Source organism: Lycium barbarum, chromosome 8 (genome assembly GCF_019175385.1).
Source record: "Lycium barbarum isolate Lr01 chromosome 8, ASM1917538v2, whole genome shotgun sequence".
In the NCBI taxonomy this organism is placed as follows: domain Eukaryota; kingdom Viridiplantae; phylum Streptophyta; class Magnoliopsida; order Solanales; family Solanaceae; genus Lycium; species Lycium barbarum.
In genome coordinates, this window is record NC_083344.1 from 112,422,174 (window position 1) to 112,494,262 (window position 72,089).

Genomic DNA, 72,089 nt, shown 5'->3' on the forward strand with positions numbered 1-72,089 from the left:
GGTTGCTTTACATACCAGTACATTCAATGTGCTGACGCCCCCTTTTATTGCCCGGGGGCCTGCATTTCACGATGCAGGTACGGATTTACAAGACGACGCTTCTGCTCATTAGGATTTGCACGTACCAGCTTATTGGTGAGCCCCATCTCATTCGGGGTTTAGACATTGTATTTCCTTATTTAGTTTTGCATCTAAAGGTATGCTGGGGGCCTTGTCTCAGTAAGTATGTTTTCCAGTCAGACTCATGATAGAGGTTTCATAGACTAGACAAGTCAGTTATGTCATGTCAGACATTTGGAGTCGTATAGCCATTTTGGCTCACTCATGTTTAAACAAGTATTTTATTAAGTATTATGACTTACCATGTTTTATAAAGGCTCATCATGCATTCACGTTATATTTCGCTTATGTTATGTATCATGATGATTCAGCAAGCCATGTGGTTCGCTCGGTCACATGCAGTCAGGCACCGAGTGTCGTGTTACGTCCAGGCCATGATTCGGGGCGTGACATTATACCTCTTAATTGATCCATCAGTAATACTAATTTAGCCACATAACAATTTGCAATAACACCCAAATTAATGTTTGTCTAAGCAGCCCACGTAGCAGCACAACATAAATATATAGCCTCCATTAACTATTCCTCCATCTTTTCCTATTCTATTGTAAACAATCTATATATATATATATATATATATATATATATATATATATATATATAATAAATTTAGGCATAAACGAAGTGATATGGCATCTCCCTATGGCCAGCATTCATATTTATCTTTTTTCTTATTTTTTTACTTTTAATTCATTTTTGTGCATAATCTACTAACTAAATAGATTAAAACAATCCTCACAAAATAAATATATCACTTAATTAGCCCACGTAAGCAATAACCAATGATGATCTTTATGACCTTCTCATTTAATTATAAAAAATAAACGTGCTATGTTTTTACGAAACTGAAAAGTCTTTTCTTTAACTTTGTTAACCAATGGATAAAATAAGAACTTTATCTTCTTCCCTTAGTAAGCCCAAAAGTCATTAATCAACCTACTATTATTATTTTTTGACCTGCTAAATGAATTAAATGGATAAAGAACGTGGTTGAATGTGATACTTATTTGATTGAATTCAATATATAATAAATGTGATATTCATTAGAATGTAAATGATCCATAATTTAATTGGCAAAAAATGAAATGTCATGGGCTACTATATAAGTCATTCAGCAAGGATTAAGTCAATCAAACAAATTTCTCTACAAAAAAAATGCCACCACGCTCAAATATTTAGAACTATTGATCTCTTCTATATAATGCTTAATTGCGTAGGGTGGTGTGAGGAAGAAGATAGGGAGGAAAGAAAAAAGAACGAAGGAGCGATAGCACTAATAATATTCGGAATATATTAGCATCGGTTGATATGGTTCAAGTTGTGACGGCCGGATGTTAAATAGTATTGAAAAACTTACTGCAGATTCAAGGAAACGGAAATATGAAGGCAAGAAGGAAGAAGGATGAAAAATTCATGCATCATTTACCTACGAATTAATGGATTGAGTTTGATTTTTTTTTATTTTTATTTTTATTTTTTTTTACGTTTTCATCTTTTTTCCACCTTCCCTACAGGAATAGTAAAGAAGTATAGAGCGCTTTATTTGGTTGTTGACCAACGGAAATCATAGGAAGAAAAAATGCAGAATTTACACAATTTTTTTTCTAAGTTGTACTTTAAACTTCATTTCTTCTTTCCATATGAAAAACTAGAAATTAAGCTCTTTGATAAGAATGGCAAAGAATTGAATGGGTGAATAACAAAAATAGCTATTTAGAGTTGGTATAATGTTTGTGGGGGGGGGGGGGGGGGAGTTCAGTGAATTACGTCATTAAAATATACTAGTAATGAAAAAAAAATCATCGAAAATGTTAGTAATTTGTGACTACTCACCGTGTACGTAGATTTCAGGCCTTTTATTTTAGGTGTAAGTATGAATATATTCGCGCTGACATCTTTTCGATTTCGAAGTTCACAACTTATGTGACGTGGTCATAAGGAAAGTGATGTGACATGTCTGATAGAGTAGAAAATTTTTTATTTTTTTTTTAAATTTTCATCCTAATCTTTCCGTTTATTTTATCTTATAGAGTTCCTAACTCACACCTTTATCTCCGTAATTTTTATTCTTAATGATATTCATAACTCTCAATTCCTTAATTTCATGTCCATAACCTCTAAGAAATTGATGTATAAATTTATGATTAATCTTGAGAGAAAAGATCATACTCAGAAAATGACTCAATTTGATTCGGTCTAAAATCACTTATTCTTGAGTAAGACACTTTTCTCACATGAACTTCGACCTAACAAATATCAGATCTTGCGCGAAGTTGCTGATTTTAATGATTTTTTTTTTTTTAAATCTGATTATACTGTGAATTTTTTGGGGTAAATGTTGAAGAAGCATATCTGATGGAAGACAAAAAATTATCCAAGATATAAGTCAAACGGAAACATGATATATGCTATTTAAACTATATTCCATTTCATTAATCAAGATTGTTCGATTTGAAGCTATAAGTTCATGCACCTATTTAGTTTCTTAGATATCGAATGCAATGGAGATTTTATAGTAAAAATAATTATTAGATAAATACCAATTCACCATTTAGAGATATGAATATGTTTTGAAGTAGCTAAACTATATATTGGTTAAGACTTAAAAGTTGCTTCCCAGTTGAATATTAAGACTTAGAGGTGCTTTCTCTACATGTTGCATTTATTAAAAAAAGAAAATTAAAAAAAAAAAAACAGAATTGTTCTCCTTCGCTGCAAAGAAGTAAGAAACATTTTTGTTTGCGCGAAGAAAGTTTAAAATACGTAATAAATAAGCAATTATGGGAGAATGAAAAATGTTTGATGCCATAAAAGATCAAAAATGATTTTTTAGCATCTAATAAATAATATTATACCAGAAAAGGAGAATCTAGATAGCTATGTTTAAAGAATTTTGAGTTCTTTAAAATAAGGCACATACAAAAAATAATGTTCATAAAAAATAGGATGATTAATTACTTATAGTAAATGATATTTATAATTAATAACGGTAAATAATACTCCGATATAATAATAAATACCGTAACTTTTATGGTGGAATAGGTAAAGTAAGTAGGTGTATTAGAATAACTATAGTGCAAGAGGAACGTTAAGTAGGTATATTTAAAGATTTTGTGTTATTTAAAATAAGGTAATGCAAAACATATTGTGCAAATATTAATCATTGCACTGTTTATTTGTTGTTGTGTATTTAGAGACTTTTCGAATTTCTAATATAAGCTACAGATAAATTGATGTCGCAATCAAATTTCAACGACCAAAAGTGGGAGGCTTTTATTTAGATATATTTTTCTGGTTTTTATATATTTATTTGTGAAACTTTTTCATATATGTGTGTTGTGTAAGTTTTTGAGATTATTAAAAAAAATTCTTTTATATCTAGACTAATTTAAAAGAAAATTGTTTCGTGATTTTTTTAATCTCTAACTGCGCGAAGAGCGGATAAGTTGACTAGTCATCAAATACAACCACATACATGGATTATTTTAGAGAGTTGCTTATATACAATCAAATTACAGTTGGGCCAATCCTTAATCGGTATAGTTTGGGCCACTTTTGTGAGGATGATGAACAGAAACAAAATTTTGAAAAAAGATTTTTTTTTTGCACGGATTGTCCTTCATTTGTGGTGGTCTTTAATTTTTGTCCTTTAAATTGGTGGCCTTTAATTTTTGTCCTTCGCCTAATATTCTGAGGTTCTGGGTTTGAACCTCAACTCAGAAAAACAGAAAAAAAAAAAAAAAAAAAAAAAAAAAAGAATTTTCGCAAGGCAGATGTTTGGATATGCAAGGTAGAATTTTTCAAAATTCTGCCCATGCAAAACTCTACCTTGTGAATCCAAACTCCACTTTGCGATTTTTTTTTTTTAATTTTTGACTGAGCGGGAGTTCGAACCCGAAATCAAGAGATTTTTAGTGAAGAGAAAAAATTAAATACCACCAATTTGAGGGGAAAAAATTAAAGACCACCCCCAGCGAAGGACAATCCTGCAAATTGCCCAAAAAAGAAAAGGATAACAATCATTTTTTGAGCGAATTGTCCTTCCAAGGCACTGGTCTTTAATTTTAATCCCTCAAATTGTTGGTCTTTAATTTTTGCCCTTCGACTAAAAATCATGGATTCCGGATTCTAACCCCCGCTCAGTAAAAAATTTAAAAGAAAAAATCACAAGGCAGAGTTTTGGATTCAAAACTCTACCTTACGGGAGAGTTGAAGGCAAACTCTATCTTAAGGTAGAATACTCTGCCTTATAAGGTAGAGTTTTCATGCAAATTCTTCCTTAAGGTACAGGTTGCTATCTTAAGGCAAACTCTATGTTATAAGGTGGCAAACTCTGCCTTAAGGTATATTTTTGCCTGCCTTAAAATAGAGTTTTACAGGCAAATTCTGCATTGCGAAATTCAAACTTTGTCTTGCAAAAAAAATTTTAATTTTTGAATGAATGGGGTTCGAACCCGAACCCATGAATTTTTAGGCAACGAGCAAACATTAAAAACCAGCCAATTAAGGGGCAATATTAAAGACCACCCCCGAATAAGGGAAATCGTGCAAATTGCCCAATAAAAATCAAAATTTTGTGGCAACCACGACTTGCTTTATTTGAGAGAGTTATTGCCTTAATACAAAGTGTGAAAACAATTTTAAACCAAGATATAATCATGCAACAAAATTAAACTTATGTGACCAGCAATACCGAAGAACTCTCTAATAATTACTTTGATTTTACTGAAAAGGGCCAAAAATACCCTCATCCTATGGGAAATGGTTCTTAAATACCCTTCATTCACCTTTTGGTCTAAAAATATCCCTAACCTATTTTTTTGACTCAAAAATACCCTCAAACTAACTGACGGTTATTTACAATATAAACCAGCCACATCTCATAACATGATTCGCCATTAAATAAAAAATTAAACCCATCCAATTATTAAATCCAAACCCGCCCGCCCCTAACAATTTGACCCCTTTCTTTAAACCCAACCCCACCCCTAGTTACTTCCATTCTAAAAAGGCCAAACCCATCGGTAGACATCTGTGGTCGTCCACTTCTTTCACTTGAGCACCTAAAGTGGACCTTGTTTCATTTAGACACCTCAGGTGGGCAATACTTGTTCCAGTTAGACAATTTTTGCACCGTTGGCATGTCGCGTGTTATCAGTCAAAAAAACGCGCGTGTAACGTTTTTTTAACCCTATGTAGCAGCCAACGGTATTATTACTTCCCTTTTTATATATATCATCTTCTCCACTTCAAAATAAAATCCAATTTAGCCCTAATTTTAGCCCCTTTTCACGATCAATTTTTTCCTTCAAATTCAAGCTAATATTTTATGCTTCTTGCTATTATTTTCTGCTTCTTCTCGTTCGTTCTTCAATTGTTGTTACTATTATGTCGAGCTTATCCGACTCTTTCATGGAGTTTTTTGATGAACATGCCCGATATTGTAGATGTGGTAATGAAGCATTATTGAAGACTTCTTGGACCCAATTAAACACAGGTCGCAGATTTTTATGTTGTAAAATACCAAAGGTAAACTTATATCTTCATTCATTCCTTATTTAATTATTTATTAGATGATTAATTGTTGGGTTGAAAATTGATTTTGTAGAAAATGGGTGGTTGTGATTATTTCTTTTGGATTGAAGATAGGCACCTTGCGCAAGCAAATAAGGTGATGTGGGGTTTGTTGAAGAAAGTGAAGGCTTTTGAGGAGAAAAGAATTCGAGCAAGAAATATGCTCATTGTTGCTGGTTTTGTGATGCTCGGGATATGGAAAATCAAGCCAAATTGTTAGATGGAGCAATACAATATGTGCTCCTTAAGTACTTGCCTTTTGCTAAGTTGTGTAGTTTTGTTAGGATTGTTGGAATGTAATTTGGTTACTGCATTGTTGTGACAATTTTGTATTTTGGCATGACTGAACTTTGGCCTACAATCACTCATGTAAACCAGCATTTTGAATGAAATGAAATGAAATGTTGTTTTGTCTATACTATATTTGCCAACAATGCTCTGTTTTGAGCTCACACAGTTGCATAAAAACCTGACCTGCTTCCAATAAGTTTATGCTACATATTATTGCCAACAACAGGTAGGTCAACATTATTCAACACCAACAGCAGCTATAATTACATTAGCAGAACTGTTTAAACACCAACAACAGGTATATAATGGGCACAAAGTAACCCCAAATAGTAGCTAATATATTAACATGCTCAAGAATGAGCTCAAAGTTAGCATACAAGTAGCCAAAAGCAAACATTAAAATACTGCAAATTGTTTACTGCTACATACAGGTAGCAGATTGCCAAAATAACCATCCAAAAAGAGAAATTGTTTGGTTCCATATTACATTGCCAATTAAGTACTACATTCTATCCTAATACTGCCAATTCTTCTTCTTCTTCTTGTTTGCCATATGCTTCAATTGGGGGCCAGTGACAGCTTCCTTGTTTTTCCATCTCAATCCTCTAGCTTTATAGCCAAGGTCTATGCCTGTTGGACTTGTATCCTTGTAAGCTGAACCAGTTTCTAGAATCCTTTGGCTTGATGTTCCTAGCTGCATTTTAGCAGAAAAATGAAGCATAGTCAGTTTTGTTACATGTAGTTGTGTTTTAGAGACCAACGTTAGAATTCACTTACATTTAGTATTTGAGTTCCACTTGTACTTGTGTATATGCCAAATCCAACATCAGCTGCTTCTTGTGTCCCCTACTTGCAGGTTCCTCTCCAGTTGCAACCTTAGCTCTCTTCTGTCCAGCAACTTGTTTTCTTCTAGGAGGTAGTTGACTTGTTATTCCTCTTGTAATAGAAATACTTGTATCTATAGGTGGGGCTAGCTGGCTTGAGCTTCTAACTCTTTTTGATTGATTCACCCTCCTAACTCTAGTTGTATCATCACAAACTGCTGCTGAAGGTGTAGGTTGGCTTAAGCTTGTAGGTGCAGTTTGGCTAGGTGCTTATGCAGGGTCTTGTAAACTTTGGTTAGGTGCTTCTGCACCTGGCACAACCTGCATATTTAAAGGCAGTAGCCAACTTAAAAACCCAAAATACATGATAAACAAGTTAACCAACTCAAAGAAAATTATTTTACCTTGCAATAATTCTTGTTATGTCCTTGTTGATGACATTTTGAACAAGTTATCCCCCCCCCCCCCTTTTCTAGACACCTTTCCATACCTCATCTTTATTGGTTGGATGAAATGACTATATGCCTTTAAGAATGTATTCTTCCTATAACAATGCCCCACAAAGTGTTCAGGCTCTAGTTCTATGTGGTAGTATGCACCAACAGCATGCTGGTATGGAATTCCCCTCAGTTGCCAAGTTCTACAACTACAACTCTTAGTACTCATGTTAACTGTATGCCTATACTCACCCTCTCCAATCTCAAATCCAACATCAGCATTCCAAAGGACCTTGCAACCCCTAGCCATTTCCTTATTATCCTCTAAGGTAAGTCTAGCCATAGGTGAAATCTCAGATATCCAAGTGTTGGCAAACTTAATCATATCACATTGTCTAGTCATTATCTTTCTCCTAATTTCCTCCAACATGGTTATAATTAATTTGTGTCTCAAGACAAGATCCATGAATTGAAGGTCTCACACATATTATTTTCAACAACATCACACTTAGAATGCTCTTTAAAGTATGCCCTCACCCATGATTTTTCTGGATAATGCAATAAATCAGCACAAATATCATTACCAAGTTTGCTCATTTTATCAAGCTCTGACCTGAACTTCACTTCAAAACTGGCCTTAGAACATCTCCAAAATCGTTTTCTTCTCTCTTCACCCTTTCATTCTTGATGCCAATTGGACCAGATGTGTCTTGCATATCTCCTATGCTCAGCATCGGGTAACAATTCTTCTACAGCAGCATGAAAACCCTTCAAAGAAAAGAAATTATTAAATAAACACTCAATAGTAAGAAACGGTAAGAAATTAAACAAGTTACTATGTACATTGTCACACCCCATTTTTACCCGCGGAGGTTAAAATTAGAAGTACGACGTATTGGAGATTCCCAGTTTTTGTTTGTGTTTTAAGGAGTCGCCACCTAATTATTTATGGTGAATTAGGACACCTAAAGTTTATTAAAGTTATTTTCTAAAGTTAGCTCTGTTTAAGTCTGCGAAACTTGAGATTCTAGGTAAGGGTTCAATTAGTCTAAAGGGAAGGTATTAGGCACCCTTGAAAACCCATTAACAATGGTTAACCGACCGGACTAAAATTTAGTTAGGCTAAGTGTAAATATAGTATTATAGAAAAAGAAAGTAGTTTTGTAAATATAGCTAAAATTACAGATAAGAATGTTGTTTAAAATAGGATTTGTAGAAGATAATAATTTGTATAAAAGAATACTTCTAATGTTATTTTAAACGTTGTCAAGATTTTAAACGAAAGTATATAATAATGTTGTTTAAAATAATACTTGTAGACGAGATTCAATAAACGTGAACTTTGGATAAAAAGTTACATTGTATGAGTACTGCAATGTAGGAAAATCTATACTTATTTTTTGTAAATAGGACGCAAAAAGAAATAAGTTTTCTTTCTCTTTTGTTAGCTCTCTTTAATTAAAATATGCATGATTCTTGAAAATGTATTCACAAAATATATTTGAATTCACATTTACATCTATCGGAAAATATGTTGCATTACAACGTGAGTCTAGAAAATTGTTTGTAATTTGAACTATAGAACAAGAACGAATATAGAACATACATTTTAATTTTTTCTTTTGAAATATTATAAAGACGTAATTTTGAAAATCGATAGCAAGAAAACAAGCGAATCTTATGGGATTGATTGATCGTCCTTAAATTAATTACCCATTATTAAACTAAGCCCCACTAATTTGCTAAATTCATGTAAGTTAGAAAAATAAAATAAGGTAAGATGTTAGTCATACAAAACAAATAAAAATACACAAAATAAAATAAGGAAGAGGGTAAAAAGGGTAAATGGGTTTGGCCCATTTATTAAGGCCCAGCTGAACTGTTCACGTTTATTGGGCTTAGGCCCAATAAATTTTCTCTATATTGCTGCTGTGGGCTGTCTTGTCTATTGGGCTTTGGCCCAGATTTTGTTTTCTTGTTTGGCTGCGGATTGGGATGATAGGGAGAGAATTTCATGTTGGGCTTTTAGCCCGAAGCCGAATGCGGGAGATGACGAGTCGTTTGGACTCGTATGCGAGATATCATGCAAAAAAAATGAAAGGAAAAGGATTAGTATCTACTCAACGGATAAGATTAAACATGAAAAATATATAAAAAAAAAAAAAAAAAAAACAAATCAGTAGATTATGTATATAATATGTATATTCAAAGTGTATCTCATGTATACATATCTATGAAGATGTATAGGCTAAAGTATACCTGTCATGTACACACATATATAATCGATACAAGTATACTTAGCATATAAAGATGAGTAGATGCAGATATATAATATGCTCAACAAAGCACAATATGAGTTGCATGAGAGTGTAGAATGTGAAAACAGATGGTGCCGACAATGAGAAAAACAATTTTGTTCCAGTTTGGTGAAAATTCATGATCCCAGAATGTCAATGAGAATCGCATTGTGTACAGAAAGAGAAGACGTTAATATGCGTTCAAATTATATGGGGGCAGCAACATATATCAAACAGGATGGCTATTTTAAACATAGGTATAGCAGGGATTATGTTCAAGACATGTTTATTTTCACATAAACATGTTAATCAGACTAAAAATGGAACTAGGCCTGATACATGGTTGCTAATAGGATTGTTCGTAGAACAGAAACCATAGACTAAATCAAATCAGTAAACAATACCGACATATCATACAACCGTTTCATCGTATCTAAACCGAGCGGATTATATTTATACCCGGGGCATATTATTTGAACAAACAGAGTAAAAGAGAGACAATACCGATCTGTCTTAACCTTATACACGGTATACCTAAGATATACACACCAAGGTGTGTATATAAGAGGTATATCGCATGTATACCCATGGTATATCCTATGTATATTCGACTCTAAATATGTTTTAAATCCTGAAACTCAGTCTAAACATCCAAGCTACAGTATATGTCTTTCAAATTTGTCTATTAGCAATTGTTATTCTATCCTAACAGCTCCCAAGCGTCAAACAAACAATGTGACGACAAAGAAACTACATAACTAGCAAAATAGCAGAATCAACTAAAATTTAACTCAAGCAGGAACCAAAGGCTAGAAGCGATAAATGTATCGAGGTTTACCTTTTGTGTGTGCAGTGAACTGAGCGTCGAAGCCTCGAATCTACCCTCTCGTATGGACAGATTCAAAGCTCGAATCGAAAGTTAAAATGTCTTTGTTGTAATTAAAGTTCTTTTGCCGAGCAGCGACGAAAGTTAATTGAATTGTGAAAACTTAATTTTTTGTCACAAATCTTATGTTTTCAACAAAAGGTGTTTTTTTTTTTTTTTTTTGATTTTAAACAAAATCAGGACCAGGATAAAAGAAACTTGAGGCTCGGTGACAAAATACTCCGTATACAATAATCTCCCCAATCAGTGTTCAATCCCTCCTTTCGGTTGAATTTCAAGAAATGTTTCCCAAAAATAATAATAATAATGAAGGCTGTTCTTTTTCTGGGGAAATTGAAGGCGATTAAAACCTGTGTTTGTAGGGGGATTTTTGGGAATTTCAGATCGTGTTCAATCTGTTTTGAGGGGGGATTTTTCGGTCTGTTTTTTCTCTTTTCTTTCGCCACTGCCCGATCTTGTTTTGTTAGGTTTTTTTTTTGCTCATCCCAATCCCTCCCCCAAAGAAGGTAGAAACGTCCTCTTTTTATGGGGAAATTTGAGGAGAGAGAGGAGCGGGTGAGGAGCAGAAAGAGAGACGTTGGGGAGGCAAACGGTAGTGGTGGTCATGATGAAAAGGAAAAAGAGAAAGAGAGGTAGGGTAGAGGAGCATGAGTGGAATGCATAAAAATAAAAAGAAGAAGCGTGCATTAAAAAAAAGAAGCGTGCGCAGAAAAAAATAAAAAAAGGAAGAATGGAATTCAGACGAATATGCAAATGCAAAGTTTTTTTTTTCCTTTTTTCTTCTTTCTTTCTTTTGGGGTAGATAGCTATTATCAAGAATTTACCCCTTGTAAAATAATATTTTGATGAAATAAAAATTATAATACGTTGTTTTAAAATACGAGCTTCAAAATGAGTCCAACATTGATATACTTCCGAGCAATTGCTTATGAGGTGAAAATTGTTGATTCTTCCACCTCTATTTAATTATTCTTGGATTTCTAATTTAATAACTAGTACAATATATACTATGTGAAGATGATTAATAATTAATATGCAGAAAAATAAAGATTTCACAAAGTGGTGTCTTGTAATTAATTTAACGATTCCAAACCCGAAAATGAAACGATGACGAACATTTAAAATTTGTGATAAAGTAATGCTCATAATGTTGAAAATAAAAGTAGTGATATTAATAGTAGTGGCAATAAAATATTGTGAAAAATAAAGTGTTTAGCTTGTCATAAAATTTAGAAGCCCGGGTAAATTAAATAAAGGAGGGACAAAATTGGGTGTCAACAGATGCCCCTCTTCGACCGGAGGTGATGTAAGAATCTTCGGGCGAAGAAGTTGACGTAATAGCCAATTTTGTTTGGACCGACGAATATGAGTTTGTAAGAAAGTACGGTGTAGGAAAATTGATGGAAACTATTATGGGGACCGAAGGAATTATGGAAAATTATGGCCGAATCTCAGTTTCGAGTTGCCTACATATCTCGGGCTGCTCGAGAATCAGGCCATGTGTAGTTCGAAAGTTTTTGAGGATTCGTAATCTTGTGGGGATTGTAGACAGGTGACGCGAACGTTCAAGAATGTAACATATGCTTGTAGCCTCCTAATTATAAATGTGGCGGGCAATACACCCTTGAGTAGGACTCTACTAAGCACGATGTGTATTCTTCAAAGATGCCCCAGTGTTGAGTTATGGAGACACTGGGGGTGTAGAAAGGAATATGAGATTGTAGAAAGAGTTGATTGAAATACAGTTTTGGTGGGGAATATGAAAGAGAAATTGACCTATGTATCACGTGTTTGTGGACATAGGCGGAATTGAGTTCGAGAGTAGATTCGTGACCTTTGCTTGTGAGTTTGGTAATCCTCTTCAGCAAATTTGCCCCAGTTCACTGCGTAAGATAAAGTTCCACGTTATGTTGTGTCCCTGCAGGTTGTATTTTCTACCAAAACTGAAATTCATGTCAAAATTAGTAATAAAGTTGAAAGTGTAAAATCATAAAGAGTGTAAATGATCGTAATATGATATGGGCGAATGAAAAATGAAGCCGTGTGGCCAATGTTTCTCTGGTTGTCTTCAGGGACTTGAATGAATGCGTGATGTGTATGCTGAGGATGTGACAATATCTCTAGTTGCATTTGAAGATGATAGTGATAAGGTCTCCGGCTGTCTTCCGGGACTCGACGATAAATGATATCTGCGAAATTTAAGGTAAATTCGTTAAAGTAGGTAAAGTAGATGATGAAATAAAGAAATGAAGTAAGGAGTAAAGTAGGCGTGTAGCCGCTTGGCTTATGCAGGTGAGGCCGCGTAGCCATGTGATGTCTCCGATGGTTGTCGGGACTCAATGATATGATATCTCCGGTTGTCTTCGGAGATTTGATGAAAGTTCCTGTAAAGTCCGGGGCAAAGTCGTCGAGTGGATGATGTCTCCGGTTGTCTTCGGAGGCTTCAATGATAATTCCATGGGATGTCTCTGGTTGTCTTCAGAGATTTGATGATGATTCCCGTAAAGTCCAGGATAAAGTTGTAAAGTGGATGATGTCTCCGGTTGTCTTCGGAGGCTCCAATGATAATTCCTGTAAAGTTCAGGGTAAAGTCGTTAAAGTTGGTAAAGTGAATGATAAAGTAGAGAGTAAAGTCATAGTGTAGCCGTCTGGCTTATGCATATGAGGCTGTATAGCCGAATGATGCCCCCGGTTGTCTTCGGAGACTTGATGATATGACATCTCCAGTTGTCTTCGGAGATTTGATAATGATTCCCGTAAAGTCCAGGGTAAAGTTGTTAAAGTTGATGATGTCTCCGGTTGTCTTCAGAGACTCGAATGAACATCTCCGGTTGTCTTCAGAGATTTGATGATGTGTCTCCGGTTGTCTTCGGAGATTTGATGATGTGTCTCCGGTTGTCTTCGGGGACTTGACAATAATTCCTGCAAAAAAATGATTAAAGCTGGTAAAGTATATGATAAAATAATTGATAAAGTACGGAGTAAAGTGATGGAATAGCCGTCTGGCTCATGATGTTGATGGTATCGTGACAGGCCAAATTCAGGACCCGTAATCCTGATTTAATTCGCCTTCAACCTCGTCAACCTACAAAACAGGTGTATAAAGTTATAAAATTATTTTGATAAAAATAAATTAAAAGATAAGGTTGGAAGTAAATCCGGATGGCTCTTGAGGTGAGGCACAATGGCCCTGATTGATAGACTTGACTGTTGATCTTGTGATTTTAAGTTCCTGCACTCAAAGAAAAATTCTTAGTTTGGGAGGGGGAAGTTGATTCGTGTTGACTCGAAGCTTGGCTTTGTTGGCGCTCCATTCATCCTGTTTGTTTGGATCTTGTGACCTCTGTTTAAGCCTCGGTAGATGAACAGTAGTGAAAGTATTGAAAGAAAGTTTTCCATTTGAAAAATATATACGTGAGTGTAAGCATGCAAGTTGTAAAATATTCTGCCAACTTCGGATTGTGACACTTCTAAAGTAATTGGTTCATAATACTTATTGTCTGGTAGCCTTAATCTTGTCGATGCACAACTGTTCTTTCGTCTATATTTTTCCAAAATATGCCCCAGTTTTGGGTTCAGAAAAGCATGCTAAATTTATGATGCGGTGCGACCGAACCTTGTATAGGTTGCCTACGGATCCCTCCAAGGAATCAGGTCAGAACGTAGTTCGTAAAATACATAAAGTGGTCTGAAGTTTTCTAATAAAGGGACCGAACCCGACGTGGATTGCCTACGTATCCCACCAAGGGAATCAGGTCAGCGTAGTTCTGTTATATAAATGGTAAAAGATTTGTTGGATTTTATCTAGGTGTGACGGATCTATATGTTGATAGTGTACGAATCCCGCCAAGGGAATCAGGCCCTGTGTGGTTTTCTTTGATTTTTCTGTTATAGCGTAACCGAACCTTATGTGGGCTGCCTACGTATCCCCCATGGGAATCAGGTCAGCGTAGTTCGTACGGATAAGATATTTTTTGGTTTTTTTTTTTTTTTTTTTTTTTTTTTTTTTTTTGTTGTAAAGCAACCGAACCCTTTGTGGGCTGCCTACGTATCCCACCAAAGGAATCAGGTCAGCGTAGTTCGTATGCATGCCAATGGGAAAAATTCTAACCTAGTATGACCGAGTCCCTATGTGGGCTGCCTACGTATCCACCGAGGAATCAGGTCAAGCGTAGTTCGCACCTAAAGGAAAGGTTGCAAACTAGGTTGTCTAACCTAATGTCGTACTTTGATTTCTTCTTGAATTGCTAGCTTTTAGGCTTATGTTATCACCTATCGGCAATTTCAATTCTTGTGAGTGGAATCTTGTCTTGTCCCCCTAGTTTCTTTGTTACTCTCTCGGAATGTGTGTTGTCTATTCGTACATTTCATGTCACAATCGTAGAGTTGACAGTTTTGATAAATAAAGTAGAAAATAGATGATTAAGAAAAATCAGAAATGCATTCATAGTTTTGCAATTCAAGCTTCCACAAGGTGAAGCAAAACAAACAAAATTTTGAGTACGGTTCAAGCATCAATAAAAGAAAACAAGTTCACTACATGTTCATGCTACCAAGGCTCCCGACGGATCGAGGACGGAGTACAAGTCCAATTCTTCAGAGTCTTTCCTGGTTCGGCGCCCCATATTGTCAGTGCCTTGGTGTTGCGAGTAGTTGTATTGGATTGTTCCCACGAGAGCGACAAAGTTGTTGATCTGACTCTTTCCGCACTGGACTCCTCTAAATCTTGGCATTTCCGTGAGCAGGCAAAGGATTGTTGACCACATTGGGCTTAGCTTCAGCGAGCTGAATTACTCCTTCCTTAATCAGGGCTTCGATTTTGTTTTTAAGCCCATAGCAATCTTCAGTGGCGTGCCCAACAACTCCAGAGTGGTATGCGCAGCTTTTGGAACCATCAAACCATTTTGGGATAGGCTCGGGAATTTTTCCTTCAATCGGTTGTATTATGCCTGCTGCTTTCATTCTTTCGAACAATTGAGCCAAGGGTTCAGCGATCTGAGTGTAATTACGGGTGTTTTTGGTGTCAGGGTTTGGACGGGCTCTAGGTATAGTATGTGGTCGATTTTGGTAAGTTGGAGCTTGGTTGGGTTGATACGGGTGTGGGTTTTGATGCGGAGGCGCTCGGGGTTGGTAGTAGTTTGCTTGGGTGTTGTAAACGGGGTAAGGAGGTAGTAAAGCTTGGTAGGGTTCAGGGTAGTGGTAAGGGTGGAAAGTTTGTTGTGGGTGGTTAAAGTATGGAATGGCTTGGCTCGGCTCATGTCCTTGAGCATTCATGACTGCAGCGACATCTTCCTTCTTCTTTTTAATCCCGTTGATAGAACCAGATTGTATAGCTTTGTTCATTGCTTGTAAAGCAATAAGATCCTGAATTTTCCCCGATTTGATTCCTTCTTCCAGTGCTTCTCCCATTCGAACAACTTCTGTGAATTTTTGTCCCATCATACCTATCATTTTCTCGTAAAATATGCCAGCCTGGCATTCAATGAAGGTAGCAGTCATTTCCCTATCATTCATCGGAGGTTGAACCCTGGCTGCTTCTGACCTCCAACGTAACGCATATTCGCGGAACGTCTCAGTTGACTTCCTGGTTAACTTAGTCATGTAAACTCTATCTGGTGTGATATCGGTGTTAAAACTGAACCTGTCCATAAAGTCTTGCGCCATGTCACTCCAACCACGCCATTTACGGACATCCTGTTGTGTATACCAAGTAAGTGCTTCGCCAGATAAGCTTCTTATGAAGAGCTTCATCCTTATGCTCTGGTCTCTGCCCACTCCAACCAGTTTGTCACAATAAGCCCTTAAGTGTGTATGAGGGTCGCCTGTTCCATTGAATGTATCAAATTTTGGCGGTTTGTAGCCTACGGGTAAATCGACGTCAGGTTGGACACAGAGATCCTCATATTCTACACTCTTAGTTCCTCTAGCGACTTGAAGGTTCCTCATTGCTTCTTTGCGACTGTGGATTTCTTTTAGCAGTATGTTATCTGCCCCTGCCTTTGCATCCCTTTCCATTTCTTCGTATTGATCTACCTCGGGTTGGAACCTGACCGTTACTGGGTTGGTAAAGGTTTGTGTTTCTGTGGCATATACCGGAGGAACATATTGTGCATTTGGGGTGACAAAGTGTGCCCCGTGCATATGCTGGGTTGGATAAGTCTGGACGATGGGGGTGTTTTGGACAAGAGGTGGTGTGTTATAATTGGTGTTTATAGGTGGTTGATTTGGTGGATTTAGAGAAGTGATCGTGGGTAGTGGATTAGTGTTGGTGGGTAAAGGAACATAGGGAGTATGAACTAGCGATTGACTTGGTGGGTTGACGGGTGGTGGATTATGAGTAGCATAGGTAGTGTAGGTGGGTGGTTGATTTTGTGGAGGAGTATAGCTAGTGTAAGTGGTTGGTTGACTTTGTGGGGGAGTATAGACGGATGTTGGATTTGGTGGATTTGCGGGGGTGATCGGAGGCAAGTTGTTGTTAGTATGTGCATTGTTTTGGGGAGGAAAATGCTCAGGAACTGGGGATTCGAGTGATGGGAAACGAGGTGGTTCTGGTGCAGTATTGCTAGGTTCAGAAGGTGAATTTTGGAGTGTGATGGATAAATTGGTCAAGTCCCTAACCCGATTTAGTTCTCCACGTAGATTCTCAATTTCTTGAGTCAGGCGGGCGATATGTTCGTCCCGTTGAATAGCAGTTCCATGTTCGGAAGTTTCAGGCGGATCGCTAGCGATCACGAGGTTTTCTACACCAGTTGGAACATATGCGGCCGGATCAGACATAGTAATTTCATTTCCTTGGACAGCCCAACTACGTTCAGGTAACGATGACGTCTTTGACCTCGTGATGTAAGGATGGTCGGCCATCGAGCGTCAACACGAATCAACTCTCTGTTCGGGAATAAGATAAAATAGACATACAGTATAAACGATGTTAATCTCATGAACATATCTAGGTAAAGTCATGGTCACGTAAAGTCGAGTAAGGCATGTAGCGAATAATTTATCAAGTAGAGTCAAACAAGTTGTCAAACAAATGTAAACGATTATATCAAAACAACTAGCACGTCCTAATATGCATGTGACCTCTTTGCGCCAGAGGTGGGCCTAACGTTGTTTAAAGGATAAAATGTGCCATAATATGTCATCCCGTTGCTTTGATTATTTAAACAAATTCTATTTCCCCAACAATAAAGTACAAAAGTAATGTAACGTTTATTACATGTCAAATGAATACAACATAAAGTGTTTCCTAATCTAAATGAAGTGAATACAATTTCCTATGTCTAAATCTCAGCCCCGTTTTTGTGATGTCATTGATCTTCGTCATTCATTGTACTCCAATGCAAATCCATACCTGTCATAGAAACGTTAATCATCCTTCCCTCCTAAAGTTTAATTAATTAAAGCAAATAGTCAATATTTAGGCACAGTTATCCTTCAAACATGCACATAAAGTATGATTGGTGTCACTTGGGGTTGTGAACCCGCTTGGACGTTTGGGTAAAGTCATCTAATGGATTTAATGCACCAAGGGTATTAAACCTCCTAGGTCATGAAATGTATGCTCTTAATAAAGGGTGTTGGTTTAGCTCTATCTTAGGCTGACTAAGAGTTGGCTTCCTATGACACAAGGTTCTCCCAAGCGGACAACTTGGGAGTGGAAAGTCCGTGGCCGTCGACTGCACCGCTGATCGACTAAATCCACAAGATCAATCCAACTAAAGGGGTAATTTAGTAGTGAATGGGCGCGAACCGCGAAGCCGTTTTAAGTGTGTGAATATGTGTGAGTTTTCCAGAAGTGGAGGAAATATGAACGGAATGACAGTTTATCAAAGCAGTAACACATAAACAGTTTATATCAAACAAACAGTTTATATCAAGCAAACAATTAATAGCATGTAAAAACAGTTAACAAACAAATAAAGTAATCAAAATAAGCACACAAAACCTAAGTGATTCCCCAGCAGAGTCGCCAAGCTATCACACCCCATTTTTACCCGCGGAGGTTAAAATTAGAAGTACGACGTATTGGAGATTCCCAGTTTTTGTTTGTGTTTTAAGAAGTCGCCACCTAATTATTTATGGTGAATTAGGACACCTAAAGTTTATTAAAGTTATTTTCTAAAGTTAGCTCTGTTTAAGTCTGCGAAACTTGAGATTCTAGGTAAGGGTTCAATTAGTCTAAAGGGAAGGTATTAGGCACCCTTGAAGACCCATTAACAATGGTTAACCGACCGGACTAAAATTTAGTTAGGCTAAGTGTAAATATAGTATTATAGAAAAAGAAAGTAGTTTTGTAAATATAGCTAAAATTACAGATAAGAATGTTGTTTAAAATAGGATTTGTAGAAGATAATAATTTGTATAAAAGAATACTTCTAATGTTATTTTAAACGTTGTCAAGATTTTAAACGAAAGTATATAATAATGTTGTTTAAAATAATACTTGTAGACGAGATTCAATAAACGTGAACTTTGGATAAAAAGTTACATTGTATGAGTACTGCAATGTAGGAAAATCTATACTTATTTTTTGTAAATAGGACGCAAAAAGAAATAAGTTTTCTTTCTCTTTTGTTAGCTCTCTTTAATTAAAATATGCATGATTCTTGAAAATGTATTCACAAAATATATTTGAATTCACATTTACATCTATCGGAAAATATGTTGCATTACAACGTGAGTCTAGAAAATTGTTTGTAATTTGAACTATAGAACAAGAACGAATATAGAACATACATTTTAATTTTTTCTTTTGAAATATTATAAAGACGTAATTTTGAAAATCGATAGCAAGAAAACAAGCGAATCTTATGGGATTGATTGATCGTCCTTAAATTAATTACCCATTATTAAACTAAGCCCCACTAATTTGCTAAATTCATGTAAGTTAGAAAAATAAAATAAGGTAAGATGTTAGTCATACAAAACAAATAAAAATACACAAAATAAAATAAGGAAGAGGGTAAAAAGGGTAAATGGGTTTGGCCCATTTATTAAGGCCCAGCTGAACTGTTCACGTTTATTGGGCTTAGGCCCAATAAATTTTCTCTATATTGCTGCTGTGGGCTGTCTTGTCTATTGGGCTTTGGCCCAGATTTTGTTTTCTTGTTTGGCTGCGGATTGGGATGATAGGGAGAGAATTTCATGTTGGGCTTTTAGCCCGAAGCCGAATGCGGGAGATGACGAGTCGTTTGGACTCGTATGCGAGATATCATGCAAAAAAAATGAAAGGAAAAGGATTAGTATCTACTCAACGGATAAGATTAAACATGAAAAATATATAAAAAAAAAAAAAAAAAAAACAAATCAGTAGATTATGTATATAATATGTATATTCAAAGTGTATCTCATGTATACATATCTATGAAGATGTATAGGCTAAAGTATACCTGTCATGTACACACATATATAATCGATACAAGTATACTTAGCATATAAAGATGAGTAGATGCAGATATATAATATGCTCAACAAAGCACAATATGAGTTGCATGAGAGTGTAGAATGTGAAAACAGATGGTGCCGACAATGAGAAAAACAATTTTGTTCCAGTTTGGTGAAAATTCATGATCCCAGAATGTCAATGAGAATCGCATTGTGTACAGAAAGAGAAGACGTTAATATGCGTTCAAATTATATGGGGGCAGCAACATATATCAAACAGGATGGCTATTTTAAACATAGGTATAGCAGGGATTATGTTCAAGACATGTTTATTTTCACATAAACATGTTAATCAGACTAAAAATGGAACTAGGCCTGATACATGGTTGCTAATAGGATTGTTCGTAGAACAGAAACCATAGACTAAATCAAATCAGTAAACAATACCGACATATCATACAACCGTTTCATCGTATCTAAACCGAGCGGATTATATTTATACCCGGGGCATATTATTTGAACAAACAGAGTAAAAGAGAGACAATACCGATCTGTCTTAACCTTATACACGGTATACCTAAGATATACACACCAAGGTGTGTATATAAGAGGTATATCGCATGTATACCCACGGTATATCCTATGTATATTCGACTCTAAATATGTTTTAAATCCTGAAACTCAGTCTAAACATCCAAGCTACAGTATGTCTTTCAAATTTGTCTATTAGCAATTGTTATTCTATCCTAACAGCTCCCAAGCGTCAAACAAACAATGTGACGACAAAGAAACTACATAACTAGCAAAATAGCAGAATCAACTAAAATTTAACTCAAGCAGGAACCAAAGGCTAGAAGCGATAAATGTATCGAGGTTTACCTTTTGTGTGTGCAGTGAACTGAGCGTCGAAGCCTCGAATCTACCCTCTCGTATGGACAGATTCAAAGCTCGAATCGAAAGTTAAAATGTCTTTGTTGTAATTAAAGTTCTTTTGCCGAGCAGCGACGAAAGTTAATTGAATTGTGAAAACTTAATTTTTTGTCACAAATCTTATGTTTTCAACAAAAGGTGTTTTTTTTTTTTTTTTTTGATTTTAAACAAAATCAGGACCAGGATAAAAGAAACTTGAGGCTCGGTGACAAAATACTCCGTATACAATAATCTCCCCAATCAGTGTTCAATCCCTCCTTTCGGTTGAATTTCAAGAAATGTTTCCCAAAAAAAATAATAATAATGAAGGCTGTTCTTTTTCTGGTGAAATTGAAGGCGATTAAAACCTGTGTTTGTAGGGGGATTTTTGGGAATTTCAGATCGTGTTCAATCTGTTTTGAGGGGGGATTTTTCGGTCTGTTTTTTCTCTTTTCTTTCGCCACTGCCCGATCTTGTTTTGTTAGGTTTTTTTTTTTTGCTCATCCCAATCCCTCCCCCAAAGAAGGTAGAAACGTCCTCTTTTTATGGGGAAATTTGAGGAGAGAGAGGAGCGGGTGAGGAGCAGAAAGAGAGACGTTGGGGAGGCAAACGGTAGTGGTGGTCATGATGAAAAGGAAAAAGAGAAAGAGAGGTAGGGTAGAGGAGCATGAGTGGAATGCATAAAAATAAAAAGAAGAAGCGTGCATTAAAAAAAAAGAAGCGTGCGCAGTAAAAAAAAAAAAAGGAAGAATGGAATTCAGACGAATATGCAAATGCAAAGTTTTTTTTTTTTCCTTTTTTCTTCTTTCTTTCTTTTGGGGTAGATAGCTATTATCAAGAATTTACCCCTTGTAAAATAATATTTTGATGAAATAAAAATTATAATACGTTGTTTTAAAATACGAGCTTCAAAATGAGTCCAACATTGATATACTTCCGAGCAATTGCTTATGAGGTGAAAATTGTTGATTCTTCCACCTCTATTTAATTATTCTTCGATTTCTAATTTAATAACTAGTACAATATATACTATGTGAAGATGATTAATAATTAATATGCAGAAAAATAAAGATTTCACAAAGTGGTGTCTTGTAATTAATTTAACGATTCCAAACCCGAAAATGAAACGATGACGAACATTTAAAATTTGTGATAAAGTAATGCTCATAATGTTGAAAATAAAAGTAGTGATATTAATAGTAGTGGCAATAAAATATTGTGAAAAATAAAGTGTTTAGCTTGTCATAAAATTTAGAAGCCCGGGTAAATTAAATAAAGGAGGGACAAAATTGGGTGTCAACATACATTACCTTTTGCATGTCTGCCATCACAGTAAGACCATCTGCAGTACCCAACTGCAGATCCTCTTTCAAGTAATTAATGAAAAAACTCCAACTATGCTTAGTCTTTGAGTCAACAACTGCCCAGGCTATAGGAAACATCTGATTGTTTCCATTATTTCCAACTGCTACTAGCAGTTCACCTTTACAAGCACCATTTAGAAAACACCCATCAAAACCTATTATTCTCCTACAACCTTCCATCCACCCCTTTTTCAATGCATCCAAGCAAACATAGAAGTACACAAACAAATTCTTGCCTGGACAACTTTCTCTGTCCATCCTCACCCAAACAGAACTACCAGGATTTGTCTATTTTATCATATCAGCATAGTCACACAATCTTGCAAACTCTAAATTCCAATCACCCATAGACTCTCTTAGTATCTGCATTTTAGCTATGTAGCAAATTGTCCTACCAACATAAAGTCCTAACTTATCCCTGCACATGTCTTGTATTTCCCATATTCTCAAAGATGGCTGCTTAATTATTTCATCCTTAAATTTAACAGCAAGCCATTTAGTGTTGCACATTTTGTTCTTATTAGAAGTTGTACACTTGTGTACAGGATGGTAGCTCTTAATCATAAAGTCACTAGAATCTCTATCTGTTGTAGCATAACACAACTACTTGCACTGTTTGTTACTGTCACGACCCGGCTAGGGGCCGCGACGGGTACCCGTGCTAACCACCGAGCACCACTCGTTTTACTACTCCTTAGCCTCTTTATCAATCGATTATCCACTTCATAGTTAATTTATAAGAAAACCATTTTCATTTGGAAACAAAAGCATTGTATATACTTGAGCCCTATAGGCTAGCAAAATAATACATATACGTTCATACATACAAAATGACCCTTCCATGAGACCATACAACCCACATCGAGTATCTACGAGCCTCTATGAACTGACACATATACAACTGTACACAAAAGATTGTCATAGGCACCTCCGGAGCAATGGAGGGCTTTTAATCGGCTGGCAACTCTAGGAATCTGGAGCAACGTCTCCTCCCTACCTGCCTGTGGGCATGAACACAGCGTCCAAAGAAAAAGGACGTCAGTACGAACATTGTACTGAGTATGAGAGGCATAAACAATGAAGAAAGACAGTGATAATATAATGTGAACGTCAATATGAAACATCTGAATCTGAATGGCAATCATAAAAGGAGTATTGCATGTTGTCTTACTCATACTCATCATAATCTCATATATGCATAATATGCAAGCTGCCCGTCCATATCGGAACGGTGTGATAATCAATAACATTAGCCTGCGTCCAGGCCTCCCGCGTCCGGGGTACCATCTCATGCCGCCCACTAGTGGTGTCTGCCCATGCCAAAAGGTCATGGTGTATCCGTATAGCTGCCCGCCTTGGCGGTGACTGCCCGGCCAACTAGGCGCGGTGTAACATGACCATGACATGCTCATCAAAAATACTTGTAATAATATGCTTATTATAATATGCTTATCATAATACATGCATAAGACTCGAGATCAACTATACTCTATCGGGGTGACGTAAGGTCATGATTTCTCCGATTTCATTATGGAGCAATTATTGACATTCTGCCTCACCTTGAAGGAATTATAACATAAGGTGAGTGTAAGCAATAAATAACATCACTATCAATATGGCATCATCATATCATATCTCTTATCTTATATAGACATTTATGAATATAGGCTTCTAGCTTTCCGGAAAATAGGAACTCATGAAGAGGAAAAGAACTTATACTATAGGATTCATGCCATTGGAAAGAAAGGACTAGCCTCACATACCTTTGTCGTTTAGCTAAGCTATCGGTCTCTCGTTCACCTCCGATGTTACGTCGTCACCTTCATTAAAGAATGCGAGGTACATTAGCTTAATAACTATGAGAACGCGTCGTTATTTCTAGGAAAAATTGGGCAGCACTTCCTTTGTTTATACTACTTTTCCCATGTTCTATATCAACTCCCAACATTCCCAATGCTACTCACAATATCACAATCAACAATCATCATCTATGTGCATTTAGCAAAATCCACCATTTCTCTCCAATTTCATCACATTTATGGTTATAGGCTCGATATCGTATTTTCCCACGTATCACATTTATCTCAGGGTTTACAAGTCATTTATAATCTATTCATACTCACAACACCCTATAATCCATGATTCAATTCAACTACTAACCAAACATGACACTATTCACTTTTGAATGACCCATTTGCTATGCTTCTCTACAAGTCGAGTACCTTAACCTTCCAATATCTTTAAACAACATGTAATAGTCATGAAACTTACCTTGGATGATGGTTGGACAAGCCTTGAGTGGAGTTTTCCCTTCTAGCACCAAAACCCTACTTTCCCTCTTTGGATTTCCTTGAGGAAGATGAACCTTACTTGGGTTTCATACACTTTGATTCATGGATTTGATGTTGTTAATCTTGGTTTCCCTTGATTTTTCTTGTGGATGAATTTTTGGAGAGGGTTCCAGAGGTTTTAGGACTAAAATGGTGAAAAAAAATGAGTTAGAACGAAATTGGGTCTATATATAATTGTCCAGAAGATTCTGGACTGGCACAACATGCGACACTATGTGCGAGTCGCATGTCGAACATGCGAGTCGCATGTTGTGTCTCAGGTCATGCCAGTTGATCAACTCTCACTGGCACAACATACGACACTATGTGCGAGTCGCATGTCGAACATGCGAGTCGCATGTTGTGTCGCAGGTCATGCCAGAACGTGATGAACTATCTGCCGTAAAGTGGCCATAACTTTTGATCCCGATGTGCTGTAAAGGCCCACCACCTATGGTTGGAAAGATATTTCAATTATCTACAACTTTTATACTGTGGTGTTTTTCCCAAATTCCGACTTAAAAATGGAGGTTTGGTCCCTACAAACCAGATCCTCCGAAAGTGTTTCCTTAACTCGCCCTTTTTGGATGGCTTGTGCCTATATTTGGCTTGTGGGTACTTCATGAAACTCACTTGGATCCTAATTACCAACATAAGGGGCATTATAATTCTTCTCCTAAATATCTTTAAGACATCGCTAGTTCGATACTCGAAATTATCCTTCGCTAGTCGATCCACTGTGCGCGAACGAAAATTTTCCGGGTGTAACAGTTACCCTTACACTGAACCCTTACTTTACCAAGTTGATTAGGTCTTAACTCAAGACTAACTTTGTAATCTATTTTGCATAATCAGCCAATTTTCCTAAATACTTTTTCATTTTCAAAACCATACCAAGTTCAAAAATAGCAACTACACAAGTTGGATCATACCTGACCTTTGTGCTCTTCCTTCTTGCTGGTGGATCAACACCCCTTACAGCATCAGCATCTAACTCATCATCACTGTCATCACTACCACAATCTGAACTGTTAATATAATCCTCATCTCCACCTAATTTTCCCACATACCTACCAGACTTATTTCTACCAATATCTTCAAAGCCTCTATCAGCACCAGCTTCATCTAGTGGTATTGGGTTCCTTTTACTCCTCTTTTCAGCTCTATGGTTTCTCAATTCTTCATCAACATCTGAATCATCAAGATTTGGAAAATCTTATTCAGAACTACTAGCAACATCTGATTGATCCCCATTTGTTGCAGCCCCATTCAAAATTGTTTCACAATCATTCAGATCTGTTTCAGCACCATTCAGATCTGTTTCGCCCCCATTCAAATTTGTTTCACCCCCATTTAGATCTATTTCACCCCTATTTGGATCTGTTTTACCCACATTTGGAATTGGAAATGTTTCAGCCTCCTTTGTAAGTGTTTCAGCCTCCTTTGGAGGTGTTTCAGCCTCCTTTGGAAATGTTTCAGCCCCATCTGGAACACTTACATCAGTATTTATACCCCTCCCACCCACATGTGTTGCCCTAGCTTCATCGGTGCCAATTGGGTCATTAATACTGTCATTACCCTCTGGCCCTACCAACAAACCAATTGGTTGTGGCAACTTCTCCATCTCATCAATGCCATGGACCACAAATACATCAAACTCATCACCATGTTTTAAGTCATTCACAAGCCCTAGTAATTGTCTATCAGAAGTAAGTTGAACAAAGGCACTATCATCAACCTTTTTGCAGTAGAATCCAAGGACGTTTGTGTACCCAAGATCTTTAGTGTATGCTTCCAACTCAACAAGACTAAAATGTTCTTTATCGATAGCAACACCAAAGACCTCTAATTCCTCTTTGTACGTGGGACCCACTACAAGGTCTTCCACAACTGTACCCCCATGGTGAAAACAAGTAAGAATATAATCGTCCATTATATTCCCCAACACCCCACAACACATAAGCAACAAAGAAATACCCCAAAAAACCCGAAGTTTAACACTGAAATTCCCAAATAAACCCTAGTAAACAAATAAAGTGATAACAACCAGTTTCGTACCAAAAACACCCTAATTTAAACACAATATAGCATATAAACACGAGAAAAGTTCAGTAGAACCTTAAATTTCTCCAATGTCGCAAATGACGTTGAAACGAACAAAGTCGAAAGGGTCGATTTCCAGACTAAAACCTGCAAATAAATGAAAATAATACCTTATGAGTGATTATTAACTAAGAATTAAGTGAAAATGGAGAAGATATTGAACGAAATCGACGAAAATTTTACCTCGGTTTTCGTGGAAATTCGCCTGATCGTTTGCACCTGAAGTGTGTATATGGAAATGGGTAATTTTGAGCCCTAATTTGGTCTTTAGCTGATTTGCCCGCGTGTGCAATGATGTGGACAATTAAAATGAGTTGGCACATCATTAATTGAGTTGAAAAATGAGTTGGCACATCATTAATTGAGTTGACAAAATTTAAATGAGCTGGTACAATGTAATTGGTCACTTAATCCACGTAGGAGACGACTGATATACACTCGCTTGGGATTTAAAAATCTGTTGCAAAAATTGTCTAACTGGAACAGGTATTGTCCACCTGAGGTGTTTAAATGAAACAAGGTCCACTTTAGGTGCTCAAGTGAAAGAAGTGGACGACCACAAATGTCTACCGATGGGTTTGGCCTTCTAAAAACTACTGAAACTAGAAAGGGAAAAGCCACCATAACTGCAGTTAGATTTAAATGTGTAAAAGCCATAATCTCAGAAATAATAAACACAACACTTCCTGTTCTTCAAAATGCTGTACACTTCTCATGTTTCTTTCTACTTAACATCACCTTCACATTCTACTAATAAATCGTCTAAAAAGATACTACTAAATAAGATATTACTTCTCCTTTGTATTTCCACATAATCTCTGCTGTTTAATCACGTATTTCAAATTTCTAGTGCAATCGGGTTCAAAATCAGTCCAAAACTGGTCCAAAATCAGTGCAGTTCCGCCATTGTTGGAAGAATAAGATGGAGTGATTAGGGACGGAGTTGGGTTTAAAGAAACGGATCAAAGGCTTTGGATTTAATAATTGGATGGGTTTAATTTTTTATTTAATGGCGAATCATAATATGACACGTGGCTGCTTTAAACTATAAATAACCATCAGTTAGTTTGAGGGTATTTTTGAGCCAAAAAAATAGGTTAGGGGTATTTTTAAACCAAAATGTGGATGAAGGGTATTTATGAACCATTTCTCATAGGATGAGGGTATTTTTGGTCCTTTTCCGTTGATTTTATGAATCAATCACCAAGATAGTTAATAGTGTCTCCGTTTTATAACAAGTGGTGCTTTTAGTTTGGCACACCTCTTAAGAAAACTACACTCTTGAAAGTAAAAATTGTTTTTACTAACTTATCCTTAATCAAATGCCTTAAAAAAGAAGGAGATCTTTAATGGTTTTGAGTTATGTAAAACTCCATTGATTTAAATAAGGGTAAAATTAAAAGAAAAAAATAATGTCTTTTTTATCTTATGAAACACCACTTATTTTTACCGTAAAATAAAAAGATAAAAGTACCACTTATTTTGAAACGGAGGGAGTATTTGGTCACTCAAACCAAAGTCACACGAGGATGCACAAAAATAATACCATCTTTTAATAAATGGTGCAATTACAATCGTTTACATAATTCTCGTTTAGTTGTGCAATTCAAAATGTTAAAAAATATGTAAGGTGAAAATCACCTTACACTCTACACTCAGCGATTACGCCTAAATGATTGAGGAATATAGTCCAATACACAAACTAAATACAGCCCACTGGAACATGGTTACAAAGAGAAACCATGGGAGGCTGCTTGAAAATATGGAGAGTAATATTATTGAATTGAATCAAGATTCTTTTGGATAACCTTTCTAGAAATTTGAATAATTTTTTTTATTCCTCAGTCAAATTCTCCATTATTTCATCATTCTCAAAATAATTTCTTTCATCAAATGAGGGAATTTCTTGAATTTGTTTTTTCATGAGCTTGGTAAAATTTGTTTACACGATCGAATCTCTTAAAATAAAAAAGTTAATAAATATCAAATGAAACATGCCTTAGTAGTCTAAATAATATAATTCATTCATTTGAAACATCAAATTATATTGAACATGTAAGCATTTTTTAAATCACCAATCAATAAAATTAAAACTCATATTAAAGAAAATTACAAATTAGTAGTCTGAATAATATAATGCATTCATTTGAAACATCAAATTATATTGAACATGTAAGCATTTTTTAAATCACAAATCAATAAAATTAAAACTCATATTAAAGAAAATTACAAATTATATATATATATATATATATATATATATAATTTGTAATTTTCTTTAAGTGTCCAAGAGGGACTAACACAACAATAAATGCTTGTACCAAAAGCTATATAAATTGTACACTTTAACCAACTATTTTTTTTTATCCCATGTGGACATATGTCATAGTACTGAATATTAATTTTCTTGTCATGTATACACGTATACACTTCAATTTTAATTCTCCGATACATTTATTTCCTCCTTGCACTTTTATTTGTTCACTTTTGACTTTTCAATTTCTTTACGAATTAATAAATGAAGTACTCCCTCCATCCCATATTACTTGGCCACATTACTAAACTATTTTTTTACCACGTGGACATATGTCATAGTACTGAATATTTGTTCTCTTCTTATGTATACATGTATACACTTTAATTTTAATTCTCCGATATATATATTTATTTCCTCCATGCACTTTTACTTGTTCACTTTTGACTTTTCACGTTCTTTAAGAATTAATAAATGAAGTACTTCCTCCGTCTCATATTACTAAAAATATATGTCCAAATTACTTGTTCATTTACAAAATCAAGATAAAATTAATTAAATCTTTCCCATCTTACCCTCTCCATCCCATATTACTTGGGCACCTTACTAAAAATATGTGTCCAAGTTACTTATTCATTTACAAAACCAAGATAAAATTAATTAATTTTTCCCATCTTATCCTTAGTAATAAATGTTCTTGAAAATAGTCAATTTTGATTATAATGTATTTATTGGAGAGAGATAGGGGTAAGATAATAAAATACATCTTTTATTTATGATTTCTTAAGGGGCGTGCAAAAGAGAAAGTGACAAGTAATATGGGATGGAGGGAGTATATAGTTTACCATAATATTCATATTTATTGGTGTAAGTCTCAATAGCCTTGGAAGATGATTTGAAAATGAGTAATTAATGTGAAGGATAAAATTAATAACAAGAACAAAAATTTCTTTCTCTCGATATGTTAACATGGACAAGTAAAAGTGAACAAAAATTTCTTTCTCTCTGATATGTTAACATGGACAAGTAAAAGTGAACGGAGGGAGTGACTTTTATCTCCGTTTTCCTTCTTTGTGAATGCTTTAAACGTGAAGAGAGGACGAATTATAGCAATGCAAATTTGTACCAAAAGTTATATATATTGTACACTTTAACCAACTACTTTCTTATCCCACTTGAACATATGTCACAGTACTGAGTATTTATTCATTTCTCATGTATACACATATGCACTTTAATTTTAATTCTCCTACACATATTTATTCCCTCCATGCACTTTTACTTGTCCACTTTTGATTTTTCACGTTCTTTAAGAATTAATAAATGAAGTATATATTTTATCATAATATCCATATTTATCGATGTATAGTCTCAATAGCCTTAGAAAATGATTTGAAAATGAGTAATTAATGTGAAGGTAAAATAAGAAGAAGAAAATTTCTTTCTCCTGATATGTCAACGTGGACAAGTAAAAATGAAGGGAGGGAGTGACTTTTATCCCCGTTTTTCTTCTTTGTCAATACTTATTCATTGTACTCTCCTTTGCATTCTCTGATTATTGTTTCTTTACATTTATAAAATGTATTACTTTATATTTTCATTTCAGAATTAAAATTTAGTGATTTATGATATAACATATATCTTTCTAATTTTGATTCTTTGTAACAATTCTTTTTATCTATAATTGTTAATATAAAAAATTATAATATTTTTTTTTAATTAATTTAATAAAAACATTTTATTAGTTTTCTTTTAAAAAATTCAATATATACAACAATGGTTCTTATGTTTGGATCTGAACAATTAGTTAATTGAGATGGATATCAACCTGTCGGTATACATATAAGATATTAAAGAATTTAAAAGAAAAAATCTAGAATCAAAATATTAATTTTTCCTCATATTCTTACTAATTTTCTTTTTCACATCGATGAACAACTTTCATTGTCAAAGACTTCCATCATATGTTTTTAATTTTTAAACTCCATTTTCTAATTATAACTAAAGTGATGGTACATAAAATACATTTTGTATATGTTGCTATATATAATAACAATTATAATGTTTTTAAAATTTCTTTTCAAAATACAAATCTTAAAGGCTGGCTAATTAAAGTGAATAAACATGTTCGGCCCGTGTATCACGCGGGCATTTATTGCTAGTATATATATATATATATATAAGCACCAAACATCCGATGATAGGTCTAATTTCAATAAAGTGAGATAAAACTATGGGAAATTGGGGCTCAAATCTATTCATCGACTGAAAACAAGTCAAAAGAGGCTAAATTGAAGAAAATGAAAAAAATGGCTAAAAATGCAAAATGGCCAGATTTACAAATCTGAAATTTTGGGGCTGTTTTGGTCATATTTTGATGTGAGAAAATTGGGGAGCTATAAGAGCACGACTTGAGAGAAATTATTATCATCTTTGGCCATATTTCCAAGGTTTTAAAGCTAGGGTTCTTCAACCAACACTTTGGAAGAGAAGATTGAAACACTTTAATCCTTTCTTCAATTCCTTGTTATATGTTGAATATCTAAGTGTGTTGTACTCCATTCCATTACTTGAATCTTGTTTATGAAAACGTTCACTCTCCAAGTTAGGAATTGAAACTTGTTTTGCTTATGTATTAAACTATTTTTATTTCTAATAAAGTGGGTTAATGCTTATCTAGTTACTCATATTGTACCATCTATAAGGAGGAAACTATTGATCATCTTTTCAATAAGAGCTTGATTTCTGAAAAGGTATGGACTTATTTTTGTAAGTATAGTAATATTCCTTATACAAGTCAAAACATAAGACTTATACTTATGAATTGGTGGATTGTTAAAACTAGTAATAGTGTTCATTCTACCATGATTCAATGTCTTCCTATTATCATCTGTTGGAAAATATGGAAGAACAGATGTTCTGGTAGGTTTGAGAACTTCAAAATGTCCATTTGGCATATTATCTAGCAAGTGATTAAACTTATGAATATGTACCAACAATGTTGCTGAAGCTAAGGCAGTTTTGCAGGGTTAAAACATAAGCTATAGCTTGGGATTTCAGAATTTTATTGTGGAATCTGATTCCATGCTTATTGTGAATATTCTCAACAAGTCTTGTCAACCTCACTGGCAAATCACGCATATTCTGAATCAAATCTGAGGGATCTCAAATTTTAAAAATGTTCTTTTTGTACATACTTTTAGAGAGGGAAATGACATTGCTGATCACTTGGCCAATCTAGGAGTACATAACAAATTTCTTACTATCTTCAATGAAGTTGTTTCCCTTCCTAATCGGGTTAGAGCTTCTTTGAAATTTGATCAAGATGGTATGCCTAACTTCGGGTTTATACCAAAGAAGAACCACTTTTGCATCAATGATGGTATGACCTGATCATTTTGGTTTATTGTCTATTGCTGCATATTTGTATGTAGTGGTAGTTTTCATTGCAAAAAATTCAGCTTTGTATAGGGTGGAGTCCCTCAATCTTTTGTACATGTACTCTAGGCTGATAACTATTAGATTAGATTCCTTCAATCTACATTATCTAAGTGAGACTAAGGTTTATATCCTCCTCCGTGTAATTATCCTTTTTGGAATGAAGAGGTTGGAGTCTTGCCTAACTTCTCCATCAATATGATGGAACTTTGATTAAAAAAAAAAAATCTATTTACTCTTCAAGCTTTGATGTCATTTAGTGGTTGCAAACATTAAGTGTGCCTTTTTACCTTGACTTTGCTTGAAAAAGAAAGTTAGGGTTAGGAAACGAGTAAATAGCAAGGATTTGGGGCTTTAAACCCCATCTAATAACTTAAGCTAGGAATAGGATAGTTAACAAGGTTAAATTGGTTATGCTTAATATCACACCTTAAGGCTTGGAAAAGCTTAGAGTGAAATTCATTGATTTGATTGGAAGACTTTCAATGAGATTTTAGAAATCATTATCTATTAACATAAACTCGCTCTTAGTTGTAAAATTTTAAAATACATTGGATCGTTACTTGAGAGTAATTTCTCTTGTTTTCCTTTGCTTGTGAGGCCATTGATCACTTTTCTCTTGTTTTCCTTTGCTTGTGAGGCCATTGATCACTTTACCCGCTTTCTAGGTTAGTTTTATCTTTGTTAGTTCTTAAATCGAAAATCAAATATTGAAAAAGTGTTTGGCTTAGCTTAGTTGGTGTAAATTCTCTATTTTCTTGATCACCTTTATATTGTTCTCTGTGGGATTCGACCCCGACTCATAGTTATATTACATACGACCGTGTACACTTTCTCACTTAAGGAGTGAATTTGGACGTTATCAATGACCACTCAAAGTGCTTCACACGAAGTGGGAAGAAAAGAGTAATTTTTCTGTTTTGACTGTTTTTTTTCTATTTAAAAATATTGTAAAAAGGCATTATTCTTTGTAGACATCTAAATAATACTCCCTCCGTCTCTAAATACCTTCCGGTACTGAGCAGGTACCAGACTCTATAAGTCGTGTTACTATTTAGTAGATTGTTATGTTTGTCGTCCGTGATAAAAATAAAAAATAAAATAAAATAAAGTAGTTTTTTCTCATTTACCTTTTGTATTAATTACAACAATACATCATGAATTGACATAGATATATAATAAATATTTATTGGAGAGAGAAAATATGGTGAAATATTTTAAGAAGATAACCAGTCAAAATTTTATGTTTATTACCATCTGTTTCATTTTAAGTGTCTTACTTTTCTTTTAGGTCTGTCATAAAATGAGTGTTTCTTTTTGTATTTAGTAAATTTCAACAGTTTACATAGTAAGTTTAAGATCACAAGATTTAAAATACTAAACACATCTTTAATTTAAAATTACTAGATTAAAAAAAAAAACTTTATTTCTTAAATTTCGTGTAAAGTCAAACTAAGACAAATGAGACGAAAAGCGTAATATTTTCTTAAAGGCGTGTAAATGAAAACAAATAGTACTAACTATTTTGAGAGGGAGGGAGTATTGATTTGGTTGAAGTGGAAAAATAAATTAGGTTGAAAAATAAATTAAGTAGGCGTTTGGTCATGTGATATGAAATCAGGATTTCAATTTTGATTTTAAATCATCTTTTATTTATGCAATTTGCACAAAATTTCAACTTCAACTTCATATCATGATTTCAAATTCCAAATTCTCCAAAAAGGTATGATTTTGGAATTTCAAATCATGATTTAAATTTTTTTTAAATGTAAAACTTGACCCATAAGTTTATATTTTGTAAAAACGAAAATATCCATAACTTGGTAGATATATTTACCAACAATATATATCAAATATTCAAAGATCATCAAGTTGGTAGTATACTTATAATAAATTTACTTTTGGGAGGATTATATTAAAGAGTGTTATACTATAACTCATGTTCAATTTTTCTTTTATTGGATCAAAATTCGATCAATTGATGTTGTATCTTTTAGAAATGTCTTCTAGTATCGTATTAATTTTGTTATGAACTATAATTTACTCATTTGATAAGATTGTATAAGAATTGATTTTTTTTTTTTTAACAATTTTCACAGCTTGTGAGGTTTTATGTCTGTAAAAAAAATACTCCCTCCATTTCAAAATAAGTGTCCTTTTAGGCTTTTTATTTTGTTCCAAAATAAGTGACACCTTAGGATTTCAAGAAGAAATTAATCTTATTCTTCCAAACTTACCCTTATTTATAATAAAAAATTATTAACTAACTTTTCTTTTTCTAAACATTAATTAGGGATAAGTTAGTAAAAATATTCATAATTTTTTAGAAGTAAATAATTTCTTAAAGGATATATATGAGCTAAAAGAGACACTTATTTTAAAATAGAGGGAGTATAACTTACATATAAATAAAATTTTAACTTCAGGCCATTGGAATTTCATATGGTTGTAGATGATGAGTGAGTACTCCTCCGTATTTGTAAGTTTGAGACTTTCAAGTAGCTTTTTGACAAAAGGCAGAAACTAGGAGAAGACAGCCCATTGGAATTTGGAACTGCCATAGCAAACCAGAGTTCTCACTTTTCAATGTCTTCTTTCCCTAGTATCCCCATTAACAACCACTGTTTTTACTTCATTTTTCCTCTGAAGAAACGCCAACCTGGGATTCATATACCCTTTCTCTGATTTTACAATCCCAACTCACTATAAGCATTTGTCACAATACAAGAAAGGGAAAAAGAACAGAGCAAGAAGATCAACATGTGGAGTAGACATCTTATTAGATTCAGTAATAATAGATGGATGTCAACTTCAGTAGCAACAAATGTCAAAAACATTATGGGATGGTGGGACCATGTACTACCAGCTCCTAAGGACCCAATCACCAGTGTCACTGAGGCTTTCCTCTCTGATCCAAGTCCTTTGAAGCTCAATCTTGGTGTGGTACTGTTCTTTCTATGCTATTAATTTCATGGTTTTGTTAAGAGATAATGGTCAAAAACATCTAAACTATTTCATATAGGAAAAGGGAACAATTGATTGTTGCCATGTGAAACTTGCCAAAAAAAGATGGTTCAAGTGTGTGTTTTGGACCATTAACTATGTTGTTAATTGAAGTTTTTCATCAGCAGTTTTTCTCCTTCTGGATTGATGGGTATTTTGTTTTGTTACACTTCTTCATAGGGAGCTTACAGAGATGATGAAGGAAAACCAGTTACTCTTGAGTGTGTTAGACGAGCTGCGGAAAGTATTTCTGGCTGCGAGTTCTTGTAAGTACCATCTGTCCTCTATTTTCTTGAGTTTTGATTAAATCAATCATATTTTTACAGAATCCCCTTATCTAATTACTCAAATTTGTCTCATTTCATACTTTTCTAAAGTCTGTTTGGACATTACATGAACAATTTGTTGACTTTTCCGTTGAAAAGGAAAAGCATTTTAACTACTCCCCCTGTCCCATATTAGTGGTCACATTTTCATTTTGCACGCCCCTTAAGAAATCATAATTAACAATGTATTTTTACGATCTTACCCTTATCTCTCCAATAAACTGCACTCTAATCAATAATGGTTACTCTCAAACACAGGTAATGTTACGAACAAAATGGAAAAAAATTAATTAATTTTATCTTGGTTTTGTAAATTGACAAGTATTTGTTGGGTTTTAAGTGTTAGATGAATGGGAAATTGAGGGAAGAAATATGGAGGGAAAATTAAAATTTTGAATTGTTGCTTTTCGCTTTTTTGAATGAAGCATTTCTCCCACATTGGTGGTGGAAAGGAAAGTTCATGTGGTTAAATATAGAAGCATTCCTTCTAGTTGCTAAAGGGTTGAGAAGAAGGCAAGCCTCACGCCGCCGTCGTAGCTCGCTCGGCTTCGGCTTCGGATTCGATCAAATGATAGATTGATTGACTACGTAAAGTCGAGAGATAACGTGTCGGACCCATTTACAAAAGGCCTAACTAGAGAGGCAGTTGAAAGATCAACCATAGATGGTTACGGGTTAGTTGCGTGACTTATATTGTCTAGATGTACAACAAAGCTCGACGGTTCCAAGATATCATATTTACCGATTGACCGAGTACATCCGATATAAGTTCACTACAAAAAGTTCAAAGAGAAACCTACTTATCCAGATGCAATTAATATTTACATGTAAACCACGCAATTTGTCCGTGCATTCCTTTATCTTATAGTCATTCCTCATTCATGTAGGGGATAATTGGGTTTTAAGTGTTAGATGAATTGGAAATGGAGGGAACAAATATAGAGGGAAAATGAAAATTTTAAATTGTTCCTTTTTGCTTTTTTGGATGAAGCATTTCTCCCACGTTGGTAGTGGAAAGGAAAGTTCATGTGCTTAAATATAGAAGCATTCCTTTTAGTTGCTAAAGGGTTGAGAAGAAGGCAAGCCTCGCGCTGTCGTCGTCGTTGCTCGCTCGGCTTGGCTTTGGCTAGTCAAATGATAGATTGATTGATTAATCTTTTTGGACCAAATTTACTTAATCTTTTAATTGATTAATTGTTAATTAATTATCCAAATCATGACCCGGGCTTTCAGATTAATTAGAATCCAGATTATGACCCGGATCCGTTTCTGACCCATTTTTTCTCGGATTAATGTAAATGTTCCTGCTATCCGTTAGAACACAAATTTTCTGAAAGGGTGCAAACCTTTCTGAACCAACGCTTCCATGACTATATATAACCTGCTGATCCTCAGATATTCCTTACTTACAAATTTTCTGATCTTCTCCTCTCTTCTTTTTCTTGCACATTAAATTTTCGTGTGATTTACACCCTTCAAGTGAGTTCGCTGTCATCGGAGTTTGCAGTACCGCTACAACGGTAAGTAAATCGTTCTATCCTGGGAGGATATATTCCACAACCTCGGGTACATTGAGGGGAATAATTTCCTTAAGGACACACTGTGTATTCAGTGGACTCGATTTAATTCTTATACATATCTCAGATACTGTTCTTCTAAAAATTTCAGATTCTGTTTTTTTTTTTTTATTATTTTTAATTTCCAGTTTCTGGTTTAAGTATATTTCCGGATACAGGTTAATAACAATATTTTGGGATGGATACTTTTAGTAACGTGGACAATTATTATGGGACGGAGGGAGTAGAAAATAGTCTAGGAAAAGCTCTCAGCAAGCCAAATGTGATACTAAGTTGAGGTGCACGCAAGCAGGCCTAGACTCCACCATTAAAAAAAAAAATGTAAAAAAGAGAAATTAATTTTATTGTAGGAAGGGGGAGCTATTCCTTTCGAGTAATTAAGGAAAGGAGTTGATTGAAATAACAATGTGTGGAAGGGTTTTCAAGTTTGCAGCGATATTTATCATTCTCTAGTTCTTCAGTTGTACGAGGACTGATATTGCTGATTATTTAGTTTAGATCTATAGGATTGAAGGGGATGGAAAGTTTATTGAGTATTGGAATGAATGGCTATAATGATTTAAGTTGAGTGGTACAAATGAGGACTCATCTAGCCAACCCCAACTAGTTTGAGATCAAGATTTTGTTATTGTTGTATTGAAGAGGTTGGACAATGATCTTGCACTAATAGGTACTTTAGTATTTTCATGACACGGTTAGACATGGTTGAGTTATATGATGTTCCACTTTGGGTATATAAAGGCATCCAAGACTGTTTTATAAAGATCTTGAGTTACTCCACCCATCGCCTTAAGCTTTGAGGTTGATGTCCTATAGTATCAAAGCCAACTTTTTGTTAGCCTGTTTTCACTCGGGCAACTTGGCATTCAAGCTCACTCGTAATAAATCAGATTTGCATGCAAGAAGTGTTGACTTATAACAGAAAAGAGTATTCGGAGTTGAAGTTTAAAATGGTTTGTGGAATTTGATATTGTAATTGAACATGAACTTCACTTGGAAAACGAATAGAAGAATTATGACTGAAAATCAGTTTTTTTTTTTTTTTTTTGGTTCGAAAGGGAAAATTTTATTTCAACCAAGTGTGAGAATTACAAAGCTACTAGTTCGTTGGACTCTAGAACTAGCTCAAAACTGAATCTCTATATCATAACTATACAGCTGGCTCTAAAATAGCAAAAACAAGAAGCTATGTGTAAGTAGGAAAACTACTCAAACTGTCCAGTACTTTGGACCATTTTCTTTGTATCTGGCCTCTCAAGTGAAGCTGCAAGACAATCTCTTTGACTCTGAATCTGAAATCGCTACTGGTAGACTGGAATCTCCTAGCATTACGTTCAGCCCATATATGAAAAATGGTAGCGGTAAATAGAAATCCTAGTATGCCAGCTTTAGCCCCTGAACCAGTGGCCCTTCTTGAAATCCATGAAAATTAGTATTACACTTAAAGTAAACGTTCAAACCAGTGTTTGAACGTTTTACTTGAAGTTACAGTCTGTCAAATATTGAAATATTTATGCGCAAATGGGTCCATAATGTCCCATTGGACGTATAAGAGCATCTGAAGGATTTTGTAAAGGATCCTGGGTTACTTCACTTGTTGCTTTAGGATCCTTTAGGAGTGCTCAAATTCATTCACAATATTTGCATAATATTCAACCAGGAAAATTTTCTGGGTTCATTCTAAATCATTGTAACCATGGTTGTTGTTTTTCTATTGGCAGGGAATCAACTAAAGCAACAACGAAATCAAAGTTCGTGCAGGACTCTGTAAAATTGGCTTATGGAAATGACTCTAATGTTGTTAGAGAAGGCAGGTTTGCTGGTGTTCCAGCTCTTTCTGGGACTGGTGCATGCCGGCTGTTTGCTCAATTCCAAAGGCGCTTCTATCCTGACTCACAAATTTTTCTACCAACGCCAACTTGGTCCAAGTAAATGTTTTCCACGTTTATAATTCGTTTTCATGCCGTGCCATTATTAATTTGTACTGTGATTGAAATGTGTCCTCTTTTGTAGCCACCATGATATTTGGAGAGATTCTCAAGTTTGTACAAGTACCTACCACTATTATGATCCTGATACAAAAGGATTGCAATTTCAAGCTCTCATGAATGATATCAAGGTTTGGTTGTATGCTGGATGATGAGATGCCTTTTCTCAAATTTGTTGTGAAATTTCTGCTTTAACTTCACTGCCGAACCTTACATCCTTACATGACTCTTCACCCTTTTCCTGCACATATGAGATTGTGAGCCTTTATAAAAGATGACTTGTGTGCTGAGCTAAGTAAAGGCCAATGATAAGCTCTTTGCTGAAGAATTATGTAATAATAGTAATTATGCATATGATTCTCCTACCTGAAATATGTAATAGAGAAAATTCCCTTCCATCTATGCGATCATAATTCATTCTATGACGTAAAGATATTAATTTTGCGAAAGTTTTACAGTATGTTGTTAAAATATTTGAAGGCAAACTCTGCTTTAGTTAACTTTATTCTTTTAGAGTACTATCGCTGATCCTATTCATTTGATAATCTCACAGAACGCTCCAGATCGTTCCTTTTTCTTACTTCATCCTTGCGCTCATAACCCAACTGGTGTTGACCCCAACTATGAGCAGTGGAAAGAAATCTCACACATATGCAAGGTTAGTGAAATAACTTAATCCTTTAATTTCTAGTCTTATTTACTCTCTTACATAACTTTCTTATGTACTATCTTTGTGAAAAATGGTTTCAGATCAAGAATCATTTTCCTTTTTTTGATATGGCTTATCAAGGAATTGCTAGCGGGGACCTTGAGAGAGATGCCACTGCTATTCGGATATTTCTAGAAGATGGACATCTATTGGGCTGTGCTCAATCTTTTTCCAAAAATATGGGATTGTATGGACACCGTGTAGGTTGTGTCAGGTAGACAAACTTCTAGCTACAGAGCTATGCAACTCCTCATCTTGAACAATACCGGAATAATACCACTTTAATTAGTTAAGACTATAAACTGTATACATTGAACGAACAGAAACAAGGAATAGATCCATCAAACAAAGTAACTTCAACTTGTTTCATTCTTAGTTTATTCGTACGTCCACTTTAGTGATTAGTAGTCGATAAAATGACCACAAATGATGGAAGTTACTAGGCTTTCAGTTAATTAACTGAAACTAGACCTTTTCCGTTAACCTGTATGATCCTTGCGTGCCTTGAACAGTGACTAATGGGTCCCTTATTCTGCTTGGTACAAGGGAAGTGATTGAGATAATTACAGTCCAATGCCTTTTGGTGATCTAATTTACGAAATAGTCAGTAAATGCTTAGGTTTTGTATACTAAGTATAAATATACATAACATATGCATATCCAGTGTATAGGTTTTGTTTATTTCGGTTAAGCGCCCGTAATTAGTTTTGGGCAATTTGCAGGATTGCCCTCTGCTGGGGGTGGTCTTTAATTTTTACCCCTCAAAATGGTAGTCTTTAACTTTTGCCGCTGAAATTCTGCCTTAAGGCAAAATTTGCACATGGGTAGAATTTGCAAATTTCTGCCTTGAGGCAGAATTCTGCCTTGCATGGGCAGAGGCAGAATTTTGCAACTTCTGCCTTGCGATTTTTTTATTTTATTTTTTATTACTGAGATAGGGTTCGAACCCACAACCTCGGGGTATCAGGCGAAGGGCAAAAATTAAAGACCACCAATTTGAAGGGAAAAATTAAAGACCACTCCAAATGAAGAACAATCCGTGCAAAAAAAAAAAAAAAAAAAAAGATTAGTTTTTGCTGATAGGCCAAAAATGAAAAAAACCCAAAATTATTTGGTTTTCTATGTTGATATCTGCTGCTTTCGTGGTTTCTTGATTTGTCTCCAACTCTCAAACTTCCCGTCCTTTTTCTTCCCTTTTTTTTTTTTTTTGGGTTGCAAACCAGTATTGTCTCCAGGGATGAAAAGCAAGCCACTGCGATTAAGAGCCAGTTGCAGCAGATTGTTAGGGCAATGTACAGTAGCTCTCCTGTTCATGGCCCATTATTGGTGTCAGCGATCTTGAATGATGCTGATTTAAAGGCACTTTGGGAAGAGGAAGTTAAGGTAATTGATGTTCGATTCTGTATTACCATTCTGTTTCCTTATGCACGTACTGATTATATCTTTCACGTAAGGTCATGGTGGATCGCTTGATCAGAATGAGAATCACATTACGTCGGAATCTTGAAGAGGTGAACTCATCTGCAAGCTGGGAACATATAACCAAGCAGGTACCAATCGTTAAGTCTTTGCAAAATCGCATATTAAATACAGCTGCTAATTGCTAAATCTTCAGGTTGGTATGTTTTACTTCTCCGGTTTATCTCCTAAGGAAGTTGACCAACTGCAGAGGGATTTCCATATATACATGACTAATGATGGACGCATCAGGTACTTAGAACTCGCTAAAATTTCTTGAATTTAAGTATTGTTGCCTATATATGTGACACTAATGGCATTGTGATAGAAAACGTGATAGCAATAATAACAGTAGAATGATGAATTTGCTAGTTAGGGTGATAGAATAAGTGGAGGGTATTTTTCCTTGCACGTAGCTCTTCGTATCCCTCCAAGATTAAACGACATTGAGGAAGTATATGTCTATTTAAGAATTACAAGGGAAGTAAAACTATACATCCACCTCTCCCTCCCTTTCCCCTTGACATATAATCACACATAGTAGGTCAAAAGGAAAGACGATTAAGATAACTCATTCATAGTCGTGAAAAGTTCTCCGAGAAATTCTTAAGGGTTTCACTTCTCTAAAAATACATGTTAGAGGTAAAATAGAGTATTAGATTTTGATTCTACCATAAAGCTTGCTCCATTTTTTATCGATTTAGTTGTTTTGCACAAGAAAAATACGGAAAGGAAAATTGAATCAAGAAAACAGAAAGAACAAAAGATTTGCATCTCTCCTTTTTTTTATGCTTTTGCAATTGACATATTACAATATGGCAGCATGGCAGGGGTGACAAGCAGCAATGTGGACTACTTGGCAAATGCAATCCATGAAGTTACCAATTGTAAATAATAGTTTGGCTGAAATGGTGAATCAGTTTTGGCTTTGGTAAGAAGCTGTTTGTAGATTAGATTGTCTATCTAAATGTTTCAAAAGCCGAAGTCAAAATATGTAGTTATGTAATATATACCTTTTCTCCAGAATGTTTATTAAGCCAAAACTTGAGGGGTTTGGCTCAGAATTTATATTGAAGTATGTCATCAGAAGTTCCCTTGTTCTTGTAAGCATAACAATTGTATTGATCCAAATCATTTTAAATTTGTAGTTTAGCTTATATACTGATCAATTCTTATAGAAATTTTATGCAGAGCAATCATTGTCTAATACTTTTATATCTGTTAAAGATGCAAATTTAATACTAGGAAATACAGTTAAGGCCACATGGATTGGACTAGGGGTGTTCATGGTTCGGTTTGGGTCGGTTATTGATTAAAATCATAACCGAACTAATTTAGTCGGTTTTTAAATGTCTAAAATCATAACCAAATCAAATAAAATAATAACCACCGGTTTGGTTATTGTTGGTTTGGTTTAATTTTTCGATTTATGACTAGCAGCCATGAGACTTATTAGTAAAACATTAAAAAGTTGAAAAAGATATGTTTTTTTTTTTTTGTTCAAACGATAACTTTTATTTTTAGTTTAAGGTGGAACATACATCATAGAAACACTTTCACTATTAGTGATAGTGTAGTACTCAAGTTACCCAAAGTTGCTAAACTATTACATATAGAGCTAAAAACTAACTTAGTAGTGACTGCACTATTTTTGTCATCTTAATACACATACATGGAAATAAAGTAGAGCATAAGAGTTTTTAGTTGTTGTTACAAACATACATAATAATTAAACATAAATACTATCTAAAATTAAAATGAAAATATATGAAATAAAAAAATTTTGTGTAATGATCACAAACTTTGGGGCAGTACTTTCATTTTTGCCCTCAATTCTCCCATTTTATTAAAAAAAATTTGTGTAATGATCCAAACTTTATATGCTTTTCTACCATTATCCCCAAGGCTAGATTACAAGGAGTTATTCTTTTTTGCTTTTTAAGAGGATTACCCACGGAAGAAGTATTAGAGCATTACCATGTGCTTGAGTTGCAGCAAATGCTAATGTTACTGAAGTATCTTCTATAATCTACAACCTCTGTCCTTTTCATAAGAAAAGCATTAGAAGTTTAGGACCCATTCAGACAAGAAAAAAGAAAGGTATAAATTCGAAAAAAGAAGAAGAAACAACCTAAAATCAAATGGCTGACAAAGAAAGGCTAAAAATTTAAATTAAAGACATTAGACTCTAACGTGAGCTTCTGTTAGTAGGTTTACACTTAAAAGAGTTAAAAGACTTAAAGACATAGGCTTGGACATATTCTTAAAACATGAGTCTTAAACAATCATGTGAAATAAGTAGATCAAAAATTAAATTAATGATTAAAAGGTATAAAATATTTATAATTATTTATGAAAAACTAATATTATACATATAAATAATTATAAAATTTATGTATATAATTTATCGGTTTGGTTCGGTTATTTATTCGGTTATTTTTTAATAGAATCATAATCAAACCAAATATAATCGATTTTTAAAATTTAAAACCAAATCAAACCAAACCAAACCAAATGTCGGTTTTTTTAATCGGTTTGGTTAAATTTTCGGTTTGGTTTTGGTTTTAACCAAAACTGTGAACAGCCCTAGATTGGACCACGGGGAAAACTAATTTTCATCTGTCACGACCCAATTTAGGATCGCGCCGGCACCTACCATTCCCACCTCGGTAGGTGAACCCTTAATCAACATAATGATTCCAAGTAAAGAACGAAAATTCAATTAATTCAAGATAGGAATAATAAACAGCGAAAATCAAATCAATATATTAACCCAAATAGCGGAAGTGTTTACAATAGATAAATAAATACAATGACTCATTTCTATTCCCACGACTTGGTCTAGACTAGTACAAGAGCGACTAATGTGGAACTGGAATACTCTTAACAACTCTAATACCCAATCCCCATTCCGAAATAAAGTGGATAGAGGACTTCGAGATAAGCACCATGCATCTTCCGAATGATCGACAATCAATAACCTGAAAAATACAACACTCCAAAAGGAGTGTAGTAAGAGTAGTATCGATACAACAACGCGTACTCAGTAAGCATCATAGGCCGACAATAGTTAGAAGAACATATCAGTAAAAGATTTCGCAAATAAGCATGACTAGTGAAACTAGGTCAACAACGCACATCACCTACCACTTGTCGTAACATCAATGTTCTTAATTTAACTAACTATTCTCTTAATAAACACTAGGCAATTCCACACAAGTTTCGCAAGTCAAGTATCATTACGCTATTCAATCTTAGTATAGAAGTCAACTCGTCATTATGATATTTAACTAATTTTAGGGAACCAACACATACAACAAAAATAATTCAAGATTATGGCCTATGGTTTAGCAACTAAGCCCAATTGTGTCAAGTCCCAATAGACTCAATCTGAATCCATATAACACAAGTACATCACCCGAATGTCACAATAGAAGCCAAGTGCAATGCAATGCAATGCAATAATGTATGAAATGTATATGCGATGCAATGTTGTGTACACATGTACTCAGGACGGAAGTATCACGAACAAGATATATCTATAGTCTCCGATAATCAACACGGACAAGTCACATAACAATACTACCTCACTTCTTTTACTGCCTATCAACATTAATACATGATAATTTCACCTTCTACTTACAAGACATTACTAATACCCAGTCTAGAATCAATTCACGATCTTGGGTACATTTTACCCATTTCAATACCCATTAAGATTCACTATTTAAAGCATAGAAAAAGTTATGCGCATCATACGGGGACTCCTCATCAAAGGGACATAGTAAACTAAGTACCGCACAGCTAATCTTCCAAGTCACATAAGGTCCACCAATACTCAAGGAAAACCAACACATGAACCTAAGTAGTCTATAGGCCACAAGCCCAAACACACAAATCGCATAACAGTACCATCTTAAGAATCCATTCCAACTCCAAAATCCTACACATGCATTCTCCGTTCCATCTAATACATGAAAATGTAAATCTAACCGGACTCTGCTGAAAAGGAAGCCTTAACCTACCTCGAGGCTGAGCAGGTGCCATGAATATCCGTAGATCTTCAATTTGTTCATCTCATCGTAACACGCACGAAGGAACTTGAGATAATCATGAGACTCAATAATAGGAATCATCATTAGAACATTTTACAAAACATTCAGATTGATAAGGAAAGTTGGGGTTTTAGAACATCTCTATATTTTCTAGGCCTTTATCACTAAATGAACTCTCTTACCATCATCATAAAGCTAGGTGATTCATTAACCTCCATTCATGATTAAAGTCAACCACTTAAGCTACTAGCTACGTAAAGTCACCATTTTTAACTCTATTCTTTAGAAAGTCATTTTCAAGATTCATGGAAGAAACTCATTTACAATTTAGGAAGAAGATGAGAATCTAAGTTAGTAACCATTCTAGAGTGATGAACATGAGAAATTGAGCCAATATAACCCATATTAAGAACATACGCGCTAACCATTTGACCTTCTAAGTCTAGGAATTAGTGATACCCACTTTCATTTGCTTCTAGGAGAAGACCTTAGGAACAATTAGCTATGTGTAAGAAGAGATTAGAAGAGGTTAGGAAGATTACCACTCCCAAGAAGATCTGAATTTGAACTCCCAAAAAGGCTTGAGGGGCGTCTGAGCTTTAGGTGTCACGACCCAGCTAGGGGCCGCGATAGGTACCCGGGGCTAACCACCGAGCATCGCTCGTACTATTACTTCTTAGACTCATTCAACAATTATTTATCGATTTCATGCTCATTTTACAAAGAAACTGCTTTTCATTACAAAACATAATGCTTTTATACAATAACATATATCAATATATTTACACAGTATCCACGTTGTGAAACCACATAACCCACATTGAGTATCTACGAGCCTCTATTGGATTACACATACAACTGTACACAAAAGATTCATCATAAGCACCTCCAGAACAAGGGAGTGCTTTCAGTCAGCTAACAGCTTCTAAGAGTCCGGAGCAAGATCTCCTTCCTGTCTACCTGTGGGCATGAATACAGCGTCCAAAGAAAACGGACGTCAGTACGAACATTGTACTGAGTATGTAAGGCAGGAATGAAATGAACAATGTCATAGAAGCATCATGAATCATAAGAAAAGATATAACCTGCTTGAGTGTTATAAGCAACATATTTTTTTTTACATATATCATATTTACATCATCATAGTATATATTTTGTCATTTCCCATATATCATCACATTCATCATCACATACACCATCACATACTTCATCACGTACATCGTCACATCGTACTCTGCATCATTACCCGCGTCCGGGTAATCCTTATATGCCGCCCACTAGTGGTGATTATGCCCGGCCCTCTAGGCTCGGTGTAAACATAGCAGCCCGCATTAGCGGTGACATACCCGGCCATATAGGTGCGGTGGAATCATACGCAGCCCGCATTCGCGGTGACATGCCCGGACAAATAGGCACGGTGAAATCTTATCATCACCAAATCAATCATAACACATCACTATTACACATCTCATAACATAGCATCATCTTATCATTTCTTGGTATCTTATACATATCATCATCGTATTACAAACTAGCATTGTTAATCATCTTATAGACATATCATATATTAGCATTAAGAGCATACGTTAAGCTTTAAGGGCAACCACACTATGTCGGTGTAGCGTAAGGTCGTGAACCCCCCATTATATTATGAACGTTTATGAGTATCGTGCCTCGCCTTGAAGGAAATAGAGCATAAGGAGAGTGTTAACAAAGATAACATCATTAGCGTTATAGGAACATCATGCCACAATTTCTTGAATCGCTATACTTTAGCTCATTATCATCACCATTATATTCATATGTAATTCAATATATTGAAGGACTCATAGGCTTCATTTTGTAGAAGGATTATATAAGACTTGAAGGATTCATGCCTTTTGAAAGAAAAGATAAGCCTCACATACCTTTGTCGTTTAACTATGCTATCGTTTGCTTGATTTCCTTTGATGTCACGTCTCTACCTTCAAAAGAGAATTCGTACCATCGTTAGTCAATCGACAAGAAGAACGCGCTACTATTTCTAGGGAAAATTGCACAACATTTACTTTGTTTCTACTACTTTTCCCATGTTTCATTTCAACTACCAAACATTCACAACAACACTCACAATATCGTATCAACAATAGTCATTTATCTACATTTACCACATTCCACCATTTTCCCCCAATTTCTCTACATTTATGGGTTTTTAGCTCATCATCACATTTCCTCATACATAACACCTATTTCATGGTCTACACGTCATTTATAACATATTTATACTCCCAACTCATCAACATTCATAATTCAATCCAACTATCATTCAACTATGACACTATTCACATTTTATGACCCATTTACTACACTCTTCTATAATCCAAGTGTTTCAACGTATAAATACTTCAATCATCATGAGAAAGTCATAAAACTCACCTTAGATGTGGTAGGAACGAGCCTTGAGTAGCAATACTCTTCTATACTAAAAACCCTACTTCACCTCCTTTGCAATTTCTTGGTGTAGATGAACTTTGATGAGTTTCACACTCTTGATTTCATGGATTTGGTGTTTTTGATCTTGATTTTCCTTGGATTCTCTTGTGGATGAATATTAGAGAGTATTCTAGATGTTTCTTGAAGTGTGGAGTGAAAATGAAATGAATGGAATGAAAAAGGGTCCCTTATACTTAACTTAAAATCTGGTTTTTATGAACAGTAGTCGAAGTGCACAGTGGCCGTAAACCCAGTTTACGGGACGTATTCTGGTTTACGGTCCGTCTTTCACGACGGTATTTAAGCATAACAAAACCAAAAAGGTTTGCTGGAGGTCATGGTGGTTTACAGTCACAGTTTACGGGCCGTATTTCGATTTACGGTCCGTATTCTGAGTCGTATTTAACCATTTAGACATTTGGCAGAAAGTTGAAGTTTTGGAATGTTGAAAGACGATAGCAGTTTACGGTCCGTAAACCACTTTACGGGCCATATTCTATTTTACGACCAACTGGGCCGAAGTGCAAATCTGCAACTTTCGCATTTTCAAAACTCATAAGTAGTCATCCCCTTCTTTGTAAAACATCGTACACTCATACTCTTCGTTGGTCTATTCATTGCACGTTCACGAGGAATTTCCGAGGTGTAACATTAGGTTTTGAGAAAATGGGGTCAAATCCCGAAATGAACTCTTAAATAGGGAAAATTACTGCGGGTCACTACTATAGCAATCGACCAACCGCTTCAGCGGCGCCACTTCGGCTTCCCCATTGTCGCTTCAACGATCTGATGCAACCACCCCACCTATGCTTTAGCGGGGTTGTGGTCGCTGGGGCGCGATCGCTGCGGAGGTCATACCAGAGCTGGGGCGGCCTGACTGGGTCCCCGACCCGGATTTTGATATTTTAATTCCTACCCGTACAACGGGACCCGTTAGGCTAGATGTCCGCCGGAAATACTTAGCGAACTGAAAAGGTCCAGGATGTCAAGGTTGCGAATATTTCAGAATTTTACGGTAATGACTAAACGGGTCATTACAGCGTCAATTTGAATTGTTATTTAGAAAATCTTTTCTTTCCAAACCACACAAGATAATCTTTTAGGATATGAAAAACTGTGTTTCAGTTCCGCCGTGTAACGATGAAAAGTTCAATTTTATGTAACGCCCCATTTGGCATAATGCGTCGTTACCTTATATATTTTTTTCTTATTCTGTCTTTACTTATTATTTAATAATCATATTTTATCATTTATCGTACCTTTTTATGACAGCTCTACACTGTACCCTATTTTCTTGTAGGTTTATCCTTCAAATTTTTTATGTCTAACATTATGTAACAATAGGAAACGATGCAATCTATCCATACGTTGTATTCATCAAAATATAATGCAATACAACACAATACGATATCTTATGAAACATTAATACGTAACAACCATCCAAACAAAGTGTAAAGTAAATCTACCCACCAAAATAAAATTGAAAAAACACGCACACACACATAATGAGTTGAAATCTAAATTCTTTTTGGGGAAAAAGAGACATCCCCTGGGTGAAAATAAACGTCATTACGAGCTGAAGTTGTTACCTGATAGTAATATTTTGCCAATTGTAAGCAAAAGAAGTTTAGATTTCAGACTTACTAATTGTATACAAAGCGTTAACAGCATCAAGGCCCATTAGCTCAGTTGGTTAGAGCGTCGTGCTAATAACGCGAAGGTCGCAGGTTCGAGACCTGCATGGGCCAAACGTATTTGTGAGCCTTGGTTTTTTTTTTTTTGGGTTACCTTTTTTATGCGTATCTGGACAAAATGGCAAGTGCATTAAATTCCTAATAACTGGTAAAAGAAACTAATCAAAAGCGATGTTTCTTAAATGCTGCATAAGAAATGTCTTGGGAGATAAAACATTCTTTTCATGCATTATATATCTTAAGGAGATAACACATTCTTTTCATGCATTACATGAACTGATGTGTGTCTTATTAATCCCTAATCAAATGGATAAGGTAAAGGATAAAGTGCGCATTCCAATTAACGGAAGGCTAATTATATGTTATACACAACAATTAAAATTAGGATCTACTGATAACTTGATAATTTAAGGTGACTGCATGGGCCAAACGTATTTGTGAGCCTTGTTTTTTTTTTTTTTGGGTTACCTTTTTTATGCGTATCTGGACAAAATGGCAAGTGCATTAAATTCCTAATAACTGGTAAAAGAAACTAATCAAAAGCGATGTTTCTTAAATGCTGCATAAGAAATGTCTTGGGAGATAAAACATTCTTTTCATGCATTATATATCTTAAGGAGATAACACATTCTTTTCATGCATTACATGAACTGATGTGTGTCTTATTAATCCCTAATCAAATGGATAAGGTAAAGGATAAAGTGCGCATTCCAATTAACGGAAGGCTAATTATATGTTATACACAACAATTAAAATTAGGATCTACTGATAACTTGATAATTTAAGGTGACTATAATTCAAAGAATAATAATGTATAAAAGCTAGATGGATGTCATCATTAAATCAAGACAAAAATAGTTTGATACACACATTTCTTGTTCGATTTTGACATCTCGGATATCGGCTTCACGGAGTTAATCTGTATTGAGGGAATCGTTTTGTCTCAAACAATCAAGAATGCGCCAACTAGATAAATTTACTTATTTCACACAAATTTTTTTTTGGTCATCCTCTACGCCACAAATTTTTATCCGGACACCTCAACTAGATAAATTTAAGTATTTTAAACAACTCTGACTACTGATAAAGCTTACATGGCGTTGATATGGTCGAGTTGGACAAAATTTGTGGTACAAATGTTTAAAGAGCGGAATTTAATCTAAAAGAAAAGGTTGAAATCAGAAAAATAAGTAAATAATAAAAAACAAAAGATAAAATAAAAAAGCAAAAACACCTTATTTTCCATTCCAGTATTTTGTTCAGACCCCAAAAATTAAAAAAATTGTGCTCATAGTGTACATAACTTAAATAAAAAATGTGAGATTATTATGTGTACATAAACTTTGGGAGATTAATTAAAATGTTAAAAATTCCTTATACCAATACTATATATAACTTAAATTCAAAATTAATTAATTGACTTTCTCTGTTCCGTCATAAATATTTATTCAAGAATGTAGAACGAGTAACGTTAACTTTAATTACTTCAGCATCTGCTTATTATGGCAGCTATGTTTTCATCATTTTGATGATTATTTGAAGTTAATCTTCCATATGATCATACCCTGTTTGTTTTTCTTTATTTTCTACATTGACATTTTGTACTGTGGTTAAATTTCTTGACTGACAAGCAAGGGTGGATCTAGGATAGCAGATGGAGGTTTCGGGGAATCAATAATTTTTGTGCATATCTTGTATTTATATTGCGTATAAGAAATATTTGTTGGAAACCCAATAACAAAGAAGTCTCTCTTGATCCAGCGATAGTAACGGAACCCGATGAAGCTTAGTTGGCCTTTCAGATGGGTTCGATTATCCTTGGGCACATATAAAGAATTTTTCTTTATTAATTGGAATCATTGGGAACCCATAAAGTTTAAATTCTGAATCTACCTCCTGTTTGCAGGGTGTTTCAATGCCAATGCTAATTGAATCTACTAGCAGAAATAGGAAATTCACAAAGAAAACTTGAAAAAATTATGTATAAAATTCTTATACTTATATATGGATTAATTTTTCGATAGAAAAATTCAATTGATTACTGATCATGCTTGGAGCTAATTAAAATGACAAGTTTAAACTTGTTACAAGCATCAACATTCTAGACCTGACGATGTGCAGTGCTAGCAAGAAGAATTTGGTAAAATAAAGTGTTTTAAGACTAAATTATGCGTCGGTGAGAATCTTTCAACGTCAAGTTTCAAATAAAAGTTTGATGTAACAAATCAATATTTTGGATGACTTTTGGGAGATTATGCTTCCGGAAAACTTACAAGCATGACCATGACCAGAATATTAAATTTTGTGAACGCCTTTATTCATAGATAAATTGTTAGAGAACGACAGATTTTTACTAATTTTAATTCTGAGCACACCTCCTCATCTATACACGACGCGCGCACACCTCTATATATATATATATATATATGAGATTTGCTAACCTACAACATTGTACCCACTTTGTGTTGTCCTAAAATACCTTTACTCTGTCCTGCCAGCATATTAGATATAGGGACGTTTTGGTCCTTTTAGTAAAAATCTAAACCCCGTTAATTCTACCTCCTCTCTTTTCTTCTCATATATATATATATATATATATATGGGATTTGCTAACCTACGACATTGTACCCACTTTGCGTTGTCCTAAAATACCCTTACTCTGTCCTGCCGGCATATTAGATATAGGGACGTTTTTGTCCTTTTAGTAAAAATCTAAACCCCATTAATTCTACCTCCTCTCTTTTCTTCTCTTCTCCTCAAAGCATAAAGGAAGTGATGCAAGTCATGGGTAAAGATTTTCCAGTTTCATAACTGATGTTGGTAATCAACTAAAGCACCAAAACTTAACAAGTCAATATCCCATGTAGCTTGTCTAATCTGTGTGAAACTTCTTTCTCTGCTTCACCCTTAAAATTTTTGTTTTGACTAACAGACATGGAGGAAAAGTAAAAGCATGGAGAAAGAGTTTGAAATTGATTTTTTTTTCCCACAATTTTTGTAGTAATTGCCGAAATTTCGAACCTAAATTTGGTGCTCTTTTAAGGATTTGAACCCAAAATAAAAAGAATCTTTATGGTGAATCTTCATAATTATCTTACATTCCAAAATCGCTAAATACTCTTTTATTATGCTTTGACCATTTGCACTGGTGGTATGCAAACTTAAGTGTTTTTTTAAGGTTAATGTTTATGTTGGTAATGGTAGTTGCAGCAGAAGGGAAAAGTATTAAAATATTAAAAACATTGAAGTCTTACCTCTATTGATGTATTTAACAATGGTGAAAAGGATAAAAGATACTAAAACTTGGAAAATTTGAGGAAACCATGGTTAGACGGAAAGCTAAAACAATCGCTGGTGTCCAAAGGCCAAAGGAACATATGAAGCAAGTATTTACTTCTCAGGCAGAAAGACCAAAAGGCCCCTCTCATTATTGTACTCATAACATGAAATTTGGGGTATTTTAGGAAAACATAAAGTGGGCACAATGCTATCCTATAACCTTCATGTTATAGGTTAGCAAAACTCTATATATCGACTTAAATCCTAGATTTTTACTTGTTCGATACGGTATTGAATTGTATTATTAAACCTAATTCAAAAATTTAATTAAAAAAGTGATGACTTTTTTTCATTTAAGTATTCCTTTAAGTACGCAATAGAATGAAATGACAGGTAGAAACAACCCCCCGTGTGAAAATAATTGTCACGTCATTAAGGGCACTGCAAATCGTTTTTTTGGCTTATCAAAATCCCGAAATCATTTTCATTTTTATCACTTTGCACAAATCTTTGCTTACCTTCTTTTCACTTGCATTATTGAAGGCTCCAAACGCACGAAGCTAACATCTTTTGAGTTTTGTCAGTTTTAAATAGTCTGTAATTCCTTATTTAATTTGTTTCTTCTTTCTTGTTGTTGGGCATTGCTGACAAAATTGACAGCAAGTTTACGAGGAGAGTCAAGATTTAAAGTTTATGGGACCGAGATTCAAGTTTTTTAATTTATTGAGTTTTAAATTAATAATTTGTACATATTCAATAAAAAAATTAAGATTAATACATGATTTTAACTAGGGCTACTGACTTATTTGGCCGAACCCACAAATCATATACTCTAACTCAGCCCTTGTTTACAAGCACTGAACTGAAAATTAACAATGATTTCATGTATCCCCAACTTGACTAAATTATCTGAATGCTTCTATATCTAAGTTGAACAATAGAAACCTATGTATACTACAGTTTTTCGTAGGATTGAAAGTGGACAAATTTATGTAAAGTTCGAAGCAACTCTTTCCCGGTATACCAAACCGTCCCCTGACTTTAAATTTTTCATTTTTATTTTTAATAAGATGATTTATAGGTGCTACACAAATATTTAGCTCTCTACAAAAATATTCAAATTTCTGCAGACGCTATAGCAACGTATGTATTTAACATAGAGTTTTTTTACTCTCTCAAAACTCACGACGGGCATTAATTTGATGAGAAAATTAAGATTACAAGTTTTCGTCATGACTCATGAGCATAGAAGGATGAAATAAAGGCCGGGAATACTGACAAATGGAAAAAGGTAAACTTCCCCTTGAAATCGTTTTTTAGTTAATCAAAGAGTAACATATTGAAAATTTTCCAGTAACATTCCATCAATTTAGAAAATTAAAGGTTATGTTAAATTCAGTCATTGAAGACTGATTTTACGAAGCAAATACAGTTGCTTCACATTTGGAAAGGAATCATGGAGAAGAAGTAAGGAGAAGAAGAGATTATATGTTGCTTATGAAACTGATATATATATATTACATGCTTGCCATGTGATTTATTAACAAACTAACTAACTTTTAAACTCCCACTAATCACTAATCATTACACATAATAGGCTCCTAACCAACTAATCCTAGTCAGCTAACTCCCTAACTCAATACTCCCCCTCAAGCTGGTGGCGTAAAGGCATTGAACACTCCAAGCTTGGTAAGCAAAAACTGATGCTGACTAACTCCAAGACCTTTGGTAAGAAAATCTGCTAATTGAAATTTAGAACCACCAAACTCTGGTTTGATCAGTCCCTCTTTGAGTTTCTCCCTTACAAAATCACAGTCAATTTCTATATGCTTAGTTCTTTCATGAAATATGGGGTTTGAAGCTATCTGCATAGCTGCTTTGTTGTCACAACACAATGATACTGGTGTGTCAATGTGAACTTTCAAATCTTTCAGTAATCCCATCAACCAAACCACCTCAGCTACTACTGCTGCCATGCTCCTGTACTCAGCTTCTGATGAACTTCTGCTCATTGTGTGCTGCTTCTTTGATTTCCAAGATATCAAAGAATCACCAAGTTGTATGACATAACCTGTTACTGACCTTCTTGTGTTTGGGCAAGCAACCCAATCTGAATCACAAAAGGCTGTAAGCTTGCTAATGGGATTTCTCTTCAATAATACCCCTTGTCCTGGTGCATTTTTCAAATATCTGAGGACTCTCATGACTGCTTCCCAATGTGACTTCTTTGGTTGTTGCATAAATTGTCTTAGTACCTACACTGCAAAATAGATGTCTGGCCTTGTGATGGTCAGATAGATCAACTTTCCTACCAGTTGTTGATAGCTATGAACATCTGCTAACAATGGATCATCAATCTTTTGCCCTTCAGTCTTGCTCAGAACTTCATCATATTCTGTTGTAGTAAGTTTGCTATTAAGTTCCATTGGTGTGGATACTGGCTTTGCACCACTTAGACCAGTGCTAGTAATGAGTTCTAATGTGTATTTTCTCTGATTAAGCAAAATGCCTCTTTGTGACCTCATAACTTCAATTCCTAGAAAATATCTGAGCTGTCCCAAGTCCTTGACTTTAAAGTTGTTGTGTGGAGTTTGTTGAGCCTCTTTGATCATTTGTTGATTGCTTCCTGTGATCAGAAGATCATCAACATAAACCAATATGATCACGATGTGATCACCAGTTTCCTTGGTGAAGAGTGAATGATCAAAAGGACTCTAAATATAGCCTGCTGCTAGCAATTGTTGACACCCAATTTTGTCTCTCCTTTATTTTAATTTACTCGGGCTTCTAAATTTACTGACGAGCTAAATACTTTATTTTCACTATTTTTTTTAAAATTATTATTGCTACTACTATTAATACCGCTGCTGTTATTTTCAACACTACGAGCATTACTTTACCACAAATTTTAAATGATTCGTCATCATTTCATTTTTTCGGGTTTGGACTCGTTAAATTAATTATAGAACAACACTTTGTTAAATCCTTATTTTTTAAAATATTAATTATTAATTGTCTTCATATAGTATATGTTGTACTGGTTATTAAATTAGAAACCCAAAATTAATTAAATAGAGGAGGAAGGATCAACAATTTTCAGCCAAATTAATGACCCAAAATACAAACACAATATTTTCAACCCCAAATTATCAGCCCATACTCTAATTAATTCAACCAACCCACATTATACCATACCCAAAAACAATTCAGCCCACTTGATTAAAACTAAATCAGCCCACATTTTAAATACCCAGCCCATTACCCATCGAAATAAATCAGCCCACCAGTCCATATTTGATTATTTTCGGACCAGCCCACATATTTTACCCGACCCGGTCCAACCCACTTATTCTTTTTGCCCTAAATCTCTTCCTCTTTCTTTCTCTTACTTTTTTCTGCCTCTCTCTCTCTCTTTCTCTTCTTTCTTCATTTCCTCCGCCTCATCTCACTCTCTCTCTCCCGCTCCCTTCCCCACCTCGCCGACGACCCCATCATCGTTCCCCACACCACTACCCCACTCCGCTCCCCTCTACCCTACTTCCCTTTCTTTTTTCTCCTTTCATCATCATCATCTCCGCACCCCGCTACCCCACTCTCCACCCACAGCCGACACACGCTCCTCTCCAACACCGCCGCCTACCTTACACCGCTACCCCACTCCACGCTCCTCCTTACCCCACACCGCTCCTCGCTCTCCCCACTCTATAAAGACAGAGGAAAGGAGATCGAAAACCCAGGTTTGGAACCCCAAAATCCCCCTACAAAACACAAGTTCTAATCGCCTCAAATTTTCCAGAAATCTTTAGGTTTTACGACTTTCATTCGTTCGATTATCGGTCTAACTTTAAGATCGTTAAACATTCAATCTGTCTCGGTCGACTTTAACCACGATAGGGATTTTTGGATCTTAGTGGTGTCGAGTCCTAATCTATTCATAACGAGAGAGTAGATTCGACGACGTCGGCACCCACTTCACTGCGCACAAAAAAGGTAAACTCGATATATTTATTACTTATAATTTGTAGTTTCTGCTTTGGTTAGAATCTAGCCCCTTCTGCGATATGTTTAGTAGTTATGTAGTTTTCTGTGTCGTTGTATTATTTCTTTGATGTTTGGGTGCTGTTAGGATAGATATTTAACTGCTAAATTTTTTCTATCTAACTGGTTAAGCACAGTGATCATGTTCAGTTAAGGTTTAGTTTGTTTATCCTGTTTTAAGTACACTGTTAATCTCTTATTTAGTCTAGTGGACATGTTAATGGTATAACCTTTCCCTCTGTTCAACTTTTATATTTTCAGTAAACATTTTTTTGTCACGGGCTGCAATCGGTTTCATTTAACCTTTAGAATCTTCTTTTTTACGCAAACTATTATGTTTTCTACAAGTATTATTTTAAACAATGCTATTATATTTTTGTTTAAAGTCTTAACAACATTTATAAGTCATGTTTTCAAAATAGCATTAGAAGTACTCTTTTATACAAATTATTATTTTTCTACAAATCTTATTTTAAATAGCATTCTTACATGGCTGTTTACAACTTTGGGCCTATTTACAAAGTTGTATTTTTTTTTAATACTATATTTACACTTAGCCTAACTAATCATAAGTCCGGTCGGTCAACCATTGTTAATGGGTCTTAAAGGGTGCCTAATACCTTCCCTTTAGACTAATTGAACCCTTACCTAGAATCTTAAGTTTCGCAGACCTTAAACAAAACTAACTTTAGAAAATAACTTTAATAAACTTTAGGTGTCCTAATTCACCATAAATAATTAGGTGGCGACTCCTTAAAACAAAACAAACAAAAATAGGAATCTCCAATACGTCATACTTCTACTTTAACTCTCCGGGGTTAAAATGGGGTGTGACAGCTTGGCGACTCCACTGGGGAATGTACCTAGGTTCTAACCATAACGGACTTAGTTTTAAATAGGTCGTGTGTTTATTTTTTATTACTTGTTAATTGTTTTTACATGCTATTAATTGTTTCGTTTGATATAAACTGTTTGTTTGATATAAACTGTTTATCTGTTACTGCTTTGATAAATTGTCATTCCGTTCATATTTCCTCCACTTCTGGAAATTCACACTATCACACGTACACGCGAGGTGTGTTTTGCGCACCCGCAAATTTCTTTCATAGAATCCAAATTTTAGGAGAGTTGGCGTATGCGCGGGGTGCCCGAGTAACGGGGACCGCGTAGCCTTCTCACTCGAGTTGTCCGCTCGGGAACCTTGTGTCATAAGAAACCCACTCTTAGTCAACCTAAGATAGGGCTAAACCAACACCCTTTATTAATAGCATACATTTCATTACCTAGGAGGTTTAATACCCTTGGTGTATTAAATCCATTAGATGACTTTACCCAAACGTCCAAGCGGGTTCACGACCCCAAGTGACACTAATCATACTTTATGTGCATGTTTGAAGGATAATTGTGCCTAAATATTGACTATTTGCTCTAAATTAATTAAACTTTAGGAGGGAGGGAATGACTAACGTTCTATGACAGGTATGGATTTGCATTGGAGTACAACAAATGACGAAGATCAAGGACATCACAAATGGAACCAGAAGTTAAACATAGGAAATTTTATTTACTTTATTTTAGGAAACACTTTATGTTGTATTCATTGGACATGTAATAAATATTACATTATTTTGTACTTTATTTTTTGAGAAATAGAATCTGTTTAATTAATCAAAGCAACGGGATGACATATTATGGCACATTTTACCCTTCAAATAACGTTAGGCCCACCTCTGGCACAAAGAGGTCACATGCATATTAGGACGCGTTATTTGTTTTGATATAATCGTTTACATTTGTTTGACAACTTGTTCGACTCTACTTGATGAATTATTTGCTACATGCCTTACTTGACTTTACGTGATCGTGACTTTACCTAGATATGTTCATGAGACTAACATCGTTTATACTTTATGTTTCTTTTTTTTTCTTATTCCCCAAAAGAGAGTTGATTAGTGTTGACACTCGATGGCCGACCATCCTTACATCACAAGGTCAAAGACGTCATCGTTACCGGAACGTAATTGGGTTGTTCAAGGAAATGAAATTACTATGTCTGATCCGGCCGCATCTATTTCGACTGGTGTGGAAAACATCGTGATCTCTAGCGATCCGCCCGAGACTTCCGAACACGGAACTACTATTCAACGGGATGAACATATCGCCCGCCTGACTCAAGAATTTGAGAATCTACGTGGAGAACTAAATCGGGTTAGGGACTTGACCAATTTATCCATCACACTCCAAAATTCACCTGTTGAACCTAGCAATACTGCACCAGAACCACCTCGTTTCCCATCACTCGAATCCCCAGTTCCTGAGCATTTTCCTCCCCAAAACAACGCACCTACCAACAACAACTTACCTCCGATCACCCCCGCAAATCCACCAAATCCATCATCCGCCTATACTCCCCCGCAAAGTCAACCGCCCACTTACATTAACTATACTCTCCCACAAAGTCAACCACCCACTTACACTAGCTATACTCCTCCACAAAATCAACCACCCACCTACACTACCTATGCTACTCATAGCCCACCACCCGTCAACCCACCAAGTCAATCGCCAGTTCGCACTCCCTATGCTCCTTTACCCACCAACACCAATCCACTACCCACAACCATTCATCTAAACCCACCAAATCAACCACCTATAAACACTACTTATAACACACCACCTCCGGTCCAGAACACCCCCATCGCCCAAACTTATCCAACCCAGCATATACACGGGGCCCACTTTGTCACCCCTAATGCACAATATGTTCCTCCAGTATACGCCGCAGAAACACAAGCCTTTACCAATCCAGTAACGGTTAAGTTCCAACCCGAAGTAGATCAGTACGAAGAAATGGAAAAGGATGCAAAGGCAGGGGCAGATAACACGTTGCTAAAAGAGATCCACAGTCTCAAAGAAGCAATGAGAAACCTTCAAGTTGCTAGGGGAACTAAGAGTGTAGAGTATGAAGATCTCTGTGTTCAACCTGACGTCGATTTACCCGTAGACTACAAACCGCCAAAATTTGATACATTCAATGGAACAGGCGACCCTCATACACACTTAAGGGCTTATTGTGACAAACTGGTTGGAGTGGGCAGAGATCAGAGCATAAGGATGAAGCTCTTCATAAGAAGCTTATCTGGCGAAACACTTACTTGGTATACACAACAGGATGTCCGTAAATGGCGTGGTTGGAGTGACATGGCACAAGACTTTATGGACAGGTTCAGTTTTAACACCGATATCACGCCAGATAGAGTTTACATGACTAAGTTAACCAGGAAGTCAACTGAGACATTCCGCGAATATGCGTTACGTTGGAGGTCAGAAGCGGCCAGGGTTCAACCTCCGATGAATGGTAGGGAAATGACTGCTACCTTCATTGAATGCCAGGCTGGCATATTTTACGAGAAAATGATAGGTATGATGGGACAAAAATTCACAGAAGTTGTTCGAATGGGAGAAGCCTTGGAAGAAGGAATCAAATCGGGAAAAATTCAGGATCTTATTGCTTTACAAGCAATGAACAGAGCTATACAATCTGGTTCTATCAACGGGATTAAAAAGAAGAAGGAAGATGTTGCTGCAGTCATGAACGCCCAAAGACATGAGCCGAGCCAAGCCATTCCATACTTTAACCACCTACAACAACCTTTCTACCCTTACCTCTACCCTGAACCCTACCAAGCTCCACTATCTCCTCACCCTGTCTACAACACCCAAGCTAACTACTACCAACCCCGAGCACCTCCACATCAAAACTCACGTCCATATCAACCCGTCCAAGCTCCAACTTACCAAAGTCGACCACATACTGCACCTAGAGCTCATCCAAACCTTGATACCAAAGACACCCGTAACTACACTCCGATCGCTGAACCCTTGGCTCAATTGTTTGAAAGAATGAAAGCAGCGGGCATAATACAACCGATTGAAGGAAAAATTCCCGATCCTATCCCAAAATGGTTTGATGGTTCCAAGCGCTGTGCATACCATTCTGGAGTTGCTGGGCACGCCATTGAAGATTGTTATGGGTTTAAAAACAAAATTGAAGCCCTGATTAAGGAAGGAGTAATCCAGCTCGCTGAAGCTAGGCCCAATGTGGTCAACAATCCTTTGCCTACTCATGAAGATACCAAGATTTAAATGAATCCAGCATGTCGATTGGAGGGTGGAAAAGAGACATGACATCAACTTTTGTCGTTCCCATAAACAATCCAAAGACAAACACACATGAAGATTCCTGCTACAGCTACTCACAATGCCGAGACACCTATCGCATGAAGTGCCGAACCAGGGAAATTCTAAAGAATTGGATTTGTACTCCGTCCCCGATTCGCCGGGAGTCTTGGTAGCATGAACATGTAGTGAACTTGTTTTCTTTTATTGATGATTTGAACCGTACCCAAAATTTGTTTGTTTTGCTTCATCTTGTGGAAGCTTGAATTGCAAAAACCATGAATGCATTTCTGATTTTCCTTAATCATCTATTTTCTACTTTATTTATCAAGACTGCCAACTCTACGATTGTGACATAAAATGTACGAATAAGACGACATACAAAGAAACTAGGGAACAAGACGAGATTTCACTCAAAAGAACTTGAATAGCCAATAGGTGATGAAATAAGCCTGAGAGCTAGCAATCCAAGAAGAAATCAAAGGACGACATTAGGTAAGACAATTTGCAACCTTTCCTTTAACAACCGTACAAACTACGCTGACTTGATTCCCATGGGGGGATGCGTAGGCAGCCCACATAAGGACTCGGTCATACTAGGTTAGATTTTTTCCCATTTGCAGGCATACGAACTACGATCTGACCTGATTCTCATGGTGAGATACGTAGGCAGCCCACATAGGGTTCGGTTGCGCTATAACAGAAAATCCAAAAAAATCCTTACACAAAGACTATCAACATACAGACCCGTCACCCCTAGATAAAATCCAACAAACCCTTTACCATAGATATAGCAGAACTACGCCGACCTGATTCCCTTGGTGGGATACGTAGGCAATCCATATCGGGTTCGGTCCCTTTATCAGAAAACTTCAGACCATTCACCATTACGAACTACGTTCTGACCTGATTCCTCGGCGGATACGTAGGCAACCTATATAAGGTTCGGTCACACCGCAACATAAATTTAGTACACCCTTCAGAACCAAAACTGGGGCATATTTTTTTTGAGAAAAAAATATAGACAAAAGAACGGGGACATTGACAAGATTAAGGCTACCAGACAGGAAATATTATAAACCAATTGCTTTAGAAATGTCACAGTCCGAAGTTGGCAGAATATTTTACAACTTACATATATTTACATATATCTATACAATACACTTACATTTACATATTTCACAACTTATATACATATAGTCACATCTCCTTATACATATACCTACATACCTACCTTTCAAATCAAACACTTGCAATTGTTTCACTACTGTTCACCTACCGAGGCTTGAACTGAGATCACAAGAAACAAGACGAATGGAGCACCAACAACGTCAAGCTTCGAGTCAACACGAATCAACTTCCCCCTCCCAAACTAAGAATTTTTCTTTGAGTGCAGGAATTAAAGGACCGCAAGATCAATAATCAAGTCTATCAATCACGACAAAAAGCATCATCTGGCTCATTAGGGCCTCATCTTAAAAGCCAAACGGCTTTATTCCTAACCCTATCTTTAATTTTATTTTATCACAACAACTTTATGACTTCATACATCTTTTTTGCAGGTTTAAGACGAATCAAATCAGGATTACGCGTCATAAATTCAGCCTGCCACAATACCGTCGACATCATCAGCCAAACGGCTACACTCTTACTTTACTCCATACTTTATTACTTTCTTTACCTGCTTTAACCACTTTGCCCTGAACTTTACAGGAATCAACATTAAGTCCCCGAAAACAACCGGAGACACAGCATCAAGTTCCGAAGACAACCGGAGACATTGCATGGCTATACAGCCTCACATGCATAAGCTGGACGGCTACACTCTGACTTTACCCTCTATTTTATCCTGAACTTTACAGGAATTAGCATCAAGTCCCCGAAAACAACCGAAGACACAGCATCAAGTCCCGAAGACAACCGGAGACATTGCATGGCTATACAGCCTCACTTGCATAAGCCGGACGGCTACACTATGACTTTACCCTCTATTTTATCCTGAACTTTACAGGAATTAGCATCAAGTCCCCGAAAACAACCGGAGACACAGCATCAAGTCCCGAAGACAACCGGAGACATTGCATGGCTATACAGCCTCACATGCATAAGCCGGACGGCTACACTATGACTTTACCCTCTATTTTATCCTGAACTTTACAGGAATTAGCATCAAGTCCCCGAAAACAACCGGAGACATAGCATCAAGTCCCCGAAAACAACCGGAGACATAGCATCAAGTCTCCGAAGACAACCGGAGACATCATTCGGCTATACAGCCTCACATGAATAAGCCGGACGGCTACACTACGACTTTACCTCATACTTTATCATTTACTTTACCGATTTTAACAACTTTACCCTGAACTTTACAGGAATTATCATTGAGCCTCCGAAAACAACCGGAGACATCATCCACTTTACAACTTTATCCTGGACTTTACGGGAATCATCATCAAGTCCCCGAAGACAACCGGAGACATCGCATGGCTACACGGCCTCATACGCATAAGCCAGACGGCTACACTTTGACTTTACTCTCTACTTTATCATTTACTTTACCAATTTTAACAACTTTACCCTGAACTTTACAGGAATTATCATTGAGCCTCCGAAAACAACCGGAGACATCATCCACTTTACAACTTTATCCTGGACTTTACGGGAATTATCATCAAATCTCTGAAGACAACTAGAGAGATACCATCAAGTCCCCGAAGACAACCGGAGACATCGCATGGCTACACGGCCTCATACGCATAAGCCAGACGGCTACACTTTGACTTTACTCTCTACTTTATCATTTACTTTGCCAACTTTAACAACTTTACCCTGAACTTTACAGGAATTATCATTGAGCCTCCGAAGTCAGCCGGAGACATCATTTGGCTAATCATTTATCACCAAGTCCCGGAAGACAGTCGGAGACCTTATCACTATCATCTTCAAATGCAACTAGAGACATTATCACATCCTCAGCATACGCATCACGCATTCATTCAAGTCCCTGAAGACAACCAGAGACAACATCAGCAACACAACTTCATTCCCACACTCATATTGACTATCATTTTACACTCTTTATAATTTTACACTTTCAACTTTATTACTAATTTTGACATGAATTCCAGTTTTGGCAGAAAATACGACCTGCAAGGACATAGCACAACGTGGAACTTTATCTTACGCAGTGAACTAGGGCAAATTTGCTGAAGAGGAATACCAAACTCACCCGCAAAGGTCATGGATCTACTCTCGAACTCAATTCCGCCTATGTCCACAAACACGTGACACATAGGTTAATTTCTCTTTCACATCCTCCGCTAAAACTCTACTAAATCTACTCTTCTCACCATCTCATATTCCTTTCTACATCCCCAGTGTTTCCATAACTCAACACTGGGGCATCTTTGAAGAATTTACACCGTGTCTAGTAGAGTCCTACTTATGGGTGTGTTGTGCATCACATTTATAATTAGGAGGCTATAAACACGTGTTCCATTCTTGAACGTCTCGTCACTTGTCATGCAAGATTGTGAATCCACAAAAACTTTCGAACTATACATGGCCTGATTCTCGTGCAACCCGAGATATGTAGGCAACTCGAAACTGAGATTCGGCCATAATTTTCCATAATTCCTTCGGTCCTCATAATATTTTCCATCAATTATCCTAAACCGTACTTTCTTACAAACTCATATTCGTCGGTCCAAACAAAATTGGCTACTACGTCAACTTCTTCGCCCGAAGATTCTTACATCATCTCCGATCGAAGAGGGCCATCTGTTGACACCCAATTTTGTCCCTCCTTTATTTTAATTTACTCGGGCTTCTAAATTTACTGACGAGCTAAATACTTTATTTTCACTATTTTTTTTAAATTATTATTGCTACTACTATTAATACCGCTACTGTTATTTTCAACACTACGAGCATTACTTTACCACAAATTTTAAATGATTCGTCATCATTTCATTTTTTCGGGTTTGGACTCGTTAAATTAATTATAGAACAACACTTTGTTAAATCCTTATTTTTTAAAATATTAATTATTAATTGTCTTCATATAGTATATGTTGTACTGGTTATTAAATTAGAAACCCAAAATTAATTAAATAGAGGAGGAAGGATCAACAATTTTCAGCCAAATTAATGACCCAAAATACAAACACAATATTTTCAACCCCAAATTTTCAGCCCATACTCTAATTAATTCAACCAACCCACATTATACCATACCCAAAAACAATTCAGCCCACTTGATTAAAACTAAATCAGCCCACATTTTAAATACCCAGCCCATTACCCATCGAAATAAATCAGCCCACCAGTCCATATTTGATTATTTTCGGACCAGCCCACATATTTTACCCGACCCGGTCCAGCCCACTTATTCTTTTTGCCCTAAATCTCTTCCTCTTTCTTTCTCTTACTTTTTTTCGCCTTTCTCTCTCTTTCTCTTCTTTCTTCATTTCCTCCGCCTCATCTCACTCTCTCTCTCCCGCTCCCTTCCCCACCTCGCCGACTACCCCATCATCGTTCCCCACACCACTACCCCACTCCGCTCCCCTCTACCCTACTTCCCTTTCTTTTTTCTCCTTTCATCATCATCATCGCCGCACCCCGCTACCCCACTCTCCACCCACAGCCGACACACGCTCCTCTCCAACACCGCCGCCTACCCTACACCGCTACCCCACTCCACGCTCCTCCTTACCCCACACCGCTCCTCGCTCTCCCCACTCTATAAAGACAGAGGAAAGGAGATCGAAAACCCAGGTTTGGAACCCCAAAATCCCCCTACAAAACACAAGTTCTAATCGCCTCAAATTTTCCAGAAATCTTTAGGTTTTACGACTTTCATTCGTTCGATTATCGGTCTAACTTTAAGATCGTTAAGCATTCAATCTGTCTCGGTCGACTTTAACCACGATAGGGATTTTTGGATCTTAGTGGTGTCGAGTCCTAATCTATTCATAACGAGAGAGTAGATTCGACGACGTCGGCACCCACTTCACTGCGCACAAAAAAGGTAAACTCGATATATTTATTACTTATAATTTGTAGTTTCTGCTTTGGTTAGAATCTAGCCCCTTCTGCGATATGTTTAGTAGTTATGTAGTTTTCTGTGTCGTTGTATTATTTCTTTGATGTTTGGGTGCTGTTAGGATAGATATTTAACTGCTAAATTTTTTCTATCTAACTGGTTAAGCACAGTGATCATGTTCAGTTAAGGTTCAGTTTGTTTATCCTGTTTTAAGTACACTGTTAATCTCTTATTTAGTCTAGTGGACATGTTAATGGTATAACCTTTCCCTCTGTTCAACTTCTATATTTTCAGTAAACATTTTTTTGTCACGGGCTGCAATCGGTTTCATTTAACCTTTAGAATCTTCTTTTTTACGCAAACTATTATGTTTTCTACAAGTATTATTTTAAACAATGCTATTATATTTTTGTTTAAAGTCTTAACAACATTTATAAGTCATGTTTTCAAAATAGCATTAGAAGTACTCTTTTATACAAATTATTATTTTTCTACAAATCTTATTTTAAATAGCATTCTTACATGGCTGTTTACAACTTTGGGCCTATTTACAAAGTTGTATTTTTTTTTAATACTATATTTACACTTAGCCTAACTAATCATAAGTCCGGTCGGTCAACCATTGTTAATGGGTCTTAAAGGGTGCCTAATACCTTCCCTTTAGACTAATTGAACCCTTACCTAGAATCTTAAGTTTCGCAGACCTTAAACAAAACTAACTTTAGAAAATAACTTTAATAAACTTTAGGTGTCCTAATTCACCATAAATAATTAGGTGGCGACTCCTTAAAACAAAACAAACAAAAATAGGAATCTCCAATACGTCATACTTCTACTTTAACTCTCCGAGGTTAAAATGGGGTGTGACAACAATGCTCCAGACTATTTGATGTTCCAATGTCTGGATGCTTGTTTCAATCCATATAGTGACTTCATTAATTTGCACACTTTAGTCTCCCCTATCTGTGGAAACCTTGAGGTAGTACCATATACACTTCTTCAAACAAATCACCTTGTAAGAATGCATTATTCATATCCATTTGTAATAAGGGCCAATCTTTAGAAGCTGCAATACTTATCACTGTTCTAATGCCACAGGTGAGAAAGTCTCATGATAATCTAGACCTTTCTTTTGATTATAACACTTTGCTACAAGCCTAGCTTTGTATTTATCCACACTACTATCAGCCTTGTACTTAATCTTAAACACCCACTTTGATCCAATAGCTTGTTTACCAAGTGGTAAATCCACAATTTCCCAGGTGTTGTTTCCTTCAAGAGTAAAAAACTTCATCTTTCATTGCATCAATCCATTTGCAGTGTTGAGAGTCTTTTTTAAATGACTTAGGTTCAGTTTCAGCAGTTGAAGCACCTAAATAAGCCTGGTATGCTCTAGACAAATGAGAGTAAGAGACCTAATTGGCTATTGGATACTTACAGGAATCAGACACCTTAGAAGTAGTAATGCAGTCATTCAACCAAGTTGGAGGCTTAGAAACTCTGGCAGGTCTTGAACTCTCTCATACTTGAACAACAGCTTGAGGTGCAGGAATAGGTGGTGGTAAAAGATCTTGAGGTGTCATGACATCTGTGTCAGTGTTATTGGCTGCAACTAGTGGTTCTTCATTAGATCTTGGTAGGATTGTATCACAAATTTCCTCTTCTTCTCCTAGAACATGTGGCTCTAAACTGGTAGTGTTATTAGAATCATCAATGATCAAATCAGAATTGATATTCTTTAAGGTTATGGGAGTTGTATCATTTGTTGGAGCAATATGGTCATGAGGCAAGGCCGTGGATTCAAACATGTCATTAGATATGGGGACATGAGTTTGTGTATAGGGAACTGATATTCTCTGAAGCTAACATCTCTGCTTACAAAAAACACATAGTCTGTTAGATCACACAACTTATATACTTTCTGAGTTTCTGAATATCCTATGAACATAGACTTTCTTGCCATTGGGGCAAATTTATCCCCCTTTGGCAATTGACTAGCATAACAGAGACAACCAAACACCCTTATGTGATCTAGTTTTGGCAGCTTCCCAAATAGCACCTCATATGGTGTTTTCCCTTTAAGTGTGTCAATTGGCAGTCTATTGATGAGATATACTGCAGTTCTAACACACTCTCCCCAAAAATGAATAGGAATAGAAGTCTGGAATCTTAAGGCTCTTGCCATCTCTAGTATATGCCTATGCTTTCTTTTTACCACACCATTCTGTTGAGAAGTGTAAACACAACTATTTTGATGCACAATACCATTAGAGGAAAACAATTCAATGCAGGAAGAATTGCAAAATTCTGAACCATTATCTGATCTCAAGGTTTTCACAGACAAAACAAACTGATTTTGTACTAGTGTCAATAAGTCTTTAAGAACTACAATCCCTTCACATTTTGAGTGTATCAGACAAATCCATGTATATTGCAATCATCTACTATAGTCACAAAATAGTATTTCTTATCATGTGTAGGCCTTCTATAAGGACCCCATACATCAACATGAATCAACTCAAAAACATGATTAAAAATATTGCTACTACTAGGAAGCTTCAATCTGCATTGTTTAGCCACGGGGCAGATCTCACATGTATGTTGTATATCTTTATTAGTAATGCTTTGAAACGAACTGATGTGCTCCAATGTCTTAACTGATGCATGTCGAAGTCTGAGGTGACATAGCTTCCCATCAACACTGCTGATAGCTGATATTGCAGAATTTATTGTAGGTTGACCTGTTTTCCTTCTCAGTATGTACAGACCATCTCTCTTTCTACCAATCCCCATCACTTTTCCAGTGAAGAGTTCCTCAAACAGGCAAAAATCTGGACAAAAAGATACTGAACAACCAAGTTCCTTAGTCAACTTGGATACTGACAATAAATTGAACTTGAAATTAGGTACATGTAGTACTTTATCCAATTCATATTTTCCCAGAATTTGTGTGGTTCCTACACCATTTATATGATATTTACTTCCAGTTGGCACTTGAACTGCATTATTACTATGATCTTCTAACTTCCTAATAGCATTCAAATTGTCTACAGGTGTGATATGATGTGTTGCCCCACTATCTACTATCCATTCATAATCACAACCTGCTTTGCTCAATAATGTAGTGATACCAGCTATGTTTGCAACATAATTTCCCGGGCCTGTTCTTTCCATTATGTCCACCATATCACTATATTGTTCTTCAGATCAATGTTTCACAACAATGTTTCCACCACTAGTTGTTGCCCCTGTTTCTCTGGTAATATAAGCAGTTGTTCCTTCCTGCCTGTTATCCACATTTGGTCTGAAATTACCAACTCCTTGCTTGAATTCTTCATTTCCCTTCCTTCTGCTTTTAAAATCTGCTGGATACCCTAGCAACCTATAGCACTTCTCTATAGAATGATTTTTGTAACCACATAACTCACAAGCATTAAACCTTTTAGATCTAAAGTTCTGTCTTCTTCCAGCCAACAAAGTCAGTGCATCTCTAATTTTGTCTACTGCACCTAGAGTTCTTTTGGCTTTCTTCTTGTGCTGCTATAGTATAAGCTTTATTGACAGTAATAACTGGTTTCCTAGCAAGTATGTTACTCCTTATAGTTCCATAACTCTCATTCAATCCCATTAAGAATTTTAGCAATCTTTGAGATTTCAAATGAATTACATATTCTGTAGATTCACTACAATCACATCTAGGTGAGGGAATCATCACATCTAATCCAGCCAACAGATATGTCGATTTTGAATAATAATGTGTTACTGAATCAGTACCTTGCTTCAAAGATGCAATTTCAGTCCGCAAATGGTATGACCTAGTTAGATCACTTCTATCAAACCTCTTTTCAAAATTTAAACAAATTTAATTTGCACTAGAAGCATACATTATTCAAGGAAGTAATTCACTTGTAACTGTGCTTGCAATCCAAGATACAGTAATCGCGTTGCATTTCTCCCATTGTTCCTCCAATGCTCCCTTGTACGAAGCTTTGACACAAGTTCCATCAATGAATCCAAGCTTTTCTTTTTCCCCAAGTGCCAATTTCATCAACTACTCCATAAGTCATATTTTTCTGGCCCTTTGAGTTTCATCGGTACGAGTACGACGCTTGGTGCATCTGAAGCTTGGAGATATAATGGATGATTATGATCCAAAGTTGTTACTTCATTAACTGTTGTTGTTACCTTCAGTAACCGCCATTAATCGTGAAACTAAGCTTCAAACAAATCGAATTTTGTGTTTTTTGTATATTGTTCGTATTTCTTCTTCCTCTTATCAATTTGATCGTGTAACCTACTCTGATACCATATTAAATTTAGTCATTGAAGACTGATTTTACGAAGCAAATATAGTTGCTTCACATTTGGAAAGGAATCATAGAGCGGAAGTAAGGAGAAGAAGAGATATTTTCATATATGTTGCTTATGAAACTGATATACATCATATATATACATTCACATCACGTGCTTGCCATATGATTTATTAACAAACTAACTAAATTTTAAACTCCCACTAATCACTAATCATTACACATAACAGACTCCTAACCAACTAATCCTAGTCAGCTAACTCCCTAACTCAATAATTATTAAATATTTTAAATATATCTTGCAAGTTGAAACAACGAAAAATATTCGAAGTCTCCAACTAATTGCTTGTGAGATCAAGTCTTTGGCCTTTTCTCTTTGATATATGTTCACATTTGTTTTATTTATTAAGAAAGTTAAAAAGAGTCTCTAAGAATTATGTTATGTATTTGTGAAAAATTAACATGACTCCTACATATTCAAGGGGGAAAGCAATGGATATCCAATACACGAATGAACACACTTTAGTCAAGAAACATGGAGTTTAAAGGAAACACAAAAATTGTAGTACATATGTAGTTTAAAAAATAAAGCTAAACTCAAAATACAGTCAAACCTCTCTATAATGACAACGTTTGTCCGAAAGTTTCATAGCTGCTATAGTGAGGTGTTGTTATGCATGTATATTGACATTTGATGTTTAGATCTCATTTAACTGTTATAAACAAAACTACTCAAACAACTATTTTTTTGTACCTTTTATGTTATAAACGAAAATAATGTATTTTTTAATTTTAAAGTCGCTATTGATTTTCAAATCTCATTAATTAAAACTAGTTGAGAATTTATGCATATGCATTTAAAATTAATTGAGACTTTAAATATTTCATGTTTGACGTAAGAATTCTACAATTGTAGGTTGTTTCGCAAACTACAGTTTCTTAATGATAATATAACGCTTGAATTGACGAAGAATTTGTCCAAACTTTCAGCAAAAGGGAATTCAATAGCTGTCTAAGAACTTAAGAGTTGACTCTTCGTAATTGAAATTTACTATGTGCATGACATTAATGATGATTACCATAAATATTTTAATATTTTATTTTTATACATAGTATATTTCTTACAAAATTTATTACACAATATTTTAGTACGGCTATTATAGAGAGGTAGTTATAAAGAGTGTACCGCTATAATGAATATCATTATTGTTATAGGTAAAATGCTATTATAGAGAAGTAAAATATAACATTAAAAATCGGTTTCGGAGAAAATCAATCCGCTATAGGGAAATGTCGTTATAATGAATGACAATTATAGAAAGGTTTGACTGTATATGGATAGACAAAAGATATATAAATGTTTTACAACTAGGTGGAATATTTATGTTTAGTATCTCAACATTTTGTGGTGAAATGATTTACATTGTTTCTTTTAAAGAAATTTGGCTCCTTTAGTCTACTAACAAGTCATTGTAAGACAATTCACATCGATCATTTAAAGAAATTTGTACTTTATTCTTTCATGTATAATAATATGGTTGTACGTGTCGAAAAAATAGTAATAATAAAAAATTACACTAAGGTCCCCATCCTGTCCCGTCCTGTCCCATCTCATAAGCTTAGTGGGACGGGATAAGCCTAGTGTTTTGTCCCCTCATTCGGTCCACCATATACGCTTAAGTTCGTCCCCCGTCCCGTCCTGTCCCTTAAGTCGTCTCGTTAGACAACTATAATCAACACACAACA

At 35.7% G+C, this 72,089-nt stretch overlaps 1 protein-coding gene, 2 long non-coding RNA genes and 1 other non-coding gene across 4 annotated transcripts; 2 read left to right on the forward strand and 2 right to left on the reverse strand.

Moving 5' to 3' along the window:
- Window positions 1–6,298: 6,298 nt before the first annotated feature.
- Window positions 6,299–11,455, reverse strand: LOC132606745 (uncharacterized). Its single transcript, XR_009570050.1, has 3 exons — window positions 7,860–11,455; window positions 6,763–7,130; window positions 6,299–6,679 (listed from the first exon to the last, which is right to left on the reverse strand). It is a non-coding gene; the product is annotated as an uncharacterized LOC132606745 (long non-coding RNA).
- Window positions 11,456–17,619: 6,164 nt separating this feature from the next.
- LOC132606746 (uncharacterized) lies at window positions 17,620–21,687 on the reverse strand. The gene is made up of 2 exons (XR_009570051.1): window positions 20,693–21,687; window positions 17,620–17,780 (listed from the first exon to the last, which is right to left on the reverse strand). It is a non-coding gene; the product is annotated as an uncharacterized LOC132606746 (long non-coding RNA).
- Window positions 21,688–34,639: 12,952 nt separating this feature from the next.
- On the forward strand, window positions 34,640–42,435 carry LOC132606747 (aspartate aminotransferase, mitochondrial-like). Its single transcript, XM_060320369.1, has 10 exons — window positions 34,640–35,154; window positions 35,395–35,480; window positions 38,839–39,045; window positions 39,131–39,236; window positions 39,659–39,763; window positions 39,856–40,028; window positions 41,038–41,197; window positions 41,269–41,364; window positions 41,430–41,524; window positions 42,095–42,435. The coding sequence occupies exons 1-10, from the start codon at window positions 34,972–34,974 to the stop codon at window positions 42,165–42,167; spliced, it is 1,284 nt and encodes a 427-aa protein (XP_060176352.1). The 5' UTR covers window positions 34,640–34,971; the 3' UTR covers window positions 42,168–42,435.
- A 7,038-nt stretch (window positions 42,436–49,473) lies between these two features.
- Window positions 49,474–49,547, forward strand: TRNAI-AAU (transfer RNA isoleucine (anticodon AAU)). The gene has a single exon. It is a non-coding gene; the product is annotated as a tRNA-Ile (tRNA).
- Window positions 49,548–72,089: the final 22,542 nt, after the last annotated feature.

What these genes read in the sequence shown, in the direction of transcription:
- LOC132606747 (XM_060320369.1), top strand. Translation starts at nt 34,972, where the DNA reads ATGTGGAGTAGACATCTTATTAGATTCAGTAATAATAGATGGATGTCA. An exon ending in CACCGTGTAGGTTGTGTCAG is followed by an intron (nt 40,029 to 41,037) that starts GTAGACAAACTT and finishes GTTGCAAACCAG; the next exon opens with TATTGTCTCCAGGGATGAAA. An exon ending in TTTGGGAAGAGGAAGTTAAG is followed by an intron (nt 41,198 to 41,268) that starts GTAATTGATGTT and finishes CTTTCACGTAAG; the next exon opens with GTCATGGTGGATCGCTTGAT.